At 45.0% G+C, this 72089-nt stretch overlaps 3 protein-coding genes and 1 long non-coding RNA gene across 5 annotated transcripts in view; 1 reads left to right on the top strand and 3 right to left on the bottom strand.

The window, feature by feature from the left end:
- LOC542540 (low phytic acid 1) overlaps positions 1–2291 on the bottom strand; it is a 4227-nt gene extending 1936 nt beyond the window's left edge. The window contains exons 1-4 of one of the 2 annotated variants that reach the window (XM_035961120.1): positions 1631–2291; positions 971–1039; positions 741–876; positions 69–316 (exon numbers count right to left, since the gene is read on the bottom strand). In XM_035961120.1, the coding sequence (XP_035817013.1) occupies positions 69–316; positions 741–876; positions 971–1039; positions 1631–1818 (641 nt within the window). In that variant the 5' untranslated portion in view covers positions 1819–2291. The remainder of the gene's footprint in view (positions 1–68; positions 317–740; positions 877–970; positions 1040–1630) is intronic. The other variant, NM_001112082.1, reaches the window with a different exon arrangement.
- A 53910-nt stretch (positions 2292–56201) lies between these two features.
- Positions 56202–57782, bottom strand: LOC103632610 (uncharacterized). Its single transcript, XR_556062.3, has 2 exons — positions 57010–57782; positions 56202–56543 (listed from the first exon to the last, which is right to left on the bottom strand). It is a non-coding gene; the product is annotated as an uncharacterized lncRNA (long non-coding RNA).
- A 3197-nt stretch (positions 57783–60979) lies between these two features.
- LOC118473052 (SUPPRESSOR OF GAMMA RESPONSE 1-like) lies at positions 60980–61999 on the bottom strand. The gene is made up of 3 exons (XM_035961329.1): positions 61676–61999; positions 61253–61584; positions 60980–61009 (listed from the first exon to the last, which is right to left on the bottom strand). Exons 1-3 carry the CDS (start codon positions 61953–61955, stop codon positions 60980–60982), a joined length of 642 nt encoding a protein of 213 aa, XP_035817222.1. The 5' UTR covers positions 61956–61999.
- Positions 62000–68450: 6451 nt separating this feature from the next.
- The window catches only part of LOC100216580 (uncharacterized), a 20637-nt gene continuing 16998 nt past the window's right edge, over positions 68451–72089 (top strand). The window contains exons 1-5 of the mRNA NM_001362444.1: positions 68451–68719; positions 68983–69109; positions 69204–69800; positions 71185–71440; positions 71525–72089. The exon at positions 71525–72089 is cut by the window's right edge and continues 124 nt beyond it. Of these exons, the coding sequence (NP_001349373.1) occupies positions 69030–69109; positions 69204–69800; positions 71185–71440; positions 71525–72089 (1498 nt within the window). The 5' untranslated portion in view covers positions 68451–68719; positions 68983–69029. The remainder of the gene's footprint in view (positions 68720–68982; positions 69110–69203; positions 69801–71184; positions 71441–71524) is intronic.

Below are 72089 nucleotides of genomic sequence, written 5' to 3'. Positions count from 1 at the left end.
TTTATTTGTTTTAGGTTGCACTGGGTGCACCTTAGCACCAAGGCACGTTAGCATCCATATCCATATACCTGATATCCTTGATGATCTGCTCCACCTGTTCTTTCTTGGTGCCCTTGATGACACTGTTGGCGCGAGAGCCCTGGTTAGCCGCGATGAAGTCCGGATCATAGATACCGGGAAGTGGCACCATGGACTCCATGTAGGGCCTGAGCTGCTTCTGCAGGTCAATATCCAGCACCTTGGCCCTGGTCATGGAGTCGGCCAGGTTCATGTTGCTAATGTCCCAGCCTCCGAACACAATGTCGTCTGGGTTCACCTGAAAACCAGTTCAACACTTGGTCATGAAAAGAAGATAACAAACACCGAGTCTGCGAATCTGCAACCAGTTAGCACCATCGTCAATACTGCACGAGTGTAATCCAAAGATGCTGGAACCTTTGAGCTAACCACAGAACCTTTTGACTTGCAAGTAGGATCACAACATGGCAGACCGAGTCGATTGTTTCAGCACCTTTCTTACAATGCTTCCCCTTTTCATTATGCTAAGTTTAACATTCCTTTCACAAAATTAGAACCTTTGTTTTTTCAACCCAATGATTAACATTCCGTTTACTTGAGACCACTGGCCTGAAAGACAGGTTCATTTTATAACATCAACTAGCACCTTACGGAATATGCTTTGTTATGTATGTTTGGTTTCAGTAAAAAGAAGAGTATTAGTCAAGTCTATAATAGATTACCATGGGAAGGAGGCTCTTGAACGGCGCATAGATCTCCTCCCCGTTGTAGCTGCCGACTCTGATGGTGGAGGCCTGGGTGAGGGAGCCGTAGTAGTTGGCTTGCTGCACCTTGTCCTTGGTCGCCCATGAGATCCCCCTGAAACAACCAACAACAAAATTCAGTTCTCTGTTAGGCCATTAATAACTGAAAACAACGGAAAGCAATATAGGACAAATTAAGTACTACTCACTCCCTGTTGGCAATGACCCCAGCCGTCAGCGTGGACCCGTTGTTGCCTCCCCACCCCACAAGCATCACCCTGCACCACCAGAACAGAAAAGTTGGCATCATCCGTCAGACAGAGACAAGCGGCTGACAGCCTGACACCATAACACACAACGAGCTGCACGTAGGCAACATGCATAGGAACAGGAATTAAACAAAGGGGGTCCAGGATGGCAGATTGCGCCGTATGCACACTTGCCAGTAATCCTAGTATCAATTTGCTAGTGTAATGAGTTCTGTCTGCTGCTCATCGTCCCTGCTGGAATTTGATCTTACATGAACAAATTGATACCAGCTCACGTGCACAGGACAAAAAGCCTAAGACAAAGTTCAGAGGAAAAGGACGTTTCTGTAATCATTGCACAGTAGGCGAGGGATGATCGAAATATGGAAAAGGGCACCATCGAATCGAATTTCAAATCGAGCTGATTTGACGCATCCGGATGGGCAAGTGTGTGCGTAGCTGTCAACAATTACGACGGTTCGTCTTCAGGCAAAGCAGTAAGATTTTCATTAGGATTTAGGAGGGAACGCCGACCAGTTGATCTCGACGGAGGATTTGACTGAGCACGGGAGGAGGAGGGTTCACAGAGAGTGAGGCTAGGGCCGCTGCATCCGTACATACCCGAGCTTGGGGACGGCGGTTCTGGTCCGGAAGTTGTACTTGACGGACTTGGGGCGGACGACCCAGCGTGAGGCGCCGTCCTTGCCCTCGTGTACCAGCTCCGTCGTGTCGTACCGGTACTCCGACTCGATCTCCGTCGGGCCGTACCGCACGTGGGGGCTCTCGACGCGGAAGCTCTCGATGAACATCTTGCCTTTCCTCCCCTCTCACCGCTCTCCTCGAATGGAATGCGAAGCGAGGTAGCGAGCGCAGCACGAGCGAGAGTGAGAGGAGGAAGGAGGCTGCTGTGGCTGCTTTGGGTTGTGTGATCGAGGAAGGGTGCTCGGGGCACGGGATTTATAGAGGGTTCGACGGTCACTGCCACGAGGCGGCCAGCGAGGCCGCGCTTGAAAGAAACGGACCCCACCGGATCGAAGGGACCGGAGGAGCGACGTCGTAGCCGCGTCAGGTCAGAAAGATACGATTTGAACCGCCGGGTGCCGGGGGATTGCCGGATGGCCGGAACTTTTGCTCGACCGCAGCGGAGGAGGGGGAGCGAAATGGGAGGACGTCGGCTGGCGGCCGCCGGCGGCCTGTGGGCTATGGTTGTTGGTTGTGAGCGATAGAAAGAAGACAGCGAGCCGAATGAAGGCTTTCGGGAAGACGGAGGACATACCGATGGAAAATTACAAGGGCGTGTTTGGTTTGTAGGGACTAATGTTTAGTCCCTACATTTTATTATATTTTAGTTCTAAAATTGTAAATATAAAAACTAAAACTTTATTTTAGTTTCTATATTTAGCAATTTATATACTAAAAAGAAATAAAATGAAGGGACTAAACATTAGTCCCTAGAAACCAAACACCCATTAAGTTTGAGTTTGCAAATAGTGCTAGTTTTAGAACCTATTTTGGGTATTTCTGTTTTCCTATACAGGAAAATAAACTAATTTTTCTTAGAAAAATAAAAATCTTTTGGAAAAATGGGTTTCCATTAACCTCATTTTCTTAAATGATTTTTATTTTTCTAATAAAATTTAGTTACTTTTTTAGAAAAATAAAAATCCCTCGAAAAAAATAGAGTTTCCAAATTATCTCTTATTCTTCTTATTTTTTTGTTTCAAAGTTATCGTCACCGGTGCCCTTAACTAGAGATGTCAATGGATTTCATATCCCGATTTCTCATGAGAAATTATTCTATAAAGGGTATGTCTGTTTTCTAGTGCTAAGTGGGTATTTGGTTCCTTTAGTCCAAAAACTAAAATTTAGTTAGTGAACTAAAGGGTCCCTACCCTGTTTGGTTATAGGGACTAAAAGTATCTAGAGCATATTAAATAAATCATAAGAAGATCAAATATTTCTTAGCATTCTCTCACAATTAGTGCAACTAAAATAAATGAAGCAAAAAGTGAAATTAATATGATTTAGTCCATTTTAGTTACTCTTTGAGAGACTAGATACTAAAAGCAGTTTAGTCTCACCGTTTGACAATTTAGAGACTAAAATAAAGGGACTATTTTTAGCCCTCAAATCAAACGGGGCCTTAGTCACTCCATTTTATTACGTTTTAGTCTCTAAATTGTCAAATACGGAAACTAAATCTATTTTAATTTCCGTGTTTGGCAATTTAGTGACTAAATATAATAAATATTTAATAAAATTGATGGACTAAAATTGTTCCCTAGAAACCAAACACTCCTAAATTTAGCACATACTAAAATTTAGTACATACTAAACTTTAGCATTTGAGGGTTGTTTGGATAAAGTGCTAAACTTTAACACTCGCGGTCCACGAGGAGCACACAAACAATGGTGTGGGGGAGAGAAAGGGGTATTTAATGTAAAATGGGGTTGAGGACGACTTTTAGCTCAGTTTAGCATCTCTGGTGGAGTAAAGTGTCAATGTGTGCTAAACTTTAGCACAACAATTTTAGCCACCTTGTTTGTTTCTTTAGTAGCTAAACTTTAGCAATACTACTAAAATTTAGGTTTAGCAAGGGGAAACAAACATGTCCTAAGCTTTGTTTTGATACTCTCATATTCACCTAAATTCATAAGTGTTGAGGTGGATTTTAATTGAACTTAAACTAATCTATATCCTAATTCACATTAATACATCATACCTGTGGATTGAGGTGAATACAAGAGTATCCAAATAAAGTCTTATGCGATAGGGATTGGGAAATTTCTTCCCTAGGGATGGGGAAGTATTTCACATCCCTGTTTCTTGCGTGGACCCGTTAAATTTGCATGTTACGATGTTTTCTTGTAATAAGTAATGATAAAAATAAATGGTTGACTTGTTAAGAGGTCACTCATTATACAAATATGTTCATTTTTATGTACATGTAATAATTTCTTACATCTAACAATGTTTATAAGTGTCGGTGTTTCGTACGTCGCTCCGACAAGTAAGTTTATTGTATGTGTTCCGGACTCCGGAGGGTGTGCACATAGGGCGCAATGTTTATAGTGGTTCGGGCAGAACATCCCTACTTCTAGACATTGATGGCTTGCACTACCAGCATCATTGATGATCAAACTCGTAGTAGGGTTACAAGTGGTTGAGAGAGGGAGGAGACGGTCCCAAATCTCTTTATCGGGGTGGAAGTGGAGCTTAGAAGCTGTTAGGTGGAGTCCTAGCTAAGTCTTGGCTTGGCGGGGCTCCGGCCTCCTAGTCCTCGTCGACGTTCATCCTCCTCATGTTCGTCCTTGTGGGTTCATCTCCGTTTGAAGGCGTCTGATTGCCCAAGAGCCCTCTCCTTTAGATCCCCTTGCCTTGAGGCCAACCTCTCCCTTTTATAGGATGTGAGAGGGGTCGGCCAACAGTGATTTCCCTGGGAAGGAGTCGCAAGACAAGGGTAAAATCAGTGTTTTACCCTGGGTGGAGCCACGTGTACTCATGGGGTGGATAACATGGGGCCGACGATGGTACCAGGAATCGTTATTATGGCTATGTCGACCCTTGTCCTTCGTATCCTAGGCAAGGTGTAGCCCGTCGTGTAGTGCCCTGTGGGAGGTCTATGTACTCAGACCTAGTTCGATAGGCTATAAGTGTGCCACAGGCCGAGGGTTGCGCGGACAATTAATGCATCATAGTCCGGGGGCTTCATAGGTCATGAGTGTTATGTGGACCGAGGTGCTCGTAGGTCCATGTGTGGGAAGCGGACTGTGTTGTGCTATGGCTCGGTGCTAGGCGTGGTTTAGTGTGGTCGACTACTTATGGCGAGTTAGTTTAGGACCGAGCACGGGATCCACTCGAGTGGTTCCCTTCCGACACACATGGTCTCCCTTGTCAGGTTCCGCCACGCCTGACCCTGGGCTCGGTGCTGCGGGGTTCTACCGGGGGAGGTCCTTTCAGGGTTGACGTATTTGTCTCTCCGAACTGACTAACGGATCCTAGCGATCATGGGCTCCTTTCCTTAGCACAATCCCTGATTGGCAGGTCATAGGGATCGGGGGCATTCCCCCGATAATAAGTGGTAATGTTTTACATTAATAAGTGACATACATCCTAATTATAATTTAAGTGGGGACAGGGATCCCCATCGAGGATCCCCGCGAGAACGGAGATGGTGAAGAAATGTCCATTGCAAGTGTTCGTGTGGATCCCCATGGGAAATTTATTTCATCACGTGGACAAGGATCGAGAGCTATTCTCCAATGAGGAATTCCCGTTGCCAGCCCTAACCCTAACGTGTAAAATGTAGATATATAATAGATAAAATATAATTCATGGTATGTTTGGTTCCCCTTAATGAAGTTTAGTTCGTGTCACGTCAAATGTTTGAATATAAATTATGAGTATTACATATAGGCTTAATGAGGTTAAATAAATTTGTCTTGTCTTTTAATCTTCATCTATGTAATTAGTTTTATAAGTAGACTATACTAGCATATAGTCGTGCTAACGCTACAATCCCAACGAGGAGAGTGGAGATGAGGGGTCCACCATATGAACAAGTATCTACAAACCACCCTCAATTTCCAATATAAGATATGCTTCAGCGGGATAGAAGGGAACCTTCCAAAGCTCGCACGGTGAACAGTGTAGTTCCCAAGTTCAAGCACGCATATTAGGGCCTGAGGGGCTGATGTGAGGAACCAAAGTTGTGGCAAGAAACAAGAGATTTCTGCATTTTGTTATGCTTTCTACTTGTTTCTAGTTTACCTTCGTCGCAACAAACAATAAGGGTATGTACCTGTCGGTACCCTGGAACAGGGGCACCCCTTACTATAGTAAGGAGGCGTGGTAAACCACGCCTCACCCCCCCCCCCCCACGGGGGCAATCTCTGGGGCCACCAGGATCCAGACCCCCGTGAGGGAACGCCGGACCCCAACACACCTAATTGGGATCTCAGTGTTCCCCTAAGACGGAACCCGGACCCCTCTAGGTGAGGTCTGGACCGTCCACAACGAGATCTCGGGACGAGGAATATCCTGGCTTGAGTCGGGGGCATCCAGGGGTCCGGCACAGACACTTGTTGGGATTTTGTCAGGCACGCCTACTCTCCCCGCCTGGGAGGAAACCCGATGCTGCCACGTGTTTGTGGCCCGTGACGAAAGCCGGAGAGCAGGGCCTGACGTAAGGATTCGGGCCCGTGCGATCTCTGCATTTATTGTGGAGATCGCGCGCCGCCTGACCGCCCTGCTCACAGGCGAAGTGCCGACTCGGCATTTAATGCGCCCCGTCCACTCTGGTGGCAGGCGTCGACCAGAGCGGGCGGCATACCTGTCTAATCAAAGCAGTGGGCAGTACGCCCGCACCGCTGCATGCTCGCAGTAGTCATCATAACTTGGTCCATTCCAAGGAACCTTAGGCAGCACGCCAATTCTACTCAGGCAATGGATGTCAAGGCCAGGGAGATAGCGCAAGGTGACCAACACTAGTTGCTCTGGGTGTTCCACCCTTATGTCTCTGGGCCCGCATGTCGGGGCTCAGGGTCTCTTTGTACATGTCCCCCCTCGACTATAAAGGGGGAGGCACACGACGTTACACATAGACGCAATCTTAGACTCGCTAAGCTCATACAATCTCTTGAGCAATAGAACTCACAGTGGAGTAGGGTATTACGCTCCAGCGGCCCGAACCACTCTAAACCCTTGCGCGTTCCCGAGTTCTTCCTCACTTCAACGATCAAGCAAAACGCCTAAGCCCCTCCTCATCTTAGGATTTAGGGCGGGTGCACTCCGCCACCCGGCCGGAGATTTCCTCTCCGGCATTTGGCGCGCCAGGTAGGGGCCTAGGCTTTAGGTTTTTGCTTAATCCTTTGCTCAAACATAATGGTGCAAATCATTGAGCACCGTATCGAGATCGCGGTAGATTTCGCGGTAGAGGAAGAGGCTGCTTCCTCCACGTCGCAGGTTCCCAACCGCCCTGTGCCAGGCGCTGCTGCTATGCACACCGCGCGACAGCAGACGACTGCATGGACATCACAGGCTCCATCAAGCGCGACTCCAGGAGCATTGACAGCAGCCAAGGAGTTGTTGCGGCACCCTCCGAGCTCCACGGACTCACCAGGGGCCATGAAGCAATGGCGGGACGACGTCGACCGGCTGCTCGGTATGGCACATCCTGCCCCGACCAGGGCAAGGCCACGGTCATCCCGGTGCCAACATGAGGCGTCGGTGTCTGTGCGCTCGCCCTCAGTAAGGGGCGTACAGACCAACGACCTCCGAGCCGAGCTCAACCGCAGACGTGCGGGAGAAGATGCCCGGATCTCTTTGGAGAGGGCGCGCGAGCGCCAACGGAACGTTGAGGGTCGCAACCTCGACCAAGACTTTGTTGCAGTAGCACCGCAGACCCCGATAGATGCCAGGTCTCAAGCGGGCGTCCCATTGGCCGGCGTGGGCTGCGCCGCACTCGCGGATCATCTCCGTGTAGCGTCATGGCCACCCAAGTTTCGGCCGCAACTGCCGGAAAAATATGATGGTACGTCAAACCTGTCGGAGTTCCTACAGGTGTAAGTCACCGCCATCACAGCAGCAGGTGGAGACACCGTTGTAATGTCAACATATTTTCATGTGGCCTTGTCTGGGCCTGCCCGGACATGGCTCATGAACCTCGCCCCGGGATCAATCTGCTCCTGGGAAGAGCTCTGCGCGCGGTTCATTGCGAACTTCGCCAGTGCTTACCAGCAGCACGGTGTGGAGGCCCACCTCCATGCAGTGAGGCAGGAGCCTGGGGAGACTCTCCGAACGTTCATCTCCTGCTTCACCAAGGTGCGAGGTACTATACCTCGTATTTCCAATGCATCCATCATCACGGCCCTCTGACAGGGAGTACGTGATGAGAAGATGCTAGAAAAGTTGGCCACGCACGACGTGGAGACTGTCCCCACACTCTTCGCTCTGGCCGACAAATGCGCCAGAGATGTCGAAGGCCGTGCATGGCACTCGGTTCCGCAGACCGGAGTTGCCCGGTTGGATGCCGTCTCCCGGGATGACAAAAAGAAGAACAACGGTTATGAGAGGCTGCAGGTTGCCACTCCGACTGTCGCAGCCACGGCTAGGGGGTGGGGCGAACGCAATAAGCGACCCTGGCCACAGGGGAGCAACAACAGCTTGTGCCCCGTTCATCCCAACGCTCACCACGGCGCCTCGGAATGCCGCGAAATCATTAGGCTCGTGAAGCGCATCAGTGAGCGGCGCAAGCAGCCACCCAGGGGCGGCACCCCGCGCCGTCATCGACCTGGCAAGGAGAGGGCTGACAATGATGAGGTGACTGCGGGAGATCAAGAACTCGGGTATCAGTCACCTGAGGGGGACCTCAAGGACGTCTTCGCTAGAGATTCTGACTCTGGAGATGATAGCGACCGTCGCAAGAAATTGTACATCATGTACGGCGGAAGCTGGAAACTTACCTCCCGCAGGAACGTCAATCCCTGCGCCGTGAGGCCCTGTCGGTAACTCCAGGGGTCCCGAAGGCTGCTCCCCACCAACGATGGAGAAGCACCATCATCTCCTTTGGGGCGCCCGACTGCCCCAATAACATGGCAGGGGCCGGCATACTGCCACTCATCATCGCCCCTGTCATCGCCAACATGCGACTGCACCATGTGTTGATTGACGGCGGGGCAGGCCTCAACGTCATCAGCCATGCTGCGTTCAGGCAGCTGCAAATCCCGGAGTCCCGATTGGGACCCTCGCGCCCATTCTCCAGGGTGGGGCCCACAGCCAGTGTATCCCTTTAGGAGCATTGCACTCCCGGTTACATTCGGAACTGAGGAAAACTTCCGCACGGAGAACGTCGTCTTTGATGTTGCGGAAGTCAACCTCCCCTTCAACGCCATCATTGGCAGACTGGCCATGTACCGGTTCATGGCCATCGCCCATTATGGGTATTTGGTCCTCAAAATGACATCCTCGGTTGGAGTCCTCACCGTCCAAGGTGACCGTGCCGCAGCACTTGCAGCCATAGAGAGGTTGCACGCCCTGGTGGTAGAAACTGCTCGCCTAGAGGACGGAGGGAGGAACCCCTCAACCTCCGGCACCAAGACACCCCTCAAGGCGCCAAAGGTACAACCGTCCGGAATGGAGGGTGTCCCCGTCAAAGCCATCCGACTTGCTGTAGATTCTGCCCAGACCACTCGCATTGCGGGTGATCTGGGTGAGAAATAGGAACTCGTGCTCGTCGCTTTCCTCCAGGCAAATGCCGACGTGTTCGCATGGGAGCCGTCGCAGATGCTTGGGATCCCCAGGGAGGTGATTGAGCACTGCCTGAAGATTAACCCCGACGCCAGGCCAGTAAGCCAGAAGCCTCGCAGACAGTCTGTTGAGCGATAGGACTTCATCCGAGAGGAGGTCCGAAAACTACTAGACGCCGGCTTCATCGAAGAGGTACATCACCCGATATGGCTGGCCAACCCAGTCATCATCCCCAAAGCAAATGGAAAACTTCGGATGTGTATCGACTACACCAGCCTGAATAAGGCCTATCCTAAAGACACATATCCACGACCACGTATAGACCAAATCATGGATTCTACCTCGGGATGCGATCTGTTGTCGTTCCTAGACGCATACTCTGGTTTCCATCAAATCTAGATGTCTAGGGAAGATAGGAAGCATACGGCTTTTGTAACAGTGGATGGATTGTACTGCTATGTTGTAATGTCGTATGGTCTGAAAAACGCCCAGCCGACATTTGTGCGGGCGATGAGTAAGACCTTCGGGGACCTGATCAGGGACAAAGTAGAGGTCTACGTCGACGACATCGTAGTCAAGACCAAGAGGAGGACGACCCTAGAGGAAGACTTAACCCTGGTCTTCGACAAGCTGCGAGCAACCCGCACGAAGCTGAACCCGGACAAATGTGTTTTTGGCATTTCCGCCGGGAAGCTGCTTGGATTCCTGGTTTCATACCGAGGCATTGAAGCAAACCCAGAGAAGATCAGGGCGATCGAAGCGATGAGGCCCCCCACCCGAGTCAAGGACGTCCAGAAACTCACGGGGTCACTAGCCACCCTTAGCCACTTCATCTCGAGGTTGGCTGAGAGAGCGCTGCCCTTCTTTAAGCTGCTACGGAAGGCCGAGCCTTTCTCTTGGACCAAAGAGGCGGAGCAAGCCTTCCAAGAGCTGAAGTAGCACCTGGTGTCCCTACCAATATTGGTAGCTCCGGAACCAGAGGAGCCGCTGTATTTGTACATCGCAGCGGCCGCAGAAGCAGTGAGCATGGTACTGGTCGTCGAGAGACCAGCATCAGAAAGCCAGGAACCTGGAGGATCGGGACCAGCTACCGGGGGCCGAACCATTCAAAGGTCAGTCTACTACGTTAGTGAGGTCCTTCATGAGGCGAAAACTAGGTACCCTGAGACGCACAAACTCCTCTATGTTGTGCTTATGGCGTCCAAGAAGTTGCACCATTATTTCCAAGCGCACAGGATTGTGGTGGTGACCTCCTTCCCATTAAGGACCATCCTCCACAACTCCAACGCCACAGGCAACATTGCCAAGTGGGCTGCGGATCTCGCTGAGTTCCGGCTGGATTTCCGACCACGCCATGCCATCAAGAGTCAGGTCTTGGCTGACTTCATCGTGGAGTGGACGCCCCCCTCAAGCATCCCCAAGAGTCCGGACCCTAATTCAGGCCCCACACCTGTGGAACCCGGGGGACTACCCTTCACCGAGCCCCACTAGACGCTCTACTTCGATGGATCCGCCCGCCAACACGTTGGCGGGCCCGAAGTGATCCTCACCGATCCATGCAGAGATCAAGTGAAGTATATGGTGCACCTTGAGTTTAAGGCCACCAACAATATGGCAGAATACGAGGCGCTGATCTTCGACTTATCGGTGGCCCTATCCTTGGGAATCTGCCAACTCCTAGTAAAGGGAGATTCCCAGCTAATCATCAAGCAGGTCCGCGGAGAGTGTAGCTGCAATGAGCCTAGGCTCGCAGCTTACCTTCTTCATGTAAGAAAGCTGGAGAAAGACTTCACGGCCCTGGAACTGCAACATGTTCCTCGGGCCGACAACTCAGCGGCAGATGACCTCTCAGTGAGGGCATCAACTTTGGCACCTGTGCCCGAGGGCGTCTTTGAAAGACGGCTGTTGAGACCCACCGCCCAGCCTGCCGAAATGGGTGAAGGGGGCGAGACTAGCACCTTGAAGCTAGCGATCCTGGTGGCGTCCCAGTACCCACCAAAGACTGTGTGCACTACAGGGGGACCTGACAGACCCTTAGCGTCACAGCCAATATCTCAGAGTGGACCCGATGCATGGATCTCCGAGATCCGGGACTACCTGAAGGAAAATATCCTTCCTGAAGACCATGCGTCCGCAGAACGCATAGTGCAGTTGGCTAAGCGTTACGCGGTGGTAGAAGGGATCTCTATCGCCACGGCGCCAACGGCATTCACATGCGATGCATTACCCAGAAGGAGGGTCGTGAGTTGCTCACGGAGATCCATGGAGGAGAGTGCGGAAGTCATTCATCATCCCGCACACTAGTCGGCAAGGCCTTCCGGCATGGCTTCTACTGGCCAACCGCTCTCCAGGATGCAGCTGAGATGGTAAAGTCTTGCAAGGCGTGTCAATTCCACGCAAAACAAATACACACACCAGCTCAGGCACTGCAAATGATTCCACCCTCTTGGCCATTCGCCGTATGGGGGGTGGATATCCTGGGACCATTTCCTAGGGCTGTTAGCGGGTACCGGTACCTCTTCGTCGCCATCGACAAGTTCACCAAGTGGCCAGAAGCCACCCCCGTGGTCAACATCACCCAAAGTGTCGTTGTCGCCTTCCTCAAGTCCATCATCTGTAGATTTGGGGTCCCAAACCGTATCATTACGGACAACGGAACCCAGTTTACAAGTCGAATCTTCCAGGAATACTGCAAGGGCATTGGCACCCAGCTCTGCTTTGCATCCGTGGCCCACCCCAGAAGCAATGGCCAAGCAGAGAGGGCAAATGCAGAGATCCTCAGGGTCTCAAAACGCGTACCTACGACTGCTTGAAGAAGCATGATGCGAATTGGGTCAATGAACTCCCCTCCGTCCTATGGGGAAACCGGACGACACCTAGCCGAGCCACCGGGGAGACCCCGTTCTTCCTGGTTTACGGGGCCGAAGCCTGTCTTCCCCCAGAAATCATCATGGGCTTCCCTCGGGTCCAGGCCTTTGAGGAATCTATGCAGGGACAGCTACGGTGTGAAGACATGGATCTCGTCGACGAGCACAGGTGGCGAGCGGCCATCCGAAATGCACGGTACAACCAAGCGCTCAGGCGCTACCACCAACGGTTCGTGCATAATAGGGAGCTCAGGGTCGGGGACCTGGTGCTAAGGCGAGTACTAAACCGAGAAGGGCTCCATAAACTTTCCCCCGGCTGGGAAGGGCCCTTCAAGGTGACAGAAGTATGCCGACCCAGGTGTGTCCGCCTCGCCACAACCGAAGGAGAGTCCCTGCCCAACCCATGGAATATAGAACACCTCCGTAAGTTCTTCCCGTAAAAGGAAAGCTGGGGGCTGCAGTTCCCTTCTTAGCTAGGTAGCGTACATATGTAGCCAGCCCGGTAAGGCCCATCCTTACTAAACCGGCTTGTTAGTCAACGCTCATGGAGCTATGAAGAGAAATTTCACCCTAGCCCCAGTTTTACTTTACGGTGGCCTTATTATGTCTAATCTGGCAACCATCATTTTTTGTATAACCCACCCACGCGGAATCCCTCCAAAGTTGGTATAGTGCATCCAGATTAAATGGCCAGGCCATATAGCCTGGGGGCCAGTCCAAGGGAACAGACAATCACCCATGAGGAACCGTGTGGCCGCCTGGCTTAGGTTTGGTACCCTAAGCCAACACGCCCACCACCCCGTGGCGGTTGTCTTAGTATCCGGTACTATGAACCCTGTTGGTCCGAAAACCCAAGGTCCGGCTCCAAAGGGAAGCCATGACCTAGGGGGTCTAGACACATGGATCGGCCCCCCAGCACAGGCCCTGCAGGTCAATATTACGCTGTGTGCAGGTCCAGGTCACCGACTCCTTGAGTTTACTGGCATCCAGCCTTGACAAGTCGAGACTACATCCCAGAGGGGCCAAGTATCAGGGAAGAAGTAGACAACAACAACACACAACAAAAGGGAAGTAGCATACAGATAAGTTATAATGTTGCTTGGCAAGACATACTTAAATGTATCTTACTGAACCAAAAGTAGCATACAGATAAGTGATAAGCCGCTGCCAGCGAAACCCTTGTTTTCTCTCCACAGATCCAACTACTCATCAGTAGGATCTCGCTGGAAACGCTGGGCCACCACATCTACAGCGTCCTGCACACTCCCCCGAGTGGCGTCTTCGGTATCGGCCACCGGACCGGCGATCACTGGCCCCAAGGAGATGGTCGGGTCGTGGCTCCGGAAGCACGTTAGGATGTATTCTATCACCGCCCAGCAGAGCCTGCTGCCCTAAGCATCCAAGCGAGCGCCAAGGATCTGATCCAAGCATCGGAGGCGGTTAGCAGCAGAATCCAACACCGGGAGCGCGTCGGAAATGGACATCGGCCGCTTCGACACTGGGATCGGGATCACCCCCAGCGGCACCAGAGCCGAACTTGCCTCGTCGGCCCATGCGGTGATATGTTGGACCCCGATGCGTTGCTCCGCCCGGAGATCCTCTAGCGTCTTCTTCATCGTCTCTGCCGCCTGGGAAACCGGAGCCGCCTGCGCCATCTGGGCTACATTCGCGGCCTGCGCCACCTGGAACCAGCAGACCCGCTCCTCTAGTTTCTTCTCCTTCTCCTCCGCCTCGCGCTCGTGCTCGGCCAGCAGCTTATCTCGCCTTTCCCGCATCTCCTCCCTCTAGGCGAGCTCCTTCTCCTATCGGATGAGATCCGACGCCCGCTCCTCCAGGGAGACACCCTTCGCCCTAAGGTTTTCCTCGGCAAGAGAGATTTTGCCAGCCTTGTCGCCAAGCTCCTGCTGCAGCTTTTGCAGTGCCGCCTCAGTAGCGGTCTGCTTATCCCGTTGCTCCTTAAGCATCGCATTGTAGGCTTTCAACTTCTCATGATATTCCGTGACGACCACCTCCCGTTGGTCCAAGTGCTCTTTCTTCTTGAGCAGCCTCCTCTCCTCCTGAGCAGCCTCCCGCTCCCGCTCGATCACCTTCTCCAGGTCCTCCCTGAGGTCCTCACGCCCCCGCTCAAGCTCGGACCGCTCCGAAGCAAATTGGCAGGACACGGCCTTCGTACGTTGCTCCAACTGGGTGCTCCAATCACCAAGACGCTGGCGCTCAGTCTCGAGTGCCTCCCACTCCTGAAGGATCGCCGCTTCAGTCTCCCGGAGAGCTTGGTGAGCGCGGGACAACACCCGAGGGAGGGGAGGCGGCGCTGTTTCCGGACCGACGTCGCGCCGCCGCCCAAGAATGACCTCTGGCCCCTCCAGAACGGGCGCGCGGGATGGAATCGGGCATGCTCCCCGTGGGTTCCACCGTCGCCGAAGGCATACTCGACGTTGCTGCCGTCGTTGGGTCTGCCGTAACCGTTGGTGGTGCTACAGCTGCTGGGCGCCCGGCTGGTGCCTGGGGGCCGGCGGTACTGCCTCGGCAGTACCAGCCGAAACCTAGGGGCCTGACGGCGATGATTCTGGACTTCCGGCGGGTGTCTGGGGGACCGACGACACTGCCTCAACAGTGCCATTCGGAACCTGGGGGCCCGGCGGCACTGCTACCGGACCCCTAGCGGGATCCCGGGGGCCCGACGCTGCCTCGACAGTACCAGCATGAACCTGGGGGGCTGATGGCGCCGCCTCAACAGCAGCAGTCGAAGGCAGGTTGCTCGCATCAAGACCGGCAGACACCTGCTGCTGGAAGCCAGACTCACCAGTGGAGGCAGCCTTGGAGACAGAAGGAGAAGAAGCCCTGACAGGCAAAGGACGAGTTAATACTCATCAACGCGGTAACTAGACAAATGGGGTAAGGAGAAGGGGTACACTTACTTGGGACCCTGGACCTTCCAACGACCTTGGAAGCGAGATGTCTGCTGGCTTTGCTGCTGTTCCCGTTGTTGATGTTGCTGCCCCTATGGCGGTGGCAGGCTAGATGATGGTGGTGGCGGCGGCGGGACCGATGATGGTACTGGCGGAGGGCTGACGCGCCCCTGTGAGCCCTGGGCCGGGGAGCCAGCCTCCCCGACCCTACCAGCTATTTTCTAGCGCTTCTGGGAGAGGTCTGAATCAAGGGGCGGGTCCCCAACGAAAGATCCGTCGGCACAACGCAGTCGGTGCCGCCTCTCTCCCTCCGACCTCCCGGAACCACCAGGGGCGGAGGAACTGCTCGCAGCTCCCTTGCCCTTGCCCGAGGGACTGAGAGTTGCCGGGTGAAATCTGGAGTCGGCATCGGTGGACCGAGAGCCTCCGCCCGGTATGTCGGGGATCTGAATCCCGCGATTGGGGTCACGGCCGCCAGCCTGGCGAACCGCTACGCCGCTTTCGTCAAGGGTCGGCAGCGAGTCCAAGATCGCTGTCCTCAACCCTGGATCATCGCAAAGCGGGGGAATGCCTTCGGGAAGGATCAAGGACTCAGCAACGAAGGACTCACCAGTGATCCCCTTCACCAAGAGTTCTAGCTCCTCCCAAGATAGGTTGGTGCCTGGGCCACGTTGGACCCAGATGGGGTCATTCGTGCCAGAAAACCAACAGCACAAGCGTGCCCTCGCCTGCAGTGGCACGATCCGGCGCTGCAAGAAGTCGCCGACCACGTGCATCGACGTCAGACCACCGGACGCCAGAGATTCGATCCTGCCTAACACAGGCTCAAATTCCAGCGCCAACGATGGCTTAGCTCTCCATTGCTTCTTCTCGAGCCTCGGTCCCTCACTTGGAAGCACGAGGCGGTCGCTAGCCTCGGTACTGGCGATCACCCATTCGACCCGCCAGTTTTCCCACCTCGCGCCGCTGAGGGAAGAGATATAGGAGCGGGCTGAATCCACCCTTGTCTGGAAATAATATGCTCCAAGATGGTCTTTGGCCTTCCCGGACTTCACCAGCACGAAAAAATGGCGGAAGAGAGAGGTGCACGGGGCCACCCCCACGAACATCTCACACAGATGGGAAAAGATGGCTGCCTGAAGAACGGAGAGGGGTGTGAGGTGCTGGAGCTGGAGACCGAGGTCCTCCAACAGTAACATGAAGAAGGGGGAAATTGGCAGCGCCAACCCGCACGAGATATAGGAGACAAAGAGCACGAACTCCCTGGCAGCGAGATCGCCAAGGGGGGAAGCGCCGGCTCGGATCCTACAAGCGTGCGATGGCGTGCCCCATCCAAGCAAGAGGTGCACGGTGTTGAGCCTCCTCTCGGTCTGGTAACGCTCGGGATGAACCAGCGAAGCCATGGCTGCTATGGCGGCGAAAGGCAATGAAGTGTGAGTACGACAGAGGCGCAGAGGACTCAGAGGAGGTAGAACGCGACAATTGAAGAAAAGTGCGAAAGCAAAACCGCTAGCCGCAGAATAAGTCCCCTTATCTCAAAACGGGGTCCTCCGCGCGCGCCCCGACTCCACCCAACGCGCACCTAGTACTCACAGTGACTCGGTCCCCGACATGGGGGCCTAGGTCCACATGTCACGTACCTGGAGAACCAAGCAACCAGCTTCCAAGGGAGCGGAAGTCGGGTCGTCCCTCCCCGGAAGCAAACCGTCACGCACGACCGCACGTTGCCTAGGGGCCGCTGAAAGATATTTTTGAGGCGGCGGCAATAAGACGCCCCGCTGAAAGGGAAATGTGCCTTTGGGCCATTTCTAAGTATTTTGGTGATTGAGTGCCAACACAAGTGCTTAAATGTGAATCTATGCCCATGGATGAACAAAGTGCAAATCAAGAGCAAAGGTATGTTTCTAAGTCTTAGTACATTGGTTTTGTGTACTAATATACTTGTCTAAGTATCAGAAACAGAAAGAAGAAGAAAAGAGAAGAGTTGGCTGTGTACAGCCAAGAGGCTGTTTCGGTCTGGGGCACTGGACTGTCCGGTGGTGCACCGGACAGTGTCCGGTGCGCCAGGCTGCCTCGAGCAAAGTGGCCGCTCTCGGGAATTTGCCGACGGCGTACGGCTAAAATTCACCGGACTGTCCGGTGTGCACCGGACTGTCCGGTGAGCCAACGGTCGGCCGGGCTAACGGTCGGCCACGCGATCTGCGCGGGACACGTGGCCAAGCCAACGGCCGGATGGAGGCACCGGACTGTCCGGTGTGCACCGGACATGTCCGGTGCGCCAACGGCTCCCGCATCTGCAACGGTCGACTGCGCTGTTTAAGGAAGGAAATCGGGCACCGGACAGTGTCCGGTGTGCACCGGACTGTCCGGTGCGCCCGACGACAGAAGGCAAGGATGGCCTTCCAGATTTGTTCTCAACGGCTCCTAGCTGCCTTGGGGCTATAAAAGGGACCCCTAGGCGCATGAAGGAGCACAACAAGCAACCTTAGAGCATTCTTGATCATCCACACTCAGTCTTTGCGCATTCGTTTGTCTTTCTAAGTGATTCGAGCTCCGTTCTAGTGAGAACTTTGAGATAGTCTTTGAGCTCGATTCTTGGCCGTGTGTGTGCGCATTCTTGCTGTGGATTTGTGTGTGTTGCTTCCCTTCCTTACTCCGTGATTCTTTGTGAACATCAAAAGTGTAAGGGCGAGAGGCTCCAAGTTGTGGAGATTCCTCGCGAACGGGATAAGAAAAGAAAAGCATAACACTGTGGTATTCAAGTTGATCATTGGATCACTTGAGAGGAGTTGAGTGCAACTCTCGTCCGTTGGGACGCCACAACGTGGAGTAGGCAAGTTTTGTACTTGGCCGAACCACGGGATAAATCACTGTGTCTTCTCTGTGTTGAATTCTTTGTGATTATCGTATTGTGCAAGACCTTCTCTCTAGCCACTTGGCGATTATTGTGCTAACACTTAACAAGTTTTTGTGGCTATAAGTTTAAGTTTCACAGGATCACCTATTCACCCCCCCCCCCTCTAGATGCTCTCAATTGGTATCGGAGCCGTTCTCTTCAAGAAAGGGACTAACCGCCCGAAGAGATGGATCCTAAGGGCAAGGGGATGGTGATCAACGACAAGGAGAAGGAGACCTTCGTCAACGAGCTCAATAATGACAAGCCCACCGACTCAGGCTCGGGCCACAAAAGAAAAGACGGGAGGAAGAAGAAGACAAGGCGCATCAAGGAAATTGTCTACTACGACAGCGAAGAATCTTCCTCCTCCCAAAAGGACGACGACAACGACTACAGGAAGACGGTCAATTCGAACTTTTCATTTGATTATTCTCGTATTCCACATAGTTCGAATTCGCATTTGCTTTCCATTCCTCTTGGCAAACCTCCACACTTCGATGGGGAGGACTACGGATTTTGGAGTCACAAAATGCGTAGTCACTTATTCTCTCTCCATCCAAGCATATGGGAGATTGTAGAGAATGGAATGAAATTTGATAGCTCGGATAGCCCTATGCTTATAAATGAACAAATCCATAGAAATGCACAAGCTACTACTGTTCTATTAGCATCTTTGTGCAGGGAAGAGTACAATAAAGTGAGCGGCTTGGACAATGCCAAGCAGATATGGGACACCCTCAAGATCTCTCACGAAGGGAACGACATCACCATGCTCACTAAAATGAAGTTGGTGGAGGGCGAGCTTGGAAGATTTGCGATGATAAGGGGCGAGGAGCCAACCCAAACATACAACCGGCTCAAGACCCTTATCAACAAAATAAGGAGCTATGGAAGCACGCGATGGACGGACCATGACGTCGTCCGACTACTACTAAGGTCCTTTACCATTCTTGATCCTCATTTGGTGAATAATATTCGTGAGAATCCCAGGTACACCAAAATGTCGCCCGAAGAAATCCTTGGAAAATTCGTAAGCGGGCGAATGATGATCAAGGAGGCAAGATACGTGGACGACGCGTTGAACGGTCCAATTCATGAGCCTCAACCCATTGCTCTCAAGGCAACAAGGAGCAAGGAGGCGTTACCTAGCAAGGTGGCGCAAGTTGAGGCGGCAGGGCTCAATGATGAGGAGATGGCCCTCATCATCAAGCGCTTCAAGACGACGCTTAAGGGTCGCAAGGGACAGCCAAGCAAGACCAAAGCCAAGGGGAAGCGCTCATGCTTCAAATGCGGTAAGATTGGTCATTTTATTGCTACCTGTCCCGATAATGAAAGTGACCAGGAACACGGGAGCAAGAGGGAAAAGAAGAAAAATTACAAGAAGGCCAAGGGCGAGGCACATATAGGAAAGGAGTGGGACTCGGATTGCTCCTCCTCCGACTCTGACAATGAAGGACTCGCCGCTACCGCCTTCAACAAGTCATCCCTCTTCCCAAACGAGCGTCACACATGCCTCATGGCAAAGGAGAAGAAGGTATGTACTCGAGACAGTAATACTTATGATTCTTCTAGTGATGATGAGTCTAGCGATGAGGAAATAGATTACTCTAGCTTGTTCAAGGGATTGGATAGAAATAAAATTGATAAAATCAATGAATTGATTGATGCCTTGAATGAGAAGGATAGACTCTTAGAGAAACAAGAGGATTTATTGTATGAAGAACATGATAAATTTGTAGAAGCACAAAGATCTCATGCTCTAGAAGTTAAAAGAAATGAAATGCTTTCTTGTGAATTATCTTCTTGCCATGAGACAATTTCTAAATTAAGGAGCATTAATGATGATTTGAATGCTAAGTTAGAGATTGCTAGTAAATCTATCTCTTGTGTAGAAAATGTTGTAACGTGCACTAGGTGTAAAGATATTAACATTGATGCTTATAGTGAACACCTAGCTTGCATTTCTAAATTAAATGAAGAGGTAGCTAGTCTTAATGCCCAACTTGAGACTAGCAAAAGTGATTTTGATAAGCTAAACTTTGCAAGGGATGCCTACACTATTGGTAGACACCCCTCAATTAAGGATGGACTTGGCTTCAAGAGAGAAGCCAAGAACTTAACGAGCCATAAGGCTCCCATCTCCGCCAAGGAGAAAGGGAAGGCCCCTATGGCTAGTAGTGCTAAAAAGAACCATGCTTTTATGTACCATGATAGGAGACAATCTAGAAATGCTTATAGGAGTTGTAATGCATATAATGTCTTTGATTCTCATGCCATGTTTGCTTCTAGTTCTTCTTATGTGCATGATAGAAATGTTGGTAGGAGAAATGCTGTTCATAATTTGCCTAGGAGAAATGTTGTTAATGTTCCTAGGAAAGTAAATGAACCCTCTACAATTTATCATGCTTTAAATGCTTCCTTTGCTATTTGTAGAAAGGATAGGAAAATAGTTGCTAGGAAGTTAGGGGCAAAATGCAAGGGAGACAAAACTTGCATTTGGGTCCCTAAGGATATTTGCACTAACCTTGTAGGACCCAACATGAGTTGGGTACCTAAGACCCAAGCCTAAATTTGCCTTGCAGGTTTATGCATCCGGGGGTTCAAGCTGGATTATCGACAGCGGATGCACAAACCATATGACGGGGGAGAAGAAGATGTTCACCTCCTACGTCAAGAATAAGGATTCCCAAGATTCAATTATATTCGGTGATGGGAATCAAGGCAAGGTAAAAGGGTTAGGTAAAATTGCAATCTCAAATGAGCACTCTATCTCTAATGTGTTTTTAGTAGAGTCTCTTGGATATAATTTGCTATCTGTTAGTCAATTATGCAATATGGGATATAATTGTTTGTTTACAAATATAGATGTGTCTGTCTTTAGAAGATGTGATGGTTCACTAGCTTTCAAGGGTATTCTAGACGGCAAGCTTTACTTAGTTGATTTTGCAAAAGAAGAGGCCGGTCTAGATGCATGCTTAATGGCTAAGACTTGCATGGGCTGGCTGTGGCATCGCCGCTTAGCACATGTGGAGATGAAGAACCTCCACAAGCTTCTAAAGGGAGAACACGTGATAGGTCTAACCAATGTTCATTTCGAAAAAGATAGACCTTGTGCAGCTTGTCAAGCAGGGAAACAGGTGGGAGGCTCTCATCACACCAAAAATGTGATGACAACATCAAGACCCCTGGAGCTGCTACATATGGACCTCTTCGGACCCGTCGCCTATCTGAGCATAGGAGGAAGTAAGTATGGTCTAGTTATCGTTGATGACTTTTCCCGCTTCACTTGGGTGTTCTTTTTGCAGGATAAGTCTGAAACCCAAGGGACCCTCAAGCGCTTCATCAGGAGAGCTCAAAATGAGTTTGAGCTCAAGGTGAAGAAGATAAGGAGCGACAACGGGTCCGAGTTCAAGAACTTTCAAGTGGAGGAGTTCCTTGAGGAGGAAGGGATCAAGCACGAGTTCTCCGCTCCCTACACACCACAGCAAAATGGTGTGGTAGAAAGGAAGAACAGGACGCTAATCGATATGGCGAGGACGATGCTTGGAGAATTCAAGACCCCCGAGCGTTTTTGGTCGGAAGCCGTGAACACGGCTTGCCACGCCATCAACAGGGTCTACCTTCATCGCCTCCTCAAGAAGACTTCGTATGAGCTACTAACCGGTAACAAACCCAATGTATCTTACTTTCGTGTATTTGGGAGCAAGTGCTACATTCTAGTGAAGAAGGGTAGAAATTCTAAATTTGCTCCCAAAGCTGTAGAAGGGTTTTTGTTAGGTTATGACTCAAATACAAAGGCGTATAGAGTCTTCAACAAATCATCGGGTTTGGTTGAAGTCTCTAGCGACGTTGTATTTGATGAGACTAATGGCTCTCCAAGAGAGCAAGTTGTTGATTGTGATGATGTAGATGAAGAAGATGTTCCGACAGCCGCTATATGAACCATGGCGATTGGAGAAGTGCGGCCACAGGAACAAGATGAACGAGATCAACCTTCTTCCTCAACTATGGTGCATCCCCCAACCGAAGATGATGAACAGGTACCTCAAGTGGAGGCGCTTGATCAAGGGGGAGCACAAGATGATCAAGTGATGGAGGAAGAAGCGCAACCGGCACCTCCGACCCAAGTTCGAGCGATGATTCAAAGGGATCATCCCGTCGACCAAATTCTGGGTGATATTAGCAAGGGAGTAACTACTCGATCTCGATTAGTTAATTTTTGTGAGCATTACTCCTTTGTCTCTTCTATTGAGCCTTTCAGGGTAGAAGAGGCCTTGCTAGATCCAGACTGGGTGTTGGCCATGCAGGAGGAACTCAACAATTTCAAGCGAAATGAAGTTTGGACACTGGTGCCTCGTCCCAAGCAAAATGTTATGGGAACCAAGTGGGTGTTCCACAACAAACAGGACGAGCACGGGGTGGTGACGAGGAACAAGGCTCGACTTGTGGCAAAAGGTTATGCCCAAGTCGCAGGTTTGGACTTTGAGGAGACGTTTGCTCCTGTGGCTAGGCTAGAATCAATTCGTATCTTGCTAGCATATGCCGCTCACCATTCTTTCAGATTGTACCAAATGCATGTGAAGAGCGCTTTCCTCAATGGGCCGATCAAGGAGGAGGTGTACGTGGAGCAACCCCCTGGCTTTGAGGATGAACGGTACCCCGACCACGTGTGTAAGCTCTCTAAGGCACTCTATGGACTTAAGCAAGCCCCAAGAGCATGGTATGAATGCCTTAGAGACTTTCTAATTATTAATGCTTTCAAGGTTGGGAAAGCCGATCCAACTCTTTTTACTAAGACATGTGATGGTGATTTGTTTGTGTGCCAAATTTATGTCGATGACATAATATTTGGTTCTACTAACCAAAAGTCTTGTGAAGAGTTTAGCAGGGTGATGACGTAGAAATTCGAGATGTCGATGATGGGCGAGTTGAACTACTTCCTTGGGTTCCAAGTGAAGCAACTCAAGGACGGCACCTTCATCTCCCAAACGAAGTACACGCAAGATCTGCTAAAGCGGTTTGGGATGAAGGACGCCAAGCCCGCAAAGACTCCGATGGGGACCGATGGACACACCGACCTCAACAAAGGAGGTAAGTCCGTTGATCAAAAAGCATACCGGTCAATGATAGGGTCTTTACTTTATTTATGTGCTAGTAGACCGGATATTATGCTTAGCGTATGTATGTGTGCTAGATTTCAATCCGATCCTAAGGAGTGTCACTTAGTGGCGGTGAAGCGAATTCTTAGATATTTGGTTGCTACGCCTTGCTTCGGGCTCTGGTATCCAAAGGGGTCTACCTTTGACCTGGTTGGATACTCAGACTCCGACTATGCTGGATGTAAGGTCGATAGGAAGAGTACATCGGGGACGTGCCAATTCTTAGGAAGGTCCCTGGTGTCATGGAACTCTAAGAAACAAACTTCTGTTGCCCTATCCACCGCTGAGGCCGAGTACGTTGCCGCAGGACAGTGTTGCGCGCAACTACTTTGGATGAGGCAAACCCTCCGGGACTTTGGCTACAATCTGAGCAAAGTCCCACTCCTATGTGATAATGAGAGTGCAATCCGCATGGCGGAAAATCCTGTTGAGCACAGCCGCACAAAGCACATAGACATCCGGCATCACTTTTTGAGAGACCACCAGCAAAAGGGAGATATCGAAGTGTTTCATGTTAGCACCGAGAACCAGCTAGCCGATATCTTTACCAAGCCTCTAGATGAGAAGACCTTTTGCTGGCTGCGTAGTGAGCTCAATATCTTAGATTCGCGAAACTTGGACTGAAATGTAGCATACATGTGTTTATGCTTTTGATCATGTTCATTCTGCATTTTGTTGCTTATTGTGGTGCTCAAGTTGTCCAAACACTCCCTGGACCTCACAAGTCCGGTGCAAAGTGATGCATATGTTTAGGGGGAGATGTGTTACAACTTGACCCTTTGAGACTAACCATGTGCTTGAGTTTGATGATTTAGTCTCGAAGGAGGATTCAAAGGGAAAAGGTGGACTTGGACCATGAAAGACTTCCACTGCACTCCGATGAGAGGGTAACTTATTCCAAGTTCATCTCATGAACTCTTATTGCCATTTGATCTTAATTGAAGACTTTGGTGAGGCAATGGGGTTATAGGGCCAAGATTGATCCCGTTTTGGTGCTTGATGCCAAAGGGGGAGAAAATAAAGGCCAAAGCAATAAATGGATCAGCTACCACTTGAGAAACTTTGAAAACAGTAGGATAGAGCTTTTGGTTTGTCAAAACTCTCGCATTGTCTCTTTTGTCAAAAGTTAGGCCTCTTGTGGGGAGAAGTGTTGATTATGGGAAATAGGGGGAGTTTTTGAAATCTTTGATCAATCTCTTTTGGAATGACTCTCTTTATGCTTCAACATGTGTGTTTGACTTAGAGATAGAGGTTTAAGTTTGATTTGCAAAAACAAACCAAGTGGTAGCAAAGGATGATCCATATATGCCAAATTGAATCAAAATAAACTTGAGTTTTTATTTTTGAAGTAATATTGCACTTGTTCTAGTTGCTTTATGTTGTGTTGGCATAAATCACCAAAAAGGGGGAGATTGAAAGGGAAATGTGCCTTTGGGCCATTTCTAAGTATTTTGGTGATTGAGTGCCAACACAAGTGCTTAAATGTGAATCTATGCCCATGGATGAACAAAGTGCAAATCAAGAGCAAAGGTATGTTTCTAAGTCTTAGTACATTGGTTTTGTGTACTAATATACTTGTCTAAGTATCAGAAACAGAAAGAAGAAGAAAAGAGAAGAGTTGGATGTGTACAGCCAAGAGGCTGTTTCGGTCTGGGGCACCGGACTGTCCGGTGGTGCACCGGACAGTGTCCGGTGCGCCAGGCTGCCTCGAGCGAAGTGGCCGCTCTCGGGAATTCGCCGACGGCGTACGGCTAAAATTCACCGGACTGTCCGGTGTGCACCGGACTGTCCGGTGAGCCAACGGTCGGCCGGGCTAACGGTCGGCCGCGCGATCTGCGCGGGACACGTGGCCAAGCCAACGGTCGGATGGGGGCACCGGACTGTCCGGTGTGCACCGGACATGTCCGGTGCGCCAACGGCTCCCGCATCTGCAACGGTCGACTGCGCTGTTTAAGGAAGGAAATCGGGCACCGGACAGTGTCCGGTGTGCACCGGACTGTCCGGTGCGCCCGACGACAGAAGGCAAGGATGGCCTTCCAGATTTGTTCTCAACGGCTCCTAGCTGCCTTGGGGCTATAAAAGGGACCCCTAGGCGCATGGAGGAGCACAACAAGCAACCTTAGAGCATTCTTGATCATCCACACTCAGTCTTTGCGCATTCGTTTGTCTTTCTAAGTGATTCGAGCTCCGTTCTAGTGAGAACTTTGAGATAGTCTTTGAGCTCGATTCTTGGCCGTGTGTGTGCGCATTTTGCTGTGGATTTGTGTGTGTTGCTTCCCTTCCTTACTCCGTGATTCTTTGTGAACATCAAAAGTGTAAGGGCGAGAGGCTCCAAGTTGTGGAGATTCCTCGCGAACGGGATAAGAAAAGAAAAGCATAACACTGTGGTATTCAAGTTGATCATTGGATCACTTGAGAGGAGTTGAGTGCAACTCTCGTCCGTTGGGACGCCACAACGTGGAGTAGGCAAGTTTTGTACTTGGCCGAACCACGGGATAAATCACTGTGTCTTCTCTGTGTTGAATTCTTTGTGATTATCGTATTGTGCAAGACCTTCTCTCTAGCCACTTGGCGATTATTGTGCTAACACTTAACAAGTTTTTGTGGCTATAAGTTTAAGTTTCACAGGATCACCTATTCACCCCCCCCTCTAGGTGCTCTCACCCGCACGCAGCCCAACGAAACCGGTGGAGGCGGGGGCCATGTACTTGCCTGCTATGGGGACAGACGGGGCAGGCAGCACGAATGAAGACAGATTGGCAACCGTTGCGTCAGCAAGTGCCTAGAAATGGCACGTCGGCCAGGCTTTGGGCCCAACTACAGGGTCGTAGCCTCCCTTGAGGAGGGCCCGGGGGCCACTGTCGGTACCCTGGAACAGGGATACCCCTTACTATAGTAAGGAGGCGTGGTAAACCACGCCTCACCCCCCCCCCACGGGGGCAATCTCCGGGGCCACTAGGATCCGGACCCCCGTGAGGGAACGCCGGACCCCAACACACCTAATTGGGATCTTAGTGTTCCCCTAAGATGGAACCCAGACCCCTCTAGGTGAGGTCCGGACCGTCCACAACGAGATCTCGGGACAGGGAATATCCTGGCTTGAGTCGGGGGCGTACAGGAGTCCAACACAGACACTTGTCGGGATTTTGTCAGGCACGCCTACTCTCCCCGCCTGGGCGGAAACCCGATGCTGCCACGTGTCTGTGGCCTGTGATGAAAGCCGAAGAGCAGGGCCTGACGTAAGGATTCAGGCTCGTGCGATCTCTGCATTTATTGCGGAGATCGTGCGCCGCCTGACCGCCCTTCTCACAGGCGAAGTGCCGACTCGGCATTTAATGCGCCCCGTCCACTCTGGTGGCAGGCGTCGACCAGAGCGGGCGGCATACCTGTCCAATCAAAGCAGTGGGCAGTACGCCCGCACCGCTGCATGCTCGCAGTAGTCATCATAACTTGGTCCATTCCAAGGAACCTTAGGCAGCACGCCAATTCTACTCAGGCAATGGATGTCAAGGCCCAAGGAGATAGCGCAAGGTGACCAACACTAGTTGCTCTGGGTGTTCCACCATTATGTCTCTGGGCCCGCATGTCGGGGCTCAGGGTCTCTTTGTACATGTCCCCCCTCGACTATAAAGGGGGAGGCACACGACGTTACACACAGACGCAATCTTAGACTCGCTAAGCTCATACAAGCTCTTGAGCAATACAACTCACAGTGGAGTAGGGTATTACGCTCCGTCGGCCCGAACCACTCTAAACCCTTGCGTGTTCCCGAGTTCTTCTTCCTCACTTCAACGATCAAGCAAAACGCTTAAGCCCTCCTCATCTTAGGATTTAGGGCGGGTGCACTCCGCCACCCGGTCGGAGATTTCCTCTCCGACGGTACCCTTCTCAAATTTGTAAATGTAACTCTGAGGTTGTACCATCTAGTGTAACAGGAAGCAAAAAGATCTCGAAGACCTTCGTATGGAGGTAGGATCAATCACCTAGTAAAGGTGAAAGACTTTAAAGTCCTTCAAGTGGAAGAAAGTCAGAAAGAAAATCACCTAATAAAGGTGAAAAGACTCTAAAAGTCCTTCAAGTAGAAGGTAGAGTAAAAAGAAAATCACTTAGTCAAGGTGATAAGACTCCAAAGTTGTTTCAATGGAATGCAGAGTCAAATTCTGAAGACCTTCAGATGAAGGCAAGATCGTTTACTTTTTTATTATGATGCACCATCGTCACAACACTATCAGCATCATATATTTTGCATCATGCCATTGTGCACAACATCATTCAAATCCTCTCATTTGAATAACCGCAAGAAGGGAAGATATCCCCTTTGTTTTCGAATCGTACTACAAACAGGGTTAGTCACGACAAGAATTCTGAAGCTCTTTAATAGAGGGTAGAATCAAACAGAGATCAAGTACTATTGAAAGTATATGAAACCTTTGTAGCAAGCCTTGCTTTGATTAGGTAAAATGAATGTTTCATTTTTATTAGTGTGTGCGTTAGAGCAGTCCTGATCCTCCATGTCATCCAGTTTCTATAGCATCAATTCAACTGCCAGACAGGCTAAAAGATGATGTGGCAAGCAATTAAATGAAGAAAGAGTAAGAAATTGGGTCTTTCATAAGACTTGGTTTCAACACGATATCCAAGACACAGTAAGAAAAGAGGAGTATTAAATTTAGTTAAGTAATACTGATGTTTGCATTGGAGAGGTAGTGTCTAGTAGTAGTTTCTAGATGGCTTGGGGGCTATAGAAACTATAAGTAGTGCCTTGGGTTGGGACTGTTCTTATAAATGAAAGCCAAAGTAGTTTCTATTGTATTAAAGCACTTAACCTTTGTTTCACTAGCAAAAATATAGTGGCTTTATGCCTTTGTTACGCGTAAAAAAGGAAGGTGTTTTCACCTCCGGCTAAAAAACACTCATTTTGGTTTCACGCATCACAAAGTATAGTACAACATGAGAGCACCTAGAGGGGGGTGAATAGGTGATCCTACAAAAATCAACTCTAAACAACACAAATTTGGTTTTATAATGAGTGTCAGTGAAAGCTAAAACCAAGTTGAAATCCGACAAAGTAAGTCAACTCTCCCATCATGGGCATCTCGAATTTCTGTGTCATCGCCCTGCTAAACTCTTCACGTGACTTTTGATTGGTAGAACCAAATATTATGTCATCGACATACATTTGGCATATAAACAAATCACCATTGCAAGTCTTAGTGAAAAGAGTAGTATCAGCTTTCCCGACCTTGAAAGCATTAGAAATAAGGAAATCACTAAGGCATTCATACCATGCTCTTGGGGCTTGCTTAAGTCCATAGAGCGTCTTAGAGAGTTTGTACATATAGTCGAGGTACATGTCATCCTCGAAGCCAGGGGTTGCTCTACGTACATGAAAGTAGCCTAGAGGGGGGTGAATAGGCTAAACCTGAAAATTATCATCACAAATTTCAAGATAATGTCAAATTTCTAGTTCAACTAGTGCATGCCAGTTCAACTGCTATAAAGGCAAGTTGAACTACTCTCAACCAATGCAATTGCTAGAATAAATCTAGGCTTTTAACTACACAGAAATGCGAGGGATCTCTTAGAATGGAAAACACGAGGGATAAACTAAGTGTGGATGGTGAGAAATACGGGAGTTAATTCACCACTAGATCCACACGATGAACAAACCTATATGCCTATCTTGCCAAATAGGAAATCACAATCACGGATCCACGCAAGAACATAAGACATAAGATTTTATCCTGAGGTTCGGCTGCACCACAAAGGTGTCCTACTCCCCGTTGAGGAGCCCACAAAGGGCCAGGTCTTTTCCAACCCTAATCCTCCACAATCCGACCACCAAGGTCAAGTGAATCTTTTCTCAAATATGCTCACAAGAGCGGGGAATACAAACTTCTTGGGGTCGTTAACAACTTTGGAGACTCCCAAGCGACCTCAATCCGTCTAGGAAGTCTAGGGTTCCAAGAACAACAATATCGCATAAGAGATGTTTGCAACAAGCTCAAGAGATGAGAATGAGAAGGGAGAGGAAAACCAAATCCGAGGGGCACAAGCATAAACCTCGCACCAAAGGGTCTCCTTCAATCGATTTGATTTGTGAGCTAGATCGGGTGTGAGAGAGAGAGGGAGAGTGCTTTTCTCTCAAGATAGGTGAGCAATAAGTGTGGGGGCGACCAGGGTAAATGAGGAGAGAGGTATGAGGGGGTATTTATAGAGTCTCCTTAAAAAGAGCCGTTGGACTGGCTTTTTTGTGCAAGGCCGGTTGAACCGTCCCTAGGGTCGGTTCAACCGCTTGGCCGCTTGGGGGCAGGCTAATAGTCAGTGTGCAGTTAGACTGGTAGACTACAGGTCAGACTGGTCAACAGGTCCCGACATCGGTTGAACCGCCCTAGGTCCGGTTCAACCGCCTGGTGGCAGGCAGTTAGACAATCTGCCAGTCAGACTGACATATTGTAGGTCAGACTGGTCAACAGGTCTTGACTCCGGTTGAACCGCCCCTAGGGCCGATTCAACCACCTGGTGGCAGGCTGACAGAAAGTCTGCTAGTCAGACTGGGCAGCTGACCCAGAGATAAGTTGAATTGTCCTAGGACCAGTTCAACGAGGCAGGTTCAACTGGTTTTGACCAAAGAGTTTCACGGTTGAAGTTAAGTTCAACTCAGCTGAAGTCAAAGCTCAACCCACCCGAAGAATCTCAACTCAGCTCAAGAAGCTCAATTCAGTTGACGAAGTTCAACTCAGCCGATAAAGTTCAAGTCAGCTGAAAAAGCTCAACTCAGCTGAAGAAGCTCAACTGCTTTTCAACAAGAACACTCTTCGTTTATCAATCCTAACAAAAGCCGCATACACAGAGTGTCCAAAGAATTTTGATTTTCAAAATAGCTTTTGAATTTAGAGCCTTGAGCAATAGCAAACACCATTACCTGTGCGAAAACTACTAAGGAAGAATTAGATCCTATGATTCAAGATATATAAAAAATTAGATCCTGCGCTAAATCTTATGCTAGGCCGGTGAATATCCGCCTCTACAACTTTCCCCCTTCGAGGACACCTCCCCTCGAGCAGCGTTAGATGATAGCAAGCTAAACCCGAATACGTTGTTGCGACATCGCTGCTAGCTCGAAGGGAGATTGACGTTTTCTAGTTTTGTAGTGGTTGGTGTACATCCCGTCTCTCTTTGTCCCCGCTCACGTTTGTGCGACCCCTCACCTAGAGGGTCACACGGTAGTGGAGCGGCGCAGCTACGAGGAGAGATGTGATTGTGTGACGGCTCTGTGCCCCGACAAGTATGTTGTATTGTGGTGGTGCTCGTCGTCGATCGACGACCATCCTGGTTGTTTTAGCCCGCGTCAAGGTGTGTGATCTCATCTCATGGTCGTGGCTCTTGGTTGTGTAGCCATTGGCAGCTTTGCTTCGCCATCTGTCTCCTGTTGGTGGCGACATCAATCTTATGTCAGGTGGACCCATGGTCTCGCCCTCCCTCCTTAGAGGCTTCCTTCCCTTTAAGGACGCAGCGCAGGATGACAGTTTATGGTGCTTGGATGTGTTGTCTATGGAGTGCTCGCCTCCAACTACAGAGGGATGGTTGTTTTTCGGTATGCTTCGATTGGCGTGCTCTCACTCTTAGCCCCCTCTCAGTTGGACGGTCTTCATCCCTTCAAAGATTCCTCCCCTTGTTGTGCCCAATGGAGGGAGACAATTGTGCGGCGTTGCTACGATGAGTGGTGTGGTTTACATTGATTTGGGTTAGCTGACGAGTACGATGTTTGATGGTCATGTCCTTAGGAATTTGGTTGTTGTTGTTCTGCTCATGTCAAGTTCGGATGTGAGTGTCTCATTTGTTTCTCAATCTAGTGGTTGTGATGTCTTTTGTGTGTTGGTGTATGTTGTATCTGTTCTCTCTATAACCTTATAAGCCTATCGGGCTATATATTAATGAAAATGTAATGGATTTAGGTGGGGATTCTCTTCGGTGAACTTTCAAAAAAAGTTGTTCATCGATGTTTTCATATAAAGTTTACTTTAAACTATTATATTTATCTATACATGTAATTTAGAGAGATTATATCGCTATAATGGTTTAGTTCTGCTGTCCTAAAAAAACTCTTGCTTCTTCGTCCCTGTCTGCCAATCTGTCTTCGATGTTCGTATCAGTTAAGTGTTGAAGCAGATTACATTGTCCAGTCAAAAAATGAAATGGAATGCACAATATGACCATTGATTTATCTCTAAACTTCCCTACCCAATACACGAGTTTGATTCTCACATACGTGATACGGAAACACATTATGTGATCGCTAATATTAAGCTGTGAAATAGAAAACACTAAGGAAATACATAACTAATATATATATATATATACATATATATATAGGGCAGGTATAACGGGAGCCCTGGGCTTCGGATATTAAAGAAAGCTCAGGTCGGTTACGTGGTCTGGTCCGCTGAGACAATCGCGCCTGTGCTTAATGTATACCAGACAGACGGCATGCAGGGCAGACGACGTCGTTACGCGGTTGGTTCAATGGCAAGGCGGTAAACATTTGGAAGTGGTGCGGAATTATAGGGAATAATTTCCACATGCAAACGTGATTACTCTGTTACGTGGGCGCGAAATTTATGGATCTTGCATGGGGTGTAATGGCGGCGGGTAAATAGAATGTAGAATAAGATGTTGAAGGATATGGCATAAAATCGGTAATCTACAAAAGTGCATAAATAGTATATACTTTGTGGCATAAAATGTTGAGTCATTATGCGTAAGTATTGTATTAGGGAAATTAGTTTTACATGTACATCGCTAGAATATCGGGACGGTTTCGGAAAAAATGGAAATACCCTGGAAACGTGGATGCGGTTACTTGTATAGTATCCGTGATTTCCTTTCATCGGAAAAAACACCACAAATCCTGCATAACTATTTGGAGGTGGAGATGGCTGGCTCTGGAGAGTCGTCGGCGATGGTAGGAGGTGGCGTTCATCTTGATCCAGAGACAGAGGGAGGAGTTGATGGTAACTCACTGGTCACACCACCTCCTGCTCTATTGGGTCCTGTAATCGACGAGATGAGCATAGAGGAAGAAAGAGAACAAAGGGTCCGACCTCCTATGTCCAATATTAGCTCTAGGGAGATGGATACGCCTCAAATACTGCATTCACATGTAAGTCCAATTGTTGTGTTTGATTCTTGATTGATTAGATTGTTATGATCATATTCCATCGTACAAACAACAATGTCAATTAATTTGCAGAAAAAACATTGATCCAACTATAGTGCCAAAGGTAGGGATGACTTTCAAGGATGTTGATGATGCATATAAATTCTATAAAAGGTATGCATATGAAGTTGGATTTCCACTGAAGAAATACAGAGAGAAGACATTCAGTAAGTGGATAAATTGTTCACGTGAAGGTAAAAGTGCACCAAAATCAAATGATACACCTAGGATGAGGAATAGGACTTCGGGGCGTACGCAATGTAAGGCTGGAATAAAATTATAAAAAATATATGATGATGAACAAAAAATGGTTGTAGCTGCAAAAATTGAGCTGGTAAACTTGGAGCATAACCATGAGTTCATAACTGACGAAGCAGAGAAACAACATTTACGTTGCAACAAAAGTAGGGATGCTGAATTCATAAATTTTGTTGATGCAATGCATGATAGCCGAGTGCCGCAGCATTGCATAGTTGATTTTATATCAGAAATGCATGATGGGCCAGAGAATGTACCGGTAACTGCTCAAGATCTGAAAAATATGTAAGCAGTTTTTTTTGTTTCATGTGTATACATTTAGTGCCATAAATATTACTATGGCAAATGTTTGTATAATCATTTTTTGTGCAAACAAATGTAAGAGGGCAGCAAGGAGACGAGAAAATTGCGCAAATGATGTAGCCAAACTTTTGGCTTTCTTTACAGAATGCAAGAAACAGAATCCACAATTTTTTGTGATTTTCAGCTAGACAATGATGGAAAAATAGTGAGTATTTTTTGGTCACACGCAAGTATGCAGGGGGAATATGCAGATTATGGTGATGCTGTGACATTTGATACAACACACAAGACAAATATATATGATAAACCACTGGGCATGTTTGTTGGAGCTAACAGCCATCTGCAGTGTACAATGTTTGGATTTGTTTTGTTGGGAGATGAAACAGTGCAGACTTTTGAATGGGCTTTCAATTCATTCAAAACATGTATGAGATGCGAGGGTCCGAGAGTTATGCTAACATGTATGAGGTATGTCAATTTGTTATGCAAAAAATGAATTAATTTATTGTGATAGTAAATTAATAGTTTGTGAGCAATTGCAGATCAAGATCCTGCAATGCCAATTGCTCTAAGAACTGTATTTCCAAAAACAGTTCACAGACTGTGTTTATGGCATGTCCAGAACATATTTATGTCATTCTTAAATGAGATATATGCAAGGTTTGCTGATAAGGATTTTAAAACAACATTTCAATCTATTATACATCATCCATTAACTCCTCATGAGTTTGAATGTGCCTGGGAAATGATGCTAGAGGAGTTCAATCTTCATGAAGATATGACTCTACGCAAACTATATGAAATAAGGAAAGAATGGATACCAGCATTTTTTAAAAATGACTTATGTGGGGTAATGGTATCTACACAACGAAGTGAGAGCATGAACAGATTAGTGAAGCAATCACATGTAGATGCGAACACCCCTCTACATGAGTTCGCTAAACAAATGATGAAAATGTTGCACAACAGGAAAATGAAAGAATCAAAGGAGGCATTGATGAGCAAGCTATGACGTGCTTGTTATTATTACTGTAGGGCATACATGTTTATGTAAATACTTTGTTTAATTATGATAATAATGTCTTATAGGGACCAAGGACAACAGATACATTGTATAGGTTCGAAGTAAGAGTGTCTAGAACATACACCAGAGCTGTTATGAATAGATTTGAGATATCAATGAAATACACCACTACATACAAAATATTAAAGGACACAGACGGTTGTGATAAAGATTGGATCGTACAACATACAAAACGGTCTAATAAAATTGTGTGGGGACAACATCAATTCAAGATAACAGCGGACATAGAATCTGGGGAGTATACATGTGAGTGCAAACAGTGGGAACATACAGGTTTGTACATATTGTGTTGAGTAAAATAGTAAATTTGCATGCTAAATAATTTGTTGATTGAAGTACAAATTAATATATATCGTTAAAAATAAGGGTTGGTTTTAATTTGTTTTAAGGTCTATTGTGTGTTCATCTTTTAAGAGCCTTCATGCATCTTCAAGTAGAAAAGATACCTTCAAAGTATATATTGCAAAGGTACATTGTCTCATCAAGAAAAGATGTACCGTTTGAAAGAATTGATGAGAGCTTCAGGGGAAAGGATGGAGTTACTAAATCATACAGACAAAAAATGTTGCTAACGAAAACAATGAAAGTGGTTCGTCAGGCGTGTATGTCAAAAGCAGGGTACGACAAGGCAATGGATGTGTTGGATGAGCTCGATGGCGTTCTATGTCGATTAGAGCCAGATATTGGATGTAATGAGTCATATGATGTTAGTGATGATGAGGAAAACAAGGTAATAATATTTCAGTTGTTTAAATGTTATACTATTTGTAACATATAGTATGCATGGTAACATATTATTTGAACCAGGAAGGAGAATTAAATAATAATAATGCTGACGATGGGATGGAAGATGACAATACAATTACATGCAAAAATGGTATGTAAAAGATAAATATATAATATTGCATGAAATATTGTATATAATGAATATATAAAATCAATGTACTAAGCAAATTTTATGTTGTAGGATGAGCATAACACCATAACTAGATGTGAACATGCGTTAACAATAATAACATCTGGTAACCAGGTACATATTAAAAAAATTTGTTCGTTTGTATATAATGAAAATATATGTTTATGCTGCATGGAAATGTTGATGTATTTGGGTTGTGCTATATAGGTGGACAACCTGAGATTTCCACCTGAGGTTGGTGATACAAGTTCTCCGTATCACATAGCACATGAACAAATGGAACATATTGGTGCATCCTCAGAAGCTAAGAAGGTGAGCATTGAAAAAGGATTTTACTGATCAGTAGAAAGATACTTTATGTAAATATGTGTATGCTAATTAATAACTTCTTTTATTATACAGAGGTTGAATTTTAATGTGGATGTTATAAATCTGAGTATGCCGGATCGTGCAAGGCCAAAAGGACGGACAATAAAAATACAGAAGATAGGATTATGAAACTAGGTGCGAAAGGAGAAAAAAAGAAGAATAGAAGATGCCAATTGTGTGGAATAGCATATGGACATAACAGCAGAACGTGTCTGTCTGTGGAAGAGAACATGGCAAGACTAGCAAAACTGGCTAATCGAAAGAGAGGACGACCGGCAGGATCAAGACTAAACAATAAAACAACTGCTCCACACCGGCAGGATCAAGACTAAACAATAAAACACTCAATACACTTAACATAACTGAAAGGGAATTAGGCTTACACCTATTTCCTAAATGATTTTGGTGGTTGAATTGCCCAACACAAATAATTAGACTAACTAGTTTGCTCTAAGTATATAAGTCATACAGGTGCCAAAGGTTCACACCCAGCCAATAAAAAGACCAAGTATTGGGTTCAACAAAAGAGCAAAGGGATAACCGAAGTGTGCCCTGGTCTGGCGCACCGGACTGTCCGATGTGCCACCGGACTGTGTCCGGTGCACCACCGGACAGTGTCCGGTGCACCAGGGGACTTCACGCTGAACTCCTCACCTTCGGGAAAATCTAGAGGTGCTCCGCTATAATTCACCGGACTGTCCGGTGTACACCGGACAGTGTCTGGTGCCCCAAGGAAGAGCAACTCTGGAACTCGTCAGCTTCGGGAATTCGCCCCGCTATAATTCACCGGACATGTCCGGTGTGCACCGGACTGTCCGGTGAGCCAGCGGGGCAACGACTACTTCGCGCCAACGGTCACCTGCAGAGGCATTAAATGCGTGTCAGAGCGCGCAGAAGTCAGGCACGCGCGAAGTGGCGCACCGGACACTCTACAGTGCATGTCCGGTGTGCCACCGGACATCCAGGAGGGCCCAGAAGTCAGAGCTCCAACGGTCGGAATCCAACGGCCTGGTGACGTGGCTGGCGCACCGGACTGTCCGGTGCACCATGCGACAGACAGCCCCACCAAACGGCTAGTTTTGTGGTTGGGGCTATAAATACCCCCAACCACCCCACATTCAAGTAATCCAAGTTTCCAACCTTCCAACCACTTACAAGAGCTCTAGCATTCAATAAAAGACACACCCAAGTGATCAAATCCTCTCCCAATTCCACAAAAGCATTAGTGACCAGTGAGAGTGATTTGTCGTGTTCTTTTGAGCTCTTGCGCTTGGATCGCTTTCTTCTTTCTCATTCTTTCTTGTGATCAATACTCAATTGTAACCAAGGCAAGAGACACCAATTGTGTGGTGGTCCTTGCGGGGAAGTTTTGTTCCTGGTTGATTTGAGAAGAGAAAGCTCACTCGGTCCGAGGGACCGTTTGAGAGAGGGAAGGGGTTGAAAAAGACCCGGCCTTTGTGGCCTCCTCAACGGGGAGTAGGTTTGCGAGAACCGAACCTCGGTAAAACAAATCCACGTGTCACACTTTTTATTTGCTTGCGATTTGTTTTGCACCCTCTCTCGCGGACTCGATTATATTTCTAACGCTAACCCGGCTTGTAGTTGTGATTAACTTTGTAAATTTCAGTTTCGCCCTATTCACCCCCTCTAGGCGACTTTCAATTGGTATCAGAGCCCGGTGCTTCATTAGAGCCTAACCGCTCGAAGTGATGTCGGGAGATCACGCCAAGAAGGAGATGGAGACCGGCGAAAAGCCCACTACAAGCCACGGGAAGGCTTCATCGAAAGAGTCCCGCAAAAAGGGAAAGGGGAAGGAGAAGAAAACTTCTTCCCACAAGTCGCATTGGAGTGGCGACAAGATAAAAAAGATGAGGAAGGTGGTCTACTACGAGACCGACACTTCATCACCTTCCACCTCCGGCTCCGACGCGCCCTCCATAACTTCTATGCGCCATGAGCGCAAGAAGTTTAGTAAGATTCCCTTACACTACCCTCGCACCTCTAGACATACTCCATTACTTTCTGTTCCATTAGGCAAACCGCCAACCTTTGACGGTGAAGATTATGCTAGGTGGAGTGATTTAATGAAATTTCATCTAACCTCACTCCACAAAAGTATATGGAATGTTGTTGAGTTTGGAGCACAGGTACCATCCGTCGGGGATGAGGATTATGATGAGGACGAGGTGGCCCAAATCGAGCACTTCAACTCCCAAGCCACAACAATACTCCTCGCCTCTCTAAGTAGGGAGGAGTACAACAAGGTGCAAGGATATAAGAGCGCCAAGGAAGTTTGGGACGTGCTCAAAACCGCGCACGAGGGTGATGAACTCACCAAGATCACCAAGCGGGAAACGATCGAGGGGGAGCTCGGTCGCTTCCGTCTTCGCCAAGGGGAGGAGCCACAAGATATGTACAACCGGCTCAAAACCTTGGTGAACCAAGTGCGCAACCTCGGGAGCAAGAAATGGGATGACCACGATGTGGTTAAGGTTATTTTAAGATCACTCATTTTCCTTAACCCTACTCAAGTCCAATTAATTCATGGCAATCCTAGATACACACTAATGACTCCCGAGGAAGTAATCGGGAATTTTGTGAGCTTTGAATTTATGATCAAGGGCTCACGGAAGATCAACGAGCTTGACGGTCCTTCCACGTCCGAAGCTCAACCCGTCGCATTCAAGGCGACGGAAGTAAAGAAGGAGGAGTCTACACCGAGTAGAACACCCATCGACGCCTCCAAGCTCGACAATGAGGAAATGGCGCTCGTCATCAAGAGCTTCCACCAAATCCTCAAGCAAAGGAAGGGGAAAGATTACAAGCCCCGCTCCAAGAAGGTTTGCTACAAGTGTGGTAAGCCTGGTCACTTTATAGCAAAATGTCCTATTTCTAGTGACAGTGACAGGGGCGACGACAAGAAGGGGAGAAGAAAGGAGAAGAAGAGGTACTACAAGAAGAAGGGCGGCGATGCCCATGTTTGTCGGGAATGGGACTCCGACGAAAGCTCTAGCGACTCCTCCGACGACGAGGACGCCGCCAACATCGCCGTCACCAAGGGACTTCTCTTCCCCAATGTCGGCCACAAGTGCCTCATGGCAAAGGACGGCAAAAAGAAGAAGGTTAAATCTAAATCCTCCACTAGATATGAGTCTTCTAGTGATGAAAATGCTAGTGATGAGAAAGATAACTTGCGCACTCTTTTTGCCAACTTAAACATGCAACAAAAGGAGAAGTTAAATGAATTAATTAGCGCCATTCATGAGAAGGATGATCTCTTGGACTCCCAAGAGGACTTCCTAATCAAGGAAAACAAAAGGCATGTTAAAGTTAAAAATGCTTATTCTCTAGAAGTTAAAAAATGTGAAAAATTATCTAGTGAACTAAGCACTTGCCATGAGACTATAGACAACCTTAAACATGAGAATGCTAATTTGTTAACTAAGGTTGATTCTATTGCTTGTAATGTTTCAGTTCCCAATCTTAGAAATGATAATGATAATTTGCTTGCTAAAATTGAAGAATTGAACATATCTCTTGCTAGCCTTAGGAATGAAAATGAAAAATTGCTTGCTAAGGCTAAAGATTTTGATGTTTGCAATGCTACTATTTCCGATCTTAGAGATAAAAATGATATATTGCGTTCTAAGATTGTTGAACTAAAATCTTGCAAACCATCTACATCAACTGTTGAGCACACTACCATTTGCACTAGATGTAGAGATGTTGATATTAATGTTATACATGATCATATGGCTTTAATTAAACAACAAAATGATCATATAGCTAAACTAGATGCAAAAATTGCCGAGCATGAAATTGAAAATGAAAAATTTAAATTTGCTCGTAGTATGCTTTATAGTGGGAGACGCCCTGGCATCAAGGATGGCATTGGCTTCCAAAAGGGGGACAATGTCAAACTTAATGCCCCTCCTAAGAAATTGTCTAATTTTGTTAAGGGCAAGGCTCCCATGCCTCAAGATAACGAGGGTTACATTTTGTACCCTGTCGATTATCCTGAGAGCAAAATTAGGAGAATTCATTCTAGGAAGTCTCACTCTGGCCCTAACCATGCTTTTATGTATAAGGGTGAGACATCTAGTTCTAGGCAACCAACCCGTGCAAAGTTGCCTAAGAAGAAAACTCCTAGTGCATCAAATGATCATGACATTTCATTTAAAACTTTTGATGCATCATATGTGTTGACTAACAAATCCGGCAAGGTAGTTGCCAAATATGTTGAGGGCAAGCACAAGGGGTCAAAAACTTGTGTTTGGGTACCCAAAGTTCTTGTATCTAATGCCAAAGGACCCAAAACCATTTGGGTACCTAAAGTGAAGAACTAAACTTGTTTTGTAGGTTTATGCATCCGGGGGCTCAAGTTGGATCATCGACATCGGGTGCACAAACCACATGACAGGGGAGAAGAAGATGTTCTCCTCCTATGAGAAAAACCAAGATCCTCAACGAGCTATCACATTCGGGGATGGAAATCAAGGTTTGGTCAAAGGATTGGGTAAAATTGCTATATCTCCTGACCATTCTATTTCCAATGTTTTTCTTGTAAATTCATTAGATTACAATTTGCTTTCAGTCTCTCAATTATGTCAAATGGGTTACAACTGTCTTTTTACTGATGTAGGTGTCACTGTCTTTAGAAGAAGTGATGATTCAATAGCATTTAAGGGAGTGTTAGAGGGTCAGCTATACTTGGTAGATTTTGATAGAGCTGAACTCGACACTTGCTTAATTGCTAAGACTAACATGGGTTGGCTCTGGCATCGCCGACTAGCACATGTTGGGATGAAGAATCTTCACAAGCTTCTAAAGGGAGAGCACATTTTAGGATTAACAAATGTTCATTTTGAGAAAGACAGGATTTGTAGCGCATGCCAAGCGGGGAAGCAAGTTGGTGCTCACCATCCACACAAGAACATCATGACGACCGACAGGCCACTGGAGCTCCTACATATGGATCTATTCGGCCCGATTGCTTACATAAGCATCGGGGGGAGTAAGTACTGTCTAGTTATTGTGGATGATTATTCTCGCTTCACTTGGGTGTTCTTTTTGCAGGAAAAATCTCACACCCAAGAGACCTTAAAGGGATTCTTGAGACGGGCTCAAAACGAGTTCGGCTTAAGGATCAAGAAAATTAGAAGCGACAACGGGACGGAGTTCAAGAACTCTCAAATTGAAGGCTTCCTTGAGGAGGAGGGCATCAAGCATGAGTTCTCTTCTCCCTACACGCCACAACAAAATGGTGTAGTGGAGAGGAAGAATAGAACTCTATTGGATATGGCAAGAACCATGCTTGATGAGTACAAGACTTCGGATCGGTTTTGGGCCGAGGCGGTCAACACCGCCTGCTACGCCATCAACCGGTAGTATCTACACCGAATCCTCAAGAAGACATCATACGAACTCCTAACCGGTAAAAAGCCCAATATTTCATATTTTAGAGTCTTTGGTAGCAAATGCTTTATTCTTGTTAAAAGAGGTAGAAAATCTAAATTTGCTCCTAAGACTGTAGAAGGATTTTTACTAGGATATGATTCAAACACAAGGGCATATAGAGTCTTTAACAAGTCCACTGGACAAGTTGAAGTTTCTTGTGACGTTGTGTTTGATGAGACTAACGGCTCTCAAGTAGAGCAAGTTGATCTTGATGAGATAGGTATTGAAGAGGCTCCATGCATCGCGCTAAGGAACATGTCCATTGGGGATGTGTGTCCTAGGGAATCTGAAGAGCCTCCACATGCACAAGATCAACCATCCTCCTCCACACAAGCATCTCCACCAACTCAAAATAAGTATGAGGCTCAAGTTGATGAAGAAGAAGATCAAGCAAATGAGCCACCTCAAGACGACGGCAATGATCAAGGGGGAGATGCAAATGATCAAGACAAGGAGGATGAAGAACAAAGGCCGCCACACCCAAGAGTCCACCAAGCAATCCAACGAGATCACCCCGTTGACACCATCCTCGGCGACATTCATAAGGGGGTAACCACTAGATCTCGTGTTGCACATTTTTGTGAGCATTACTCTTTTGTTTCCTCTATTGAGCCACACAGGGTAGAGGAAGCACTTCAAGATTCTGATTGGGTGGTGGCGATGCAAGAGGAGCTCAACAACTTCACTAGGAATGAGGTATGGCATTTGGTTCCATGTCCTAATCAAAATGTTGTAGGAACCAAATGGGTGTTCCGCAACAAGCAAGATGAGCATGGTGTGGTGACAAGGAACAAAGCTCGACTTGTGGCCAAAGGATACTCCCAAGTTGAAGATTTGGATTTCGGTGAAACCTATGCACCCGTAGCTAGGCTTGAGTCAATTCGAATATTATTAGCTTATGCTACTTACCATGGCTTTAAGCTTTATCAAATGGACGTGAAAAGTGCCTTCCTCAATGGACCAATCAAGGAAGAGGTCTATGTTGAGCAACCTCCCGGCTTTGAAGATAGTGAGTACCCTAACCATGTTTATAAACTCTCTAAGGCGCTTTATGGGCTCAAGCAAGCCCCAAGAGCATGGTATGAATGCCTAAGAGATTTCCTTATCACTAATGGATTCAAAGTTGGAAAGCCCGATCCTACTTTATTCACTAAAACTCTTGAAAATGACTTTTTTGTATGCCAAATTTATGTTGATGATATTATATTTGGGTCTACTAACGAGTCTACATGTGAAGAGTTTAGTAGGATCATGACACAAAAATTCGAGATGTCTATGATGGGGGAGTTGAAGTATTTCTTAGGATTTCAAGTGAAGCAACTCCAAGAGGGCACATTCCTTAGCCAAACGAAGTATACTCAAGATATTCTAAGCAAGTTTGGAATGAAGGATGCCAAACCCATCAAAACACCCATGGGAACCAATGGGCATCTCGACCTCGACACGGAAGGTAAGTCCGTGGATCAAAAGGTATATCGGTCGATGATTGGATCTTTACTCTATTTATGTGCATCTCGACCGGATATTATGCTTTCCGTATGCATGTGTGCAAGATTCCAAGCCGACCCTAAGGAAGCTCACCTTACGGCCGTAAAACGAATCTTGAGATATTTAGTTTATACTCCTAAGTTTGGGCTTTGGTATCCTAGGGGATCCACTTTTGATTTGATTGGTTATTCGGATGCCGATTGGGCGGGGTGTAAAATTAATAGAAAGAGCACATCGAGGACTTGTCAGTTCTTGGGAAGATCCTTGGTGTCTTGGGCTTCAAAGAAGCAAAATTCGGTCGCTCTTTCCACCGTCGAGGCCGAGTGCCGCAGGCCATTGTTGCGCGCAACTACTTTGGATGAGGCAAACCCTTAGGGACTACGGTTACAAATTAACCAAAGTTCCTCTTCTATGTGATAATGAGAGTGCAATCCGCATGGCGGATAATCCCGTTGAGCATAGCCGCACTAAACACATAGCCATTCGGTATCACTTTTTAAGGGATCACCAACAAAAGGGAGATATCGAGATTTCTTACATTAATACTAAAGATCAATTAGCCGATATCTTTACCAAGCCCCTTGATAAACAAACTTTTAACAAACTTAGGCATGAGCTAAATATTCTTGATTCTAGGAACTTCTTTTGTTAAATTGCACACATAGCTCATTCATATACCTTTGATCATGTCTCTCTCATATGCTATGACTAATGTGTTGTCAAGTCTATTTCAAACCAAGTCATAGGTATATTGAAAGGGAATTGGAGTCTTCGGCAAAGACAAAGGCTTCCACTCCGTAACTCATCCTTCGCCGTCGCTCCAAGCCACTCTCCATCTTTGGGGGAGAAGGACTTCGTCTTTGGTATAATCTTCACTCATTTATTTATGACCAGAGGGGGAGAAAGTAATTCTAAGGGCTCTTATGATTCCGTTTTTGACGATTTATGCCAAAGGGGGAGAAAGCATGAGCCCAAAGCAAAAGGACCGCACCACCACCTAATTTTAAAACTAAGGATTTTCAATTGGTAAATTTCAAATTGGTATATCTTTGTATTCACCAGGGGGAGAGAGTAGTTTTTCAAAATTAATATATCAAAACACTCTTGAACACTAAGAGGAGATTCCATTTAGGGGGAGTTTTGTTTTAGTCAAAGGAAAAGCATTTGAAACAGGGGGAGAAAATTTCAAATCTTGAAAATGCTTCACAAAATATTATTCATTTACCTTTGACTATTTGCAAAAGAACTTTGAAAAGGATTTACAAAAGAATTTGCAAAAACAAAACAAGTGGTGCAAGCGTGGTCCAAAATGTTAAAAATGAAGAAACAATCCATGCATATATTATAAGTATTTATATTGGCTCAATTCCAAGCAACCTTTGCACTTACATTATGCAAACTAGTTCAATTATGCATTTCTATACTTGCTTTGGTTTGTGTTGGCATCAATCACCAAAAAGGGGGAGATTGAAAGGGAATTAGGCTTACACCTATTTCCTAAATAATTTTGGTGGTTGAATTGCCCAACACAAATAATTGGACTAACTAGTTTGCTCTAAGTATATAAGTTATACAGGTGCCAAAGGTTCACACTCAGCCAATAAAAAGACCAAGTATTGGGTTCAACAAAAGAGCAAAGGGATAACCGAAGTGTGCCCTGGTCTGGCGCACCGGATTGTCCGGTGCACCACCGGACAGTGTCCGGTGCACCAGGGGACTTCACGCTGAACTCCTCACCTTCGGGAAAATCCAGAGGTGCTCCGCTATAATTCACCGGACTGTCCGGTGTACACCGGACAGTGTCTGGTGCCCCAAGGAAGAGCAACTCTGGAACTCGCCAGCTTCGGGAATTCGCTCCGATATAATTCACCGGACATGTCCGGTGTGCACCGGACTGTCCGGTGAGCTAGCGGGGCAACGACTACTTCGCGCCAACGGTCACCTGCAGAGGCATTAAATGCGTGCCAGAGCGCGCAGAAGTCAGGCACGAGCGAAGTGGCGCACCGGACACTCTACAGTGCATGTCTGGTGTGCCACCGGACATCCAGGCGGGCCCAGAAGTCAGAGCTCCAACGGTCGGAATCCAATGGCCTGGTGACGTGGCTGGCGCACCGGACACTGTCCGGTGTGCACCGGACTGTCCGGTGCACCATGCGACAGACAGCCCCATCAAACGGCTAGTTTTGTGGTTGGGGCTATAAATACCCCCAACCACCCCACATTCAAGTAATCCAAGTTTCCAACCTTCCAACCACTTACAAGAGCTCTAGCATTCAATACAAGACACACCCAAGTGATCAAATCCTCTCCCAATTCCAAAAAAGCATTAGTGACCAGTGAGAGTGATTTGTCGTGTTCTTTTGAGCTCTTGCGCTTGGATCGCTTTCTTCTTTCTCATTCTTTCTTGTGATCAATACTCATATGTAACCAAGGCAAGAGACACAAATTGTGTGGTTGTCCTTGCGGGGAAGTTTTGTTCCCGGTTGATTTGAGAAGAGAAAGCTCACTCGGTCCGAGGGACCGTTTGAGAGAGGGAAGGGGTTGAAAAAGACCCGGCCTTTGTGGCCTCCTCAACAGGGAGTAGGTTTGCGAGAACCGAACCTCGGTAAAACAAATCCACGTGTCACACTTTTTATTTGCTTGCGATTTGTTTTGCACCCTCTCTCGCGGACTCGATTATATTTCTAACGCTAACCCGGCTTGTAGTTGTGATTAACTTTGTAAATTTCAGTTTCGCCCTATTCACCCCCCCTCTAGGCGACTTTCAATAACTAAGCAAATGAGAGTGCATACTTCGGGGTTCATACTACATATACACGAGAAAAGGTTGTAGCATAAGCACTGGTCACACTTAGCATAATTAGCATGGTAAATGTGTAAAAAAGGGACCTATTGTATATAAAATACCGAAGTACATAGGTTGCATAAAACTTGAATATTAAATATAATATGATAATAGAAATACGCCAAACATTGGGCAAAAACGATTAACCATCTCACAATCTGGAAATGAAAACCATAGAAGTTCATAACAGATACCATAAGTATACAGTCCGGGAACACTTATGTTTTACACACTTGAAATAAAAACTGATACGGAGTAGCATAGGCACTGGACTCATCGAACATAAATGTCATGGGGAGTATCATACACATGAGCAACACCTGACATAAGTGACTTAAGTAACATAAACATTTTGGGGATCCCATAGGAAATCAAGTTCAGCTGTGATATCTAAGTCTTGGCTTTCAAACAACGTCGTTTCCTTGGAACATACTTGAAAGGCAGCAGTTCTGCAGGGAGGGAGCAAACCTTGTTGTTGCGATGAAAGGTCAGGTAATGCAGAACAAAAGCACGTTGGTCCAATGGTTCATCCTGAAATAATCATAATAGATGAATTAATGCTAAGAATAAGTATGAAGGAGTAATATATGCATGATCAAAACACTAATTTAGTAAACATACCGGTACAACAAATTCTGATAAGTCGCCATCATCAAAATCGTAGCATCGGAGGAAGTTTGCGACAAAAAAACCACAATCATTTGACCCCGGTAACATGGTTGGACAATTGGGAAGAAGGCCAATCTTGTAGTTGCCAAACTTTGGTATACTTGAATCTGGTCGAGCTTCATGTAACGCAATGCTAAGTCTTCTCATTATTAATCTGGACCAAGGTACCTTCGTTCCATTTATCAGCAATTGATCATTGTGGATTTGTTTCCAGGTAGTGCCTCCAAGCAATGTCCCATAAGGATTTGAATCTAAAATGTCTATTTGACGAAGTTCAAAGTTGATTGCATAAAGGGTCCAGTGGCTACGGCGTAGCATAGGAACCAGTATCTATAAAGGTATATGTATAAGTTTATGAATGCACAATAAGAGGTGTATGGAAAATTAAAGATAACGTAAAATATAACTTATAACCAACAGAACATTAAAATATTCTTACAAATAAAACTGATTGGGGCTCACCAATTTTATTTGGTTCAGAACTTCGTCTGGAGGAAGCATCGGTTCTAGTTGTTCTTTAAGAACTGATGTTGAGAAGGGCTGGGGATTTGAACTGTGCTGTTCAAACTCCTCGATATTCAAAACGGCCTGGACAAAAAATATATTGATTAGTATTATATATTTATACAATAAGGGTTGAAATATGATACAAAGTTGTAGATAAAAAAAATACCCCAACATTGACATTCAATATTAGAGTGTTGATTAATGTATCTGGATTGTATAATACATCATCATCACGAATACAGTCGATAAAACCCTGCATGAAAATATTCTCAAGGCATTTATTAGAACCAAACAATTGGACAACATCGAGGACAGAACCTCCAAATCCTCCAAAATCAATGATGGACCTAGGAAAAAATGAAACTTTAATTACAAATCGTCTAATTATACTTAATTGAAGTTTGAATAACGAATACATACATGCTCGGATCTAGTTGTCCTGATAAAATGAATTTATATAGTTTGCGAGCACATTCTTCACGCGATACGTGGGGAAGATCAGCAACCTTAGATTTAGAGGAACTATCCTTTGCAACAAGTTCAGTAGTTGCCTAATATATATGTAATTGTTAGTAATCAATGGCATAAATTGTTATGTGTTTTAGTGTATATATATAAAAAATATAATAAGATGAAATTACATGACTTACTTCTGTCAATGGGGTTTTGTCAAACTGTGGTGCACCAGATACGGGAGTATCATGTTTAACAGTTTTTTGTCCTTCCTAAAAAACAATAAAATTATAAATATAAACGTAATCAAACATAGGTTATAACTAATATTAACATAATATGATGAAGGTATAAATACTGACAGTATTTATGTTTGGTGTTAATTCAGTAACAGCAAGCTTGTCGGTTGTGGGAGCCTAGTGAATAAAGTAAATAAAAACATGCATATATATATTACTGTTACTGGCATAAATTGTAATTAAAAAATATAATAATTGTGAATAAAGGAAAACAAACATGGGATTTTGGAGTCTTGTCAAAAATAGGGGCATCCATAACTGAATTTTTTTCGCAAACGTTTCCACTGACAATCTGTAATGTAAACATATGAAATTTGAGTAAACAATAACTTGTATGCTATATTTAATACATGATTTATATATAAAGTTTGTATGAAAAAACTTACATATTCTGATACTTTGATATCATCAGTAGGAACATGTATTTCCCGATCATGTTGCTTATTATCAGGGGTTGGAACAGGTGGAGAGGATATTGGAGCATTTGTTGGAGGCATTGAGGTAGTGGGGGATACCTACATTTGGAAAATATAATAATAAAGTAGTTGTTACTGAAATAAACTAGAAATATAAATGTATCGTTATAAAAAAAAGGTTAAACATACACATCATCGTAAACTACATCAATATACTATTAGGATGCATAAATAAATGAGATCTATCAAAATAAAATCAAATGCAATGGGTTGGTGACTGAATGAGTATAAATTAATGCATAAGTTATATATACAATGCTGCATAAACTAAAGTATCTGAGATCATATAACTAAATATAATTTTCCCCTCAATAATTCGTGAGCTTGATTAATATAAAAAATAAACATAAATAACAAAACCTTCTTGCTGTGAATCGTGCTGCGTTGCAACTCTCAGGACTTCATCGATCATTTCACCAAATATTTCAGATAGTTCAATCTGCTTCGAAACAATCATCCGATGGCTCAGCTGAAGAGAATCACAGTACTTATCCACCTCTTTGTCATGAGCGTCAAACATTGATTCAAACATTGGTTGATGCTGGAAGGGCAAACATTTCAACTTGTTGCCAATCAAATGCTTGATACGTGGCACATATATGTTGAAAACGGCAGAAACGGGCCGTTCTGGTGCAATGATGTAACACGTTTCTGAACGGCTACGAAACTGTATAAAGTCCAGTTACAACTGTTAGCAGTAATTAAAATTGAAACTTCTGCAAAACAGGACAAAAATGTATATGTCTAACCTCTGCATAACCGAATGGTTCACCAGTTTTACGGGGTGGACGTCTATCACCCCTAGCCAAATCTCTAATGGTCTCATTATCAAAAAACTTAATGCGGGGAGTACCATATTTGTTATCAGGAGATGGAGGGTGATGTAAGTGATCAAGATAGTAAATCTGAAAAATGAATGAAAAAATATAAAATTAGTACAAAACAAATATTTGCATATCATATATATGCACAGTGAACAAAATAATTACTTACTAGAACTATGAGTGAACATCCATATATTGTTGTTGTAATGTTTGTTTTGTTCCTTTTGTGCCAACGTGTGGCAGCATCACACAAATCCGTGTAAACTAGTTGACACCAGTCAATATCAGCCATTCGGGCCATGTTTGAAGTCATTAGTACCTCATTGTTTGTAATGCCCCATGAAGCAGATGGAAAAAAAGTCGATTGAATGAAATCAGAAAAAACATCTGATTGATAACTCATCATCAGTGCCAAGCACTATCTTGTCCTGAAGTTTGACAACATCAAATTCTTCTTTACCAACTTTGAGATCACGTCTCAGTTTTGCACAACATCCACTTCACCATACCAATCAGTAAACTCCCTGCCCCCTCCAGCACATGGCAAACCCAAAATAAGACGAATCGTCTCTTTTGTTATCTTCAGTTCCTTGCCAGCCCCTGGGCGTATGGTCATGTCATGTGGATCCAATTTATCCATCAACCACCTAATGAGAGATCTGCTCTCTAAGGCATTAGTTCGCAAATCAAATATGCTGGAAAATCCCAACCTAGCGACTGCATCGCGCTGCCGATCGCTCATTATCCAAGTTGAGACAATAACATCATAAGGAATGCAGCGGATATTCAATTTCTGAAAGCATAAATGAACATGCATTAATACACAAAAGCATATATATTGTTATAACTAAGGATACTATATATACATACAAGTGATATTTATTAGAGCCTTGTGAATAACTATTCTAAAACACTAAAAAAATAAACATCATACTTTGAGATAATAATATACATAAATGTAACTTGGGGGAAAATACAAAATTGATTGGGCACCAAAATTAACACATAAATAAACAGAAATATATACATAGTACCTGGGATTTTCTAGGAGTCTTCTGTTTAGGAGAGTTTTTTTTGTAATGATATTAGACTTGACATCTATATCAAACTTTGGACTGCTTTTCACACTCGGAACTTGTGGAGAAGGGACCTTTATCTTCTTTACACTGTTTTTTTCTGTAGGAGAAGGTGAGGTTGATCTGAATTGGCGCTTCAACGATGGAGCATCCATGAAATCGTCGTCGGACAGTGTGGATGGAGCAGAAGGAGGTTTTCTTTTTACACGACAAGCTAAAGCCTTTCTGCGAAAACGATGAACTGGTGTTGGTTGTGGCTCATTCTGCTTCTGATTATGAGGATTATCATCTTGATGAGCTGAGCTGCTAGATCTTGTTCGTCTGGAAATGTCAATGGAAAAAACCTCCTGAGTGGACTCAATGGTTAGTCTTTTTGGATTACTTGGAGGGCGATCAACAGATCTCATGATTAAACACTGAATAAATCTGTTGAAAAAAGTTGTTTTTAAATACAGTGATTTATGCATGAATATATGCCAAAAAATCTAATTTTTACTATAACTATCTACAATGCATACTACATAATGCTAAATCGAGTTACATAACTTAAACTATCTTTTCCATTTATGTGACAGCATTTAATGAACAATGGTTATATACAAACATAAAGATTAATTTAATATTTCATATAATTGTAACTGGAGCATGATAAAATAAGAGCCTTTTTTGCATCAACAAACTATACAACATATTTTAATAACCGGTTCATAGAAATATACACATTTAGCTCATATTCAAACATGAATATTTAAATAACTTTTGCATAAATAACAGTATCTGTATGTATTTATATATAATAAACAGTAGTGTAAACTACTGATTCAAGTAAATAGAACAATGCAATTATGCATATTACCTTTCATAAACATCTGTACAAATGAGCATAGACAGTATTGACGATATGCATAAATATCAAATCCAATAAGTATATTTTATATATAATACAACAGGTGTGTAAACTAATGATTGAAGTAAATAGAACAATACAATTATGCATATTATCTCGACCAATATTCAAAACATTTGTACAAATGTGCATAAACAGTCTTGACGATATGCATATATATCAAATACAATAAGCATATACGTGTTACTAATGTTGTATAAAGGTACTCTGCAAACTCAAGAATAAATACCTGATCCACTGCCTTCGTCTAGGTCTATGAATGCCGAATGATACACTAGATCTAGAAGAAATGCAGATGCCCTAAGATCGGGGCTCCTGAACAAAAGATAGATGCAATGAGCGACGCAATAAGCAGATTACAGAGATGTATAATCGGATACAAAACACACATTTAGGTGAAGAATAAGGGTTACAATCAAATCCACTTCAATCAACAAAAAATGCTTCAAGAATCGACGGAAAACTCGATGTATTTTAAGTTGGATTACCTGGAACTTCTGGGAAAGCATTGGCTCTTGAATCTGGCTCCAATGCTCGGAGATTGAAGGAGCTCAGCTGGATTGGAGCGGCGGAAATCGCTGGCGAGTCGCCTCAGACGCAAGGAAGGACGACACGGTCACTGGAGTTTCCTTCCTATCGACGCGGGTTTCCCTGGGCTGATTGCGCGAAGACGGTTTTAGAAACCGGGAAACAAGGGATACGTGGGTGGGACTGACGGGGGTAACGGTGTAACGGCGCCGTGACTGGAAACTGTTGACCAGGTCTGGTTCAACCCAAACGAGCGTATTGACTAGCCTGAGCTTCCTCTATTATTGGGAGCCCAAAGCTCTTAATATATAAACTATATATATATATATATATATATATATATATATATATATATATATATATATATATATATATATATATATATATAAAAGATTTATCTGGGTTCGTGTCAATTTAGAAAGTAGACGATGTGAGTTTATAAAAAAACTTACAATTCAGTTGCTCGCTTGCAATTAAGCCTTTGCATTAGCTAAGGAAGTCAATACAGCAAGACATTAGTCGGCTAGCTGTTAGTCTATTTAAACAAACAGACCGATTGATTTTGTTTGATGATTGTCTAATAAAGTTAAAAGAACATCTCTCTGTGGTAGAGAGTGCGAGAGCCGAGAGCCCGAGAGGACTAGATGCTGCCAATCTGGGTTAAGGGCCTGTTCGTTTTTCACGGATTGAAGGCCTGGAACGGTTCCTGGTCGGATTGTTTCTCTAATTTATATAAGTTTTGATAAGTTGGTATGAATTCTGCTTTAATCCTGTACAGACGAACAGGCCCTAAAGTTGTGTCAGTGTGTGGTAGGATGGAGAAGGGAGGAAAAGACGACGACGAGATGTCATGCGCAACGCAAGAACGCGGAAACATCCGACGTGCTAGCGCTCCCCTGTAGGCTGTAGGCTGTATGCTGCATCGATCGGTGAGGCGGACGTAAATTTCTCCACGAAGGTTCAGAATTTCAAGGGAGTACGGGGGGCAGAAGGCAAGAGCGCCGGCGTGCGCGTGGCTGAGAATCGCTAGCTCGCCGAGCCCACCCAGCAAGTGGCGCCTTTTTGCTTTTGGTGGTTGCGTGGAGCTCTTCTGCGCCGTCACGTGGTGGCGCGGGCCCCGCGCGCTCTCGGGCGTGGCGGAAGCTCCTGGAACGCCCGCATCACGCCGTCAGGCGCACACGGGTTGTGCGGTGCAGCTTCGTCCTGGCCCCTAGGAACGGTCCATGGACCCCGCGGCGTGGCACGGACTCCGAAGCCGCAGAGAGCCTGGCACCACGAGTCGCCTGGGCGCGTAGGCGCTGCCCACGCACGGCGGCCATGTGGTGCGGTGTCAGGCGCGCACGCCGCACGGCACGCCGGCGCTCGAGGCGCTGGGAGCCTGGCTGGGCTTCTTGTGATCGGCAGGGTGCCATGTGGCTTGCCTAGGCACTGGGGTCCCGCGGGAGTTTTTTTTGTCCTTGCATGTAATGACTTGTCCTTGCATGTAATAAAGACTCTTGTCCTTGGGTGCAAATTCTAGAACAGCCCGAGTGCTCGACAATGATACCACTGATTACGATTCGTTCATTGTACGCAGCAGCGTAATGGTTGTGTTCCAATTCGTGTTTTCTACGCTCTCCCCGTCCAAAAAGTGCAGCTCATAGAACGAAAGAAACTTTCTTAAAATTATAGTCGATAGTAATATATTTAAATAATTTGTTGTACAAAATGTTTTATAATTTATTTATCAATAACTATTTGTCATGACAAAAAATATATTTTATGTAAGTTTATGTAAATTTTAAATACTTTATTTGAACAGGAGTGCGTGATTACCAATTATCCATGCGTCTAAACCTTAACTTGTGAGTTGTGTTGAATTTTAACTTCAGTCTGTCTTAATTTGCTCGTGAATAAAGTGGTTTGTTGTTATTGTTGTTATATAAATATAAATTTATTTGACTCCTAAAGAATTAAGAGTCACATTTTTTAGTCAGAGTAATTCATTATGCTGCCAACTTGGTTGCGGTTGTTTAACATCCAATAAATTCTTTTATTGGTACCAATTTCAACCTAAAAATTATGAGATGGTTTTATGAGGTGTTTGTTGCAATTGTTGTTGATGGTTAGTGCTGAGAATATGTGTTGGACTTTTTAGGTCAGCGAGCACAACAAAAAAACAGGAGCACAAAGTATGGGCCGATACGAAATAATATGAGCCAGTCTATCACGGCCTAAAGTTAGACCTAGACCAGGCCTTAAATTCTATCCTGTCGGGGACATACAAGACCCGCACGTATGGGCCAAGTTTGGGCCGACATGGCTCAATGAAGACCATATCATTTAATTTATTTAATTTAGTAAGCTATGAACTTTATATGGTTGTAACATTTGGCCTTAATATGGTCAAATGATGCTACCATTGTTTAATCATTTTAATTTAGTAAGCTATGTACTTTATGTGGTTGTAATATTCGGACTCTATATGGTTCAAATATATGGGTCAGGATTGGACCGACACAACACAACAAAGGCATGACGTCCTTTATGGCTGGACTGGACCACTGTTTCTACTCCTTAGACTGGCATGTCACGGTCCAAAAGCCTTTTGAACCTTCTTAGTGTCGGTGTTTAGTGTCCGACCGCACACCCATGGTTACCATTGCGGTGCTTTTGGGTATGACGACGTTGTTGATTGTAGCTCAATGGTTCGTGATAGGAGCACGAGAGATAGAGACATCCGATTTTCTTTGGGTTCGAGCCGCTTAGAGATGCGTAATACCTTACTTCCTGGGGTGGATCTGTATGTCGTGTGTTACAAGTGGTGTCTCCTGAATGGAGAGAAGCTAATGACATAGGTAGATAGGATTAAAATGATGTGATTTCCCCTAAGACTTATATACACGACCGTGGGGCACTCCATACATGTATGATGATCACATGTCTCCTAGCTAATAGTGAATTGACTGAACTGATCTCCCGAAAATCTCACCGACTCATCCCTGATCCGTCCGACATTAGAGGGTGCTAGGCGCGGGAAAGTCGGGTGGTTTCTTGGGGTAGCGCGCGATTTGACGGACCATCTAGGCTCGAGTCCATCGCCTTCTCGGACCGGCCCATTCCGCTGGTAGCTTTTGCCCGATCCACAAAGAGATGGCCTTGCGAGGTAACTGGCCCGAGGCCTCACGCAAGGACCTTTCGCCTTCTAGTGGACCCGGGGGATATATGTTCCCCACAAGCTCCCAATCTTTGAGTTGATTTTGAAATAATCGGTCCAAAGATTTTTTTGTCTGGCCTATGGGTTTGTTGTATAGTCTAATTTCTGTTTTGCTGTTGGGTGCACCTTTTGGGTGCACCGAAGGTGCACCCATTGGGTGTAGCTCCCGAGCTTTGAGTGGATTTTAGAAATAATCCATTCAAAAGTCTTCATCTTATGCTTTTGAAATTAGCATTTTAGCATCGAGTCACTGTAGACCTATTGGGTGCACCGAAGGTGCACCCAATGGGTGTAGCCCCCGAATTTTGAGTGGATTTTAGAAATAATCCATTCAAAGGTCTTCACCTTATGCTTTTGAAATCAACATTTTAGCACCGAGTCTCTGTAAATCTCCCAATGGTGTAGCCCCGAGCTTTGAGCGGATTTTAGAAATAATCTATTCAAAGATTTTCATCTTATGATTTTGAAATCCACATTTTTTGAATATCCAGATGATGCCATCTGTCCATGCCTTGTTAGGTCTGAAATCAATTTGATCGGTGTCAGATTGGACGTCTGACTAGTTGAGGCAGATGGCTCTCAGCTGGACATCACCTGCTCTGTGCTTCAATGCTTCTGTTGGTTGGACTTGCGCTTCAGTAACCACATTTGGACTTCCTCCCGTCTCAGCCGATCTCCTCCTTTTGTCGTGGTACATTCATTGCGTTTATTTTGTGGATATCATTTCTTTAGAAAATCTTTGAAAATTCTGGGCGACACACCCAATGGGTGTGCCCAAGGGATGTCTTGGTGCGCAGAGTGTTTATCGCGTTGTCCTGAAGTAGTAATTTGATGTGACAGAGAGGTGTAATCATTTGACTGAGCAGTTGACTCAGGTCCAACCGGTGTCGTGTTACGTGAAACGACGCCAGTTGCCTGACTTCTTTTCAAGTGTCTTGAATTGCTTATTGAATTCTTGCGACTGTTCGGCGAGCGGGGTAGAAAGTGGACGGTCACCCCCAACTTCTTTAAATAGCCCGCTTGCCCTGTCCGTTTTCTTCACTTGTTCTTTGATCACTTGCTTTCTTCTTCTTCTTCACTCCCTTTCCAACCGACCAAGGGCAGGGGTAGGAGGGGCAGAGGCTGGCCTCGCCGTGCCGACGGCAAACGCAAGCGCGCCCCAAGTCCTCATTCGGAGGACTTTGGCGACTCAGAATACTCGGAGGAGGCCTCCTCCAAGTATGATCGATCGCTCGCTCCGGCTTCTCCAGTGGTGTCGTCCGAGGATTTGGATGACTCCATGGGACTGTTCACCGTAGCCCATGCATATTAGCGCTCCATCGGGCGTGCCGAGCTCGGTGGATCGGATGACTCGGAGGAGGTCTCCTCGGTAGAGGTGAACTCCTCCGAGGAGTGGAGCGGCAGCGACGGTGACAGCGACGAGGACGATGGTAGCAGTGGCGACGACGGCAGCAAGGGCAACGGTGAGGGCGACAGTCGTGTGCAAGCAAAAAACTTTGGTCTAAACAAAGTTTTCTTGACCCAAAAATATTGTGGTATTGATAAAACCATAATTTAAAATACAAAGTTTTTATATGTGCTTCCGAACGGGTTTTAGTCTAGAATAACATGGTATACTCAAATATCACGACATTGTCTTGAACTAAGAAAATACTGTTTCCAAACAGATCCTAAATTGTCGTCCCTCCGCAGCGGAACAGGAAGCGCAGCCGCCCCCTCCTTGCTCCGGAAGTCGCACGCATCAGATCAGATTAGAGATGGTACGGGAATTCCCAATCGGAGAATGACTCCCCATCCCCGTTCCTACAGTGAATCTGCCTCATTAGTAAATACGATATTTAAAGGTAAATTAAAACGATTATATTAAATCAGTATAAATTTAACAAGCAAGATTTAAAAATACAAGAAACGTCTTCTTTAGAGTATACTTTACTATTATATATTCTAGGACTAGGTCAGTGCCCGTGCGTTGCAACGGAGCCACTACATTACATCCTTCAAGTATAAGGGATTTGCCACTTGCAACGAGCTCCAATGTCTAGGAACAATTTAGAAGAGGTAAAAATTAGAAAGCGGAGTCCTTCAAAAGGGCGAGGCGAGGCGGAGCGCCGAGCGGCCTCGTGAACGCCCGCTCCTCCTTGAGACAACAACAAAGAAGGTTGATTTATGAGCAAACAAGTACACATAAATAACAAACTCTTTTTAAGTGTGCTATATAGATCTGGAAGTATGATATGTAATAATAATGACGATGACGATGATATCTTGATATAGAAAAATCCTCATTAAAGGTTCCATAAGAGCATGACTAAACCAAATATAGCAACAATATCAGGTTTTTATGTATTTCATGGAATCGGCTATCCTGTGATAAACATACTACAACAAACAATTATAGCTAAATGCCTCTTTCCGTACAAAAATGAGTTGTTCTAAAACGAATAAAAACAAAAACCAAACATGTTGGTTTCTATCTCCAAGAATAGAAGTAGCTGGAAACCCATTCATACACGACCAGGTTTCCAATGAATCAGCGCCACCTCTTGGTTTCCACAAACACAAGCATCAAATTAGCTACAACTGAAAAGAAAATAGAAAATTAGTACATATATATAAAATGTTGGAACATTGATTCATTGATTGAATCGCAGAATAAAAACTGATGGTCCATCAGGTGGCTTCAGAGATCAGAACAAGCAATAGCAAAAGATTATGCTACGTCCACACTAATTGTTTCATTTTATGAAAATAAACAAAAAGCTCAATTGTTTCAACCTGTGGGGAGTGAAAATAAAATCTTGTGTTAGTCACACATTACTGGCAAGATGTTAAGGCATGGGCAAGCATTGTTAAAGCTAACTGGATCTCTAAAATCAGCAAGCGCACAACAACACAGAGACTACATGATCGCCTATTCACCGGCCCTTGGAAATGCAAGGCTAGAAATTCCCAACCTATGTGACGTATGGATGTTCACCGTCAGTGTCACTGCATGAATATGATCTAAGCTGGTTAAGAGTCACAAGACAATGGTTGCATTTTTTACCTGAGACGATGCATCGCTAACACCGTTGAGGAAATGATACTGCGGATTTATCGCCAGGCAAAACGCCGTGTCAAGTGGGTGCATACAACTCTGGTTGTCCATGCAGCCAAGAGGGCTTCCATGGTGAGGCTGGCTGAGGTACGACAACGGAGCGCCTGAGGTCTCCAGCGAGAAATGTGGCGGACCACAAGACTGATGTACCTGATCACAAACAGGAACAAAATGTGAGCTAGGGCCCCTCGATCCATACCTGAAACCAAATGTAGTAACATGAAGCGAGCGATCATGTATGTGTGTCCTCACATCTTTAGGGAGGATGTTAGGCAGGCTATTTAAGTCCACCTGGATTCACGGTGGCCAGTTTCATGGACATAATTTAGAACACAAAGATGTCAAGATCAATTTGAAACAGAACACTACACAGCATCTGGCTGCTACTGCTTGCCGTGCCCACTAATACAAGTGCCAAAAAACACAACATAATGATGAGATTTAACTTAAATATCAGATAGTGCAGTCTCTTATTTAATAAAAAAATAGAAAGCACAATCTGTTTCAAGTATCATAACCACCTAGTGACAATCAGATTGATGAAATGGACATTAATAGTAGTGCGCCCAATAGTTCCTTAATCTATTTTTCAAGTGTGTAAATTTATATGTGTGTAACAGAAATTAAAGCAAGGTTCCCCATTGGAGTTTGTATATATATATCAAAAAGTATTGCACATTATAACTTGTTTACTCGTTAATAAGCCATAAGACAAAGAACTTGTGGACTAAGCTTGCTGTGGAGATCGATAGTCCACAAGCTATGTATCTAGACCGGTTAGCCGATCCACCCAATAGCACTTGTGTGCAAGTAATCCACTCAAAGTCAGATATATGTTGCAACAGGTGGCTACCAGATAGGAGCAACAGAAACTGAAGCAAAAAACACTAATGGCATGACATGCTCAACCAATGCACTATGAGTTTAAGGGAAATGTCCTAGAGATAGGTGGCCTAAAAAATTTATACATAGGTCACCAGTCTTCCCCAAATGGGAGATCCATCAAAGTAGCAGATCATGGGAACAATTCAAATGAATCAATGATGGAAAAAACTAGAGGGGTCAACTGTTCGAGATGCAGATCTAATTGGTTCAATGACCAAAAAATGGAAACCCAACAGGCAACAAGAGCTGCAGAAGATACCCCTAATTTATCTTCCAAAGTGCTAGAAGGGAAAGGTAATAATAACCGGCATGATAATTATGTTTTGCCATCACTTGAGTCGAGTTTGAAGAGGTCGAGATCATGTGGAGATGGTGCCAACAATAACACAATCAAAGGCGAACAATGGAATTGTGTATTAAGACGATCAAATCTGTTGACTCTTATAAGGTGCAAAACATGGTATCAGTGTCATTAGCGAGTTATGAAAGCAATAGTATGATACGTACTAATAATTACCACTTTTATTGCAACGTACCATACATCTGTGATTTCCAATCAAGGTGGGATGGGATTGGTAGGTAGCTGTTCGCCGCATGATAACAACTCGGAGGCTATGAAAAAAGATTCTATTTATAGCATGAAGTCAAATTCATATGCCGCACCAAATAAAACAAGGCTATGAAATCGTATTTTAATAATTAGCGAGTTGTTTCTAAAGATATCTAACATACATATTTAGTTGACACATCTGTTGGAGGTTCTTGGTACAGCCAAGAGCAAATTTACGTGCAGTGGAAAGAACTGAAATGTATGATACACAAAATCCTTAAATTTGAGCATTCTATGTCAGTTGTAACTCAAGTTTGGGACAACCTCAATATTGTTGTAAAATAAAAAAGATGCAAAAGTTGAGGCAAAATCTGCAGTATTTCGTTATTTGCAAGAAGGCCTCGTGAACATTTTTTCCTAATTAAAGTTGATAATTAACCTTAACAAATAGGTTTGATGCTGCCAACTTTTTCAAACAGATTATTTGTACCAAGCGTTGTCTTGCCAACTTTTTCAAACAGATTATTTTTACCAAGCGTTGTCTAATCATGATAGGTTTGATATAAACCATGTTTAGACTTCATAATGGATCAAAACAAAGAAAAATAAGCGACAAATTTTTTATTGCGCAATCTAGTGAATGTTCTCGATACAGAACATGATTATAATGGTAAATAACACGATATTACCATGACTAATCAAATTGATTTGGCCCATCTAGGGTTGAATTGTTTGGTCAAGATGGATTGTTTTCATATTCTGGATTGGTATGCATATTCACAAAAGAATCTATTTCTAATAAAAAAGCTTTTTGAAACCCAACTATTTACCTCATCCTAGTCTCCGAGCTGCGTATATATATATTCATGTTGATGTTTGGATTCCTTAATTTGAGCAACTGTAAATTTTCTCCCTACACAACAAGAATTAGGTAAGCATATCAATGAAGTGAACTAATAATTCACAAAAGAAATTTATTTCTAATAAAAAAGCTTTCCAAAACCCAACTATTTACCTTCCAGGTTCAAGTATGGATTCTCAAAATTTTTGAGAGAGCAAGTCCAACTCCAACCTTCTCAGCTTTAGACATCTAAATCCTCAAAAACCATATATTATCCATAACAATAATGGTGTTTCTAAACATGTGATCCACAGTTGGCAGATTTGCATAAACCCTAGATTAATCCTAACGGTACAAGCATTTCTAAGCATGGAATCCACCATTGGTAGATCATTTGCTGATCCTAACAAGCAAATTATCAGAAAGTTTGTTAGGATCAGAGCAATACAAAAATCAGCTAAAACACTACTTCTAAACACCCCGTCAGCTCCACGGTAAAAATGGAAGAAAGGACTTTGACATTCAGTCGTTTGCACATAGGTTTTTGTTTTCATCAAAAATCACTTTTTAGAAACAATATATCTAGCCTGTTGTCGGGATCAGATATCAGATGGTGTTGTAAGTTGGATATTAAGACAAGCTGAAAATCCCAACGGGCAAACCAAGTGCTATCAAAGGCGATTGTGTATTTACACAGACAATAAGCAACAAAACATAAACTATCTGAACATACCCATGAAGTTGTCTCCTTATGCGCTTCTCGATCTGCTTATCATGTTTGGTTACAGGAGCCCGAGTGAACAACTCCGCTTCCTGCTTCTCTTGCTCTTCTCTCTGTCGCATGTACCTCCCAAATTCCCTGCTTTCATCGCCCACTGTTTCCTTCCACTGTAAGTTCCAGAAAGATCATTTAACATGAAAATAAACAACACGTAACTTGCTTACTCTGTATCGAAGACAACCTACTAATAAATTCAGAGCAAAAGTTGAGCAAACCTCTTTAGGTCTGTCCGCATCATCATCGATTATCTCTTTAATATAAGGGTTTTCTATTGCCATTGGGCAAACATCATTTGACAGATTATAAGAGATCATGAAGAAATATTTGATTTCATAACAGCAAAAGAACATGTCATCTCAGAGCAGAGAGGTTAGTACCAGGAAATATTTGAAGTTCGTACATGTATATTTGTCATTTGCTTTATAGAATTCCTATAACTGAGCCTGCACACTTTGTACAGAGATAACATTTAATTTGGACACTTCAACAATGGAAGCATATATTTCAGTAATACTCCATGAAAGAGAAACAAAAATCGAATACAGTTGTTCCCCCATGTATTCTTAGTTTCGATATTGGACAATCTCATATAAACGCATTGTCATGAATTTTCCTTTTTGTCAATACCTACGTAGAGACTTGGCCTATGAAGACTCTTGAATGGTGCATTTACAGCTTCTAGCCTTCAGCTCGCCCTTGTCCTAGTCCAAGGTGAGAAGGGTCCAGATCAGCTTTCATAGGATGTGAATGGTCCAGTCCAGATCTTTTTGTCAAAGGTAATATTAAAATAGAAATGCATATTTTTACCATAATTTCTAAAAAACTTCAAAAAAAATGTTTTATTTGTTGCTGTATCATTTGCCTAACCAGATAACAGTACACATTGAAAATACTGAACGCGGAACGCCGCAATCAAGGCATAGATAAAAATGACAGTAAATCATATCCTTTTTCAGTACTGGTAATCAAACACATTTATTTGTGCGGTGGGATTGATCCATCATATTTCAACTGTCCTTTAGTAATGATAATTGACAAGTCAGAGGACGCAAGACTTGACTTGAAACTACAAGACAAATATTATAGGAATTTCTAAACTTATATATACAAATGGATATTGATAAGAAAGTAGTACCCATTCGGATTCAATATGAGTTTCCTTGGCCAATTCACACAGACTGTTCCGTGATGCAAGGAATATTTTCGACGCCACTATCTCTGACTCTGCCTTCACTGTGTTTTGTAAATGATACTGATGTAATCTCCAATCAGTTTCCTGAGATCTTTTATCACTCGGCATGTCTGCATACAGGGCAAACACTTCCTTGCAACCCATCAGTGTTCCATCCAGGATGATGGATATATGGCTTCCAATTTTCTTCCAGCAGTTATTTACATCATTCTCATTGATGTAGGGCTCAAAACTTCTATGGAAGAAGTATGATGCACGACCATCTTGCCTAACACCTGCAAGATTGCAGTTAAACTGTAAAAGGCATTGACATATAAGTAAATGATGCCAAAATAGGTGTGATGTTACTTCAATAAAATTAAATACCTGGTATATGTTGAGGATGAGTGCAAATAAATTCTCTAACATCATCAACAAATTTAATGAACTCGTTGATAAATGGATGGCGCTCAGCTAGAGCGTTCCCAACTTCTGCTGCTAGATGCCACAGAAGATCACTATCACTGGGATTAAATTCTACACCCCTTGGTAGACCTGGCCAACTCTGCGAGTGCAATGGTACAGACGTACAGTAAAGACAGTAAAACAAACTGTTAAGCTGCTCAATGTCATTCATTTTATTTAAAAAATGCGCACATTCACACATAACAGTATCATTCGTCGGAGTTCAAATCATATTACCTCAGAATATGTGGGTGCGGCACGATCCTGGGGCCCGGCACCTGTTGCTGCTATCGGTCGTCGCGGAAGAAGCCAAGCTCGGCCCAATGCCGCGGCGCCGGGGCCGGCGGGCCGGCCGGGAACAGCTCGCGGGTCACGAGCTGCTGCTGGTGGCGGCAAAGGAGTGGTAATACTATTTTTCATCATAAAATAACACAACATGAGTTGCAAGGTAACCTGATGCCTCAATAAAGGAACCGCTAAAACCCCATCAGGTGGATTAGCCTCAAAATTTGGCTGTGAAATATCCTGCCAATCACCAAATATGTCAAATGTGCTGAAGAAGAAAAAAGAAAGATAACACTAAAATCAAATGCGCGCTCTGTTAATTTTTCTGAGCTAATGTTTTGTATTGTAGTATATAAGAAAATAGAAACAAAAAAGGATCGGAGACATTAGCACCTGCGACTTAAAATAGAAAATAAGTGTCCATATGCCAAAATACTACATTGATTGAAGATAGAAGCAATATTTTAAAAACCTAGTATTACCAGATTTTGAGATGTCAACGAACCAAATCGTCTGTTTATAGCTGGTTGCAGCCTACGATGTTTGGGCAGGTGCCCTGTAAGAAACACTTAGTTGTGCTTGCAGGGTTTTTTTGTCAGTCGTTAATCTCTTCGATTCTGGTAGTGATGGTAATTTCTATTAAGAGCAACAAAACATATTAGTTTATTATTCACACAAGGCGCTTAAAGCACGAGTCTGTATTTATAGGCTTTGTTCATGGAAGAGAAATGAAACAAGTGGCTGTTGTGAGATTATTATATATTACCACAAAGTGTAAAACAATGTGTCAGCTTAAGTGTCTGGAATGCCTGATCTAGCAAAAACTAAGAAAGTGCATCTAATTTCAAAACATGAAAAAAAAATTGGGGGGGCATTGTGTTATTCAGCACACAAAAAATGCACTAAACAGACTTTATCGATAACGAATGTACTGATGCAAACAAAAGCAACCATGGACGGTGTTGACAAACAAGATTTATTTATGCTACTAATGTTCTATACATGGTGCTTATTCAAAATAGGGTTATGCCACTTGCGCGCTCATGAGCATTACCGTTAATCGTTAGCAACAAATGAATATTCAATGTTGAATACAGAGCAGAAGGCAAAGTATAAGAGGACTCACGGTCAGTGGTGAAGCCATCCCAGAGGGACATGAACTCTGTCTTCATATTAGTCATGGCTTCATGGTCAGTTGTCCGTCGCTGCCCCAAGAAACTGTCGACCTCATCAATGAAGATAATAGCAGGCTGGAGCTTGTGAGCGAGACTAAAGACAGCAGCCACTGCCACAGCAATAACATACCAACATTAGTTGTATAGCATACACGCAAAAAAAACAATACAATTGGCATCAATTCTAAATTAGTAAATATGTGCAAAGCTAACTAACAATGAAAATCAGTACAACACAACTGCCGCTACAACGGCAGTAATAATAACATATAGACATCAGTGCATTGCATGTACAAATAAAGGAAGAAGAAACCAATATAATGATATGGGTTCAAAATCTGCGAATGTCCATAGCATCCCAACACAAAAGACTATGCAATTGCCATCGTTTCTACAACAAAAAAGTTTCTAGTAGGCAGCTCGATTAGCAATGGGACTAATGATGCAGCTGAGCAGCCGCCGCCACAACAATAGTAACATATAAACAATGGTTTATGGCTACCACAATTGTTATGGATCCAAAACAGGGGGATATCGAGTGGGTTAGCACCAAACCGGCAAGAGTAGTAGGATAAACCAAGAATAGAATTGCTCACCAAGCTTCTGTGCGTCCCCGAACCACTAAAAACTCTTAGGCCTCGTTTGGGAGGCTCAAAACCGGCCGGTTTACCGGCCAAAATCCAGTAACTCCATCCCCCGTGTAACGGAATACGCCTGCGGTTACCTCGGAGTTTGGAAGTCCACGGAAAGGGAATCATGACCCCGGTTCGGGGTGGTTTTCACGGGTAGAAAAAACACGCGTCAGAAGGTCGGGCACACAAACCCCGTCTCGCGGCCTCGTCTCGTCTGATCTCCGTCTCGCTTCGTCCTCCTCTAGATCCAGTCGCCACTGACGCATCACCTCCATCTTGCCTCGTCCTCCTCTGGATCCAGCCACCACCTTCACCAACTGTTAACGCAGCACCCACTTCATGCCTCCTCTCCCCCGCTCATCGTCTCCCCGTCTGACCTCGTTCTCCTCCGGATCCAGCCGCCGCCTTCATCCACTGCCGACTCTAGGCAAGAAGACGTGGAGCCCGAGACCACGTGCAGCTCATCCAACGACCCGGCGCACGCCCCGCCCCTCCTCTAGGCACGACGACCTCTCCATCGACGCAGAGGATGAAGCCTACCGCCAAGCCTCCTCCAGATCTAGCCAACACAGAGGAAGAAGGCAGGAGCAAGATAGAATGATAGATATTCATGTAAAGATTGATGTCATATAAATCTAATCTTCAATCTAGCTTTGCTGGTCTCAAATTAATGATTGAGTTTTTTTCTCTTTGTAGTTTTGTGAAGAGGAAATAAAGAAGAGGGAGGCAAGAAGGAGACCCCCTTTCTTTAACTTTTGCATCATTCTGAAGGTAATGCCAGTTATTTTGCATCATTCAGATATATAATGTCAGTTTTGTTGAATGTTTCTTGCACACTGTTTTCAGGATTTCCTTTTAGGGCACTGATCCACAATGTGTCTAAGATAATTTAACAAAAAATGTGGTTGATATTATGTTTCTCTGAACCAAATTATTTGCAGTAAGGTGTAGATGGAGATGGAAACTGGAAAGGGAAATCAAATCAAGTTAGTGCTGAGCATGCGCTTGTCTTGGCTACAGTGATCGATCTACGCCAGAGAGCTGCTAGCTGCGTGCAATCGAGTATCCTATTTGTTTTCAATGGAATAAATTGATGTGTTGTTTTTTTATCTCTCAAATAAAACCAAACAAGTTAGTAGTGATTTTGACTGCTTTACATAGTAGTTTTAATAAGACTGAACAAGATGGTTTTATCAAGATTGAACAAGACTAAGGCATTGTTGGTTTGGTGTTTTAGCATCCTATCAGATTTGTGTTATATTTCTTGCAAACATAGCTAATTTGTGTTGTATGTGGTTTCTCGCAGGCTTCTACTTCCTGTCTTTCTGCAGGAAGGATCAGTGGCTACTTTGGAACTTGTTGTTGAAAACTATGGTGTTTCCTGCTTTCCGTCTTTCTGTAGGAAGGATCAACGATTACTTTGGAACTTGTCTTTGAAAACTATTTTGTTTCAACCCCGCCAACTGCACCACCAAATGGATATGCTACAAAACTATGTTGTGACTCCGCCTAAGCAAGTAGTTAAATTTTGTATGTAGTTTGTTCTTCTGTTTGGAGAATACTCAGTCTGTTCGGAGTCTAAATCATACAAAAAATGTTCAGTCTGTACTTATGTTCAGAGTCTGGTTCATCAATACAGACAAAAAATGTGCAAGCGGGGACAAAAAAATGTGCATATGTATGCATAGGTATGGATATTGCAATCTGTTGTTCCATGTATGTGTACATATAGTCATACAGATGTAGTCTGTTCTGTTTGAAAAATACCCGTGGTTTCCAAACGGCAACATGGCACTCAAGCCCCACAGGGAAGCACCAGACGGGGACAAAAAGTGTGCAGGTATTGCCCTGCCGGTGATAACTGATCGGGGTGCCTATTACCAGCTTCCCAAACGAGCCCTTAATCCAGTAGAGCATGATTAATTGAGTTGCAAGTAAAAGGTACACTAAAATATCAAATAAACAGAACTATTGCATGTTGCTGTCAGGTGAGCCCATGTAGAAAATCTTCACTGCGGAGTGGTTAAGAGGGTGTGGATCTTGTGCACTTACAGTGATGGTTCTGTCACCAACTCTGCCATCGAAGAGAACTCCCCACTCATGGATGTCGTCCATCAGGCTCTTGGTCTCACGATCTCAAATCTCAAATGCCAAACAAGAAATAAAACAACCGGCGTTGTCATTTGCATCTACGTATTATGTGCAATGATGAAATGGGAAGGAACACACCGAATCAAGGACGACGTCGTAGAACTTGAGGTTGACGTCGTCGAGCGAACAAGAGACGCAGAGCCGCGCGCCGGCATGGAGATCGCGGCACTGGGTGTCTTCCACGGGTGTGGACGGCACACAGAACCTGGCGCGGAGCTTGGCTACGTCCCACGCGGAGGAAGCGGCGAGTGCGGCGGGGTCGTACCACTCATCCTGCTACTCGAGGAACGTTGTAGTGGGATTCCACGGGGTAGTTATTAACCAGGTGAATAGAAGTTTTAGCCAGTTACTAGTGATGGTAGCATTCGACCTCCAGTAGCAGGGTCCAACAGTGTCATAAGATCAACCATATCTTCTATATTCAGCTTTATACCAGTCTCTTCTTCCACCTGCCATCAATTAAGGATCACCTGCCATCAATTATTATACACATTTCCAGACGATAGGGTTTCGGGGCGCGATGGGAGCGGGATCGGTGTGCGCCTGTGCGGGATCGGGGAGCTAGACTGGAACGTAAATCGGACGGCTGGGATTACAGAATGGTAGAACGAATGGTTGAGATCGTAGAATGGCAGAACGAGAAAAGGCAGGCTATCTTTAGAGCCTTAATAAGTAGTACAGATTATATAAAGTTAACCATAACCATTGGATGCATGAATGACTATGGTGAATGCGAGTGCATGGCAAATAAAGCTAGTATAATACCCTCAGACTGAAATATAAACATTGGTTGGTTAACTAACCTTAAGAACACCCTTGCCAAAATAATCAGATCCACCATTTCTCAATTCCAAGGCCTCATATCCGAATCTGTTGACAAGTAAACAAGTTAGAACCCTATGGATTGCCACAAGACATTGAACCACGGACCTTACATGATTATCACAGTAGTCAACGATTGCAAGAACAAGCAAGGATATGGAAGAAAAGGGATAACATAGCGCATGATTTAGCAGTGCAAAAATATGTAGAAATAAATGATAAAAAACATTTCAGCATTTCAAGAGTTGTAGGGGCATTAAGAAGCATGATAGACCGAATTAGGGATTACCAAGTGCACAAACAAAATGAAAAAAGGGGCATTTCAAGTGGCGTCTGGTGAGGTTTTGGTGATTGAATCCTGCTGGTGGATTAACTGTTGAACTGTTATTAGTTCTTGATACAGGAGGAATACTTCCTGATATTGCAGTGCCTCGGACATCAGAACTCCAATTAAATGGTTCTGGCACCAAACGTCTCAGGTCTACTGCAGGTGGGGGAACCAAATCAGAGTAGTTGGTAGGCACAGCATACCTCCTAGGAACCTCTGCACTACCAATAATTCTGTTCTCCAAACTCCCAGCTCTCGATGGTGAAGCTCCATGGTCAGTGAAACGGTTAGCAGCCTGTGGCACACCAGGAACATTCATGGGGTCCATCAACCGGTCGATCAAGGGGCATGGAGGAGGAGAAGGGAGTTTAGGGTTAGGGTTCATGGGCTGTACCTGATTGGCGACATGGTCGAGGGTCTCCCGGGGCGGCCGCGTCGGGCACCTTGCGCAGGTCACACACCTCCATCACCCATCGTCGCCGAATCGCCGATACACGCCAACACAGCGTGGATTCAAATGTGTTGAAGCCTATGGCGGATAAGCAAGCGGGCAGGAAGCTCAGCTCCTGTGGGTGGGGATCGCAGGAGATGTGAGAGGGACTGGATGAAGGAACTACCGGGGAGGCGGGGCGACGGAGGGAGGACCGCGGTGAGGGGCCAGTGGGGGTGCGGGAGGCGGCGCAGCAGAGGGAGAACTGAGAGGGAGGGTTGCTCGCGCGGCGCGGAAGGCTGGGGGCGGCATGGGTGGACAGGGAGTCACGAACGGACGGTGCAGATTCACACAGGCTAACGGACGATCCAGATCTCCTGGAGGCAGAACGCAAAAAGGCAGGCTACCCTTACAGCTCTAATAAGTAGTATAGATATGTATTGATTTTTTAGTATAATTTTAACATATGAATGAATTAATTTAAATGAAGAAAAATTTGCGGGGCGGGTATGCGGGGAACGGCTCTGTTCCCGTGAATTCGATGGGGACAAAATTTTCCCGGATTTATTCTCTATGGAGACTAAATTACCCTATCTTGTCTCATGAGAACTAGTTTGCGAACTTCATTTTCTCGAGTGATTACTATCTCAAGTTTTCAAACTATAAATTCTCTGTGGGAAATCCAAAATCGGTCTATTGCCAGATATGATGCTCCAACAACGTGGACAGAAAAAAGTAAATGCCAGGAGTAGCGAGCGCAGACCGGTCCGGTCATCTCGTGGCCTACGGGCTACGGCCCCCACTTGATGGCACCAACTCCCGGCCCGCCGCGCTTCGAGCAGCGCTTCCTTCACCCCGTGGCCTACAGCCCACAGTCCGCTCGGCCCGTCGCCGCGCTCGCTCCTCTGGTCGGTGGACGGCACCGTGCCGAGTGCCGAGTGCCGACCGGTCGGAACGGAAGAAACCATCCGCTCATCCCCGTTTTCTCTTGTCCCGTTCACCACGCCTGCTCTCTCCCTTGTCATCTTCTGGCGACGACTGGGCGACTGCCGACGGCCGCTGCTGCCGCCGGCCGCTGCTGCCGCCCTAGACCAGGTGGCCAGCTCTTGTCCGAGACCGTTGCTGGCGACGAGAATCCAATAGGTATGCCCACCCCTTCCCTTCTCTTCCTGCAACCGAGCACCCAAACCCTAACTGAAGTTATTTGGCTATTTGTATTTGGATGCGATGTAATGTTAAGTGTAGCATACACATGTAATCTTCCTGCAACCGAGCACCCAAACCCTAACTGAAGCTATTTGTCTATTTGTATTTGGATCCGATGTAATATTAAGTGCTACTAACTTCATTTTTTCTGCAAAAATTGTCTGGTGCACCATTGTATACTCATGTCCGCCCTGGATCAGCTTAACCCCTATGCACCAAGGGAAGTCGGATCCTCATTGCTGGTACAATGAGCAGGCCGAATACCCGCAACAAGAACAAGAGGCCTCGCGCTGATGAATCCAATAGCCCATCTGTGGCTGTTTTCAAGTATGCATTGTCTTATTTCTTTGGTAGAAGCTGAATGTTATACACTGAACTTATTGCTCATGTTTCTCTTTCTTTTTTGCTACAAATTTCGTAGGAAGATACATTCCACTGGTGATATCTCAAAAAGCGATATCTGTCAGCTTTACATGGTGTGGAAACCGCTTTGCCACGGTTGCCATGGTAACTCCAAGGACTCACCAAATTGTTTCTGCGGGTTGATTCCCATTGGCAATGGGGTTCGTAAATCTGGCCTCTGGCAGAAAACTCAGGAAATTATCCGTGGTCTTGGTCCTAATCCATCTAGTGATCTTCGTGATTCTAGCGAGACACCTGCTGGGTTGACTAACCTGGGAGCAACTTGTTATGCGAATAGTATTCTACAGTGCCTTTACATGAACACATCCTTCCGATCTGGTATTTTCTCATTGGATCTGGATGTTTTGAAGAAGCATCCAGTTTTAGATCAGCTGGTTCGGTTGTTTGCACAACTACAGTCTAGCAAAATGGCTTTCATTGATTCAACGCCTTTTATTAAGGCATTGGAATTAGACAATGGTGTCCAGCAGGATAGCCATGAATTTCTCACCTTGTTTCTGTCTCTCCTTGAGCAATCACTAAGTCACTCCAAGGTCCCTGGAACTAGAGAAATAGTGCAACATCTGTTTCGTGGCAGTGTATCTCATGTAACAAGGTACTGACTATGCGTATGAAGCTGTTCATATTTTCTTTGCTGTTTGAGGCTTGGATTTTGTACTGTTAGAGAGCTAAGCTTTAATCTGCTAGAACATTTTGATTAGTGTAATGTTGTTTGTAGTGCTATAACTACACTCTGCTTTTAGTCATCCTCTTTTACTCTGCCACTACATAGCTATTGCTGAAGATGCTAATTCTACGAATCTAGGATCACTATATGGTTATTATCTTGTCTGTTAGCAAATGATCCAGACATGAATTCTTCTGAACTTGAGGTTTTTTAGTCTGGTGATTATAGACGCTACAATGAGGTAGATTCCTAAGGATTTGTGATTAGTTGATATAATATATGTACTTCATTAGAAAAATATCAAGCAGATGCACATGTTGATTCTGACAAGTTTTTTTTTTGCTCTCTCTGTATTCCGGTTATGAAAGCGATAAAACGTTGAAGTGCTCATAAATACTTTTTTGACTTTAAAATGTTTAAGCGAGCTTTAAAACATATTTTTAATCAACATGGACAAAATGTCAACATAACATAAGTTCACATAATAATATCAAGGGAAATACTAATCTCCCATATAACAAGTTATCATAAGCACACAATCAACTAAAACGACAAGTTCTAAAATGACATGTGACAACCACAGACACACAATCAACTAAAATGACATGCACACAACCACAATGACACAAGCGTCATTCTCAATCTCCCTTCCATCTATGATCTCTCAGTAACCATCATCCAAATCATCAATATTAGTAACCATCATCTCAATCTCCCTTCCTTGCCGTGGCAGATGGCAGGTGCAGGGACGCAGAGGCGGCTCGTTTTAGGGTGCACGGTGATTCTCTCGTGGGCTGGGGCTGGACCTCCCTAAAGTGTTAAAGCGTCACTTTTCACGGTCCATAGCGTTTAAACGCCTTAAACTAGCGCTTTAGCGCCTAAAACGAGCGCTTTACACTTTTTCGTGAAACGTTCTAGCACTTTAGGCACTTAGTAGCGTTTTGGCGCTTAAAAGCTATTTAAAAGGCGTTTAAGCGACTTTTTATTAACAATACTCTTCACATTCACATAGCCTGTCACATCAAAATGATTATGTTCAATCTGTGGCACTGATGTTTAGAAATTGAACCTTATACCACCCCTGTTGTGTTTTTGAGTTGCCCAAAAAGGTCAAGCAAAATGATCAACGGCCGCATTTACCCTATGCTCTGCCTTCCCTTAATGTGCTTATGCAGTGAAATTACAGTTGTTTTTTGTTGGTATAGTACTTCAGTGTTGAATATGCTTTATCCTCTTATTTTCACACTGTTGCTTTGGACAAGCTACTGTTGTATTTTGTGGAGAACTGATGTTTAGGTATCATATTCATAAGGTGCTCATCATGTGGAAAGGATTCAGCAGCATCTTCAAAATCTGAAGACTTCTATGAACTCGAGCTGAATATTAAAGGTTTCAATAATTTGGAAGAAAGTCTAGACGACTACTTTAGTGAAGAAGGACTAGTTGGGGAGAATCAATACTTTTGTGAATCATGTCAGAAAAGGGTAGACGCCACTCGCTGCATAAAACTTAGATCACTTCCTCCAGTTGTTAATTTTCAGCTGAAGCGTTATGTATTCCTCCCGAAGGTGATATCTGGCCCATTTTTTTATTGAATCTGTGCATTCTTCTCCTTTTATTGTAAAGAATTTTCTAACTTTTCTCATTACCAGACAACAACCAAGAAAAAGATTTCTTCGTCTTTCAGTTTCCCAGGGCAGCTTGATATGGGAAAACGGTTGTCAAACCCTACATCTAGTTATACATATGAACTAGCTGCTATTTTAATTCACAAGGGTACCGCTGCTAATAGTGGGCACTATGTGGCACATATAAAAGATGAAAGCAATGGGCAGTGGTGGGAGTTTGATGATGAAACCGTATCCAAACTTGGTTTGCACCCTTTTGGTGAAAACTTAGGAAAAACATCAAATAAAGATGATAGGAAACCTCAAGGCATTTCTATAGAAGGTTCTGTTACGAACAATAACAATGGACACCAGGAGGCTGCATCATCTTCTAGCCCCGGGGAGATGTTTTCATCTACAGATGCTTATATGCTGATGTACAAATGTACCAATAAGGATGGCAATGCTACTGAAAGCAACAAAATTATGGAATTCAATAATAGTTTGCTTCCACACCATTTTCTTGATGAAATTAATGAACAAAATGCATCGTGTATGAAATCCTGTGAAGAATACCAAAGCAAGAAAGGCAGCCATTTGGCATATATAA

Source organism: Zea mays, chromosome 1 (assembly GCF_902167145.1).
Source record: "Zea mays cultivar B73 chromosome 1, Zm-B73-REFERENCE-NAM-5.0, whole genome shotgun sequence".
Lineage (NCBI taxonomy): Eukaryota > Viridiplantae > Streptophyta > Magnoliopsida > Poales > Poaceae > Zea > Zea mays.
The sequence above is the reverse complement of the archived record's forward strand: the minus strand, read 5'-3'. Positions and strand labels throughout refer to the sequence as shown.

Excerpts from the sequence above, each read along its gene's own strand:
- LOC118473052 (XM_035961329.1), bottom strand. The coding sequence starts at position 61,955 with ATGTGTGAATGTGCGCATTTTTTAAATAAAATGAATGACATTGAGCAG. Across the intron at positions 61,585-61,675 it reads TCATCCTCAACATATACCAG|GTGTTAGGCAAGATGGTCGT; the intron begins GTATTTAATTTT and ends GCAATCTTGCAG. Across the intron at positions 61,010-61,252 it reads CTCATATTGAATCCGAATGG|TATTTTCAATGTGTACTGTT; the intron begins GTACTACTTTCT and ends TTCCGCGTTCAG.